The 72,089-nt window shown below is 42.9% G+C and overlaps 4 protein-coding genes across 4 annotated transcripts; all 4 read right to left on the minus strand.

Moving 5' to 3' along the window:
* Window positions 1-4,100: 4,100 nt before the first annotated feature.
* Window positions 4,101-5,039, minus strand: LOC129404270 (olfactory receptor 2AE1-like). The gene has a single exon (XM_055136128.1). The coding sequence runs from the start codon at window positions 5,037-5,039 to the stop codon at window positions 4,101-4,103; it is 939 nt and encodes a 312-aa protein (XP_054992103.1).
* A 17,874-nt stretch (window positions 5,040-22,913) lies between these two features.
* Window positions 22,914-23,858, minus strand: LOC129404392 (olfactory receptor 2AE1-like). Its single transcript, XM_055136771.1, has one exon. It carries the CDS (start codon window positions 23,856-23,858, stop codon window positions 22,914-22,916), a length of 945 nt encoding a protein of 314 aa, XP_054992746.1.
* A 15,075-nt stretch (window positions 23,859-38,933) lies between these two features.
* LOC129404393 (olfactory receptor 2AE1-like) lies at window positions 38,934-39,869 on the minus strand. The gene has a single exon (XM_055136772.1). The coding sequence runs from the start codon at window positions 39,867-39,869 to the stop codon at window positions 38,934-38,936; it is 936 nt and encodes a 311-aa protein (XP_054992747.1).
* A 15,369-nt stretch (window positions 39,870-55,238) lies between these two features.
* On the minus strand, window positions 55,239-56,183 carry LOC105943314 (olfactory receptor 2AE1-like). The gene has a single exon (XM_012934703.2). It carries the CDS (start codon window positions 56,181-56,183, stop codon window positions 55,239-55,241), a length of 945 nt encoding a protein of 314 aa, XP_012790157.2.
* Window positions 56,184-72,089: the final 15,906 nt, after the last annotated feature.

A 72,089-nucleotide genomic window follows, 5' to 3' on the forward strand; every position in this document is an offset into this window, starting at 1 on the left:
CCCCATCAGCACCAGAAAAATAAAAACCATAAAATTAATTTGTTAGAATATTATAAAAGAAAACTGACCTCAGTTTACTGTCAGTGGTATATTTTCTTCAGTGAAATCTGGAAAGATCCTCTTGAGAAACCATGGAAAAATATAGAAATTTGTCTCAACCCAACAAGTACAAGAAAACTGCAGCAGCAGATAAGGGAAAAGCTTGTGATGCAGGTTGAAGCTCATGAAGGAAAGTCATGGCATGTTACAGGCTTGAAGTAAAACGTTTTGTGCAGGACCAGAGTAAAAGAGATGAGGGGCTCAGGGCACCACATTTTATTTTATTTTAAATTTTTTTTTCTTTTTTAAGTCACACCCAGCAATGCACAGGGGATACTCAAGGCTTTACACTCAGGAATTCCTCCTGGCAGTGCTCAGGGGACCATATGGGATGCTGGGAATCAAACCCGGGTTGGCCACCTGCAAGGCAAACGCCCTACCCACTGTAAAATCACTCCAGCCCCTGCTGTACCACATTTAAGGAGTCCTCAGTCTCGGGGTCACACCGGAATGTATGGACCTGGAAGCAAAACTTTCTTGCACATCCCCGTTTGCCTCAACCTCACCCTGGGCTCTGGAGTGTGGTCCCTGCTCTCTGTAGCCACCCAGAGCCTAGTGGAGTTAGCTAACTTCCTCTACACCTCACTTACCATAAGATGGGTTGATCCTGACTGCCTACCTCCCAAAATTTTGTGTCAGAATTCAGGGAGTTATATTGCATGCTATCAAGTGAATGACCTGATATATCATGGGTGCAAATTAAAATTAGATTTTTTAAAGCCTCAATCCCTTCTGCCCCCCTTTAAATAAAGAGGTGATGAGGGAAATTCTGTATATAATAAACCATGTTTTGCATTATTAGGACTTTGAAGTCAGCGTTAAAATTTTGAGTTTGAAGAAAGATAGGGATGAAAATGTAAATTTGAAGTGGCAAACCCATTATGAAATGAAAATGGATAAAGCAGGTCTGAGAGCTAATGTTCAGAAAGCCTAGCAATAAGAAGTCAAATATTGAAACATACATGCAAAAGAGACAGAAAATTAAAGACCAATGATTCTAGCGTTTTGGAGTGGTGTTCAGATTCCCAGGGTAAATGCATAATTATCTCTGTCAACTATTGCTGGATGAAGAGAATTGAATGCTGCTTATGGCAGTATGGGAGCATTTGTGATGTGATTCATACCAATAACAATAATAAAAGGAAGAGAATAAAAGCCAACTGGAGTGATATTGGCAGAAAGCAGACACACTTATGTGCTAAAAATCATTTTCAGTTGTACAAGAGAAAAAGCCATTGTCTTTAAACAATACTATGGCACCAGGTTCAGTGTAGGAACACAAGAAAAGTTGGGATCATCGGTGGAGGTGAATGGGCACTGGTGGAGGGATGGGTAAACGATCATTGTATGAGTAAAATGCAAACACAAAAGTTCATAATTTGTAAACTGTACATCACAGTGATTCTCTAATAAAAAAAATTTTTAAGTTGTAAAATTTAACTCATACTACATTTATAATGAATGTGCATGGATACAAAATATATTCTTTTCTTCACTCCTGAACTTTTACTAAAATTCAAAATACTCTGCAAATATTCTCATATCATCTGTTAGATATCAACCCTAAGTGTTTTAGGGCAATTCATCTCACTGGTGAATTGCCCCTTTCCTCCTCCCAGAGAAGCATTTTTTTCTTTTGGCTTTTTTTGGGTCACACCCAGCTGTGCACAGGGGTTACTCCTGGCTCTGCACTCAGGAATTACTCCTGGCCGTTCTGGGGGACCATATGGGATGCGGGGAATTGAACCCGGGTCAGCCACGTGCAAGGCAAATGCCCTACTCGCTGTGCTATTGCTCCAACTTTTCCTCCCAGAGAATCTTACCATGCCCTTGCTAACATCCCTAATTTAGTTAAAGTCTATCTTCAAATTTTCCTTTGTGTTGGATATTAATCCTAACTGCTTTAGGCTTCCTCAGTGAATTGCCTCCTTCTTCCTCCCAGAGAAGCTTAACATGCTCTTGCTAGCATCCTTAATTTAGTTAGAGTTTATTTTTAAACTTTTCCTCGTATTTTACCTCTCACTGTCACAGTTCCCCAAGTCAGTCTTGATTACTTAAAAGCCAAGAGTTTCTGGTAATTCAGAAACCTTGTTTTTGTACTGCTTTGTATTTGAAGTGCTATATATTTGTACCTGCTTTTCTATTTCCCCTGAAGCATTTTTATATTTTACTATAAAGCAATGTTCTTTGGTTAAATACAGAATGACCATTAGTGCTATGCTCCAATATTTGGGAGCTGATTGACTCTAAGATATATCTGTTCCTGGGCATAATTACTTGATCATAATTACTTGACTCAGGCTTCAATTGCTATAGTTCCTAACACCCCAGAAGGGCGGTCCCTCAGTGAGACTGGGATGGACCAAGGATGAGTGGCAAAGCTACCGGCATTGAAATGGCACATTCTAGAAAGTGTGGTCTTGATGCAAGCTGTTACAACTTAAGAGACAGGACCGCCATTGGCAAGGACAAGCTTAACTGGCCTGAGGACTTATTCTGGGATTTACAGTAAGAGCCTTGCTTGCTCTCAGAGCCAGACAACTAAGTGTTAAAAGCCTTGCTTGCCATTTCTACTGTGCTTTTATACATCCTCGGGATATTTTCCAAGAAGTGGTATTTTTTGAGTCACACCCGGCAATGCACAGGGGTTACTCCTGGCTCTGCTCTCAGGAATTACCCCTGGCGGTGCTTGGGGGACAATATGGGATTCTGGAAATCGAACCTGGGTCAACCACCTGCAAGGCAAATGCCATATCTGCTGTGCTATGGCTTTAGCCCCCAACATGTCTTCTTGAGTTGATCTCCCCAAAAGAATTTCCTCTGCCAAATGTTTATCTATGTAAATGATTGATCACACCTATGTTCTTACCTCAACCCCCTTTCAGATGTTATGTAAGTATGCTAGTAACTCTGCATTAAACGGGCCATTTTCATCATCAGGCTGTGGTCCCCTTCTCCTTTTCTCTGTTTCTCTGTTGAGGAGGCCTGGGGAAGTGGGGAGGCCAGGAGGCAGCTCGGGGCCACCTAACACACACATGCAGAAGAAGCAGCCCGTAAATTACTTTGTGAATTCTAATCATCCATACTTACTTTCAAAAATGCCTCAGTATTTCTTTTCCATGCTTTGTTTGTTATTAAGCAACACATTCTATTTATACTATGTAAATATTCTCAGAGGACATACTAGACATGTTTTTGATGAGAAAAATAATGAGAAAGGTTTATCATGAAGACCTTTCTTGTTTTTCAATATTATGCCAATATGTTCTCTTTTAAAGTTAATTTTTTTTGCAACAGGCTGTGATCAGGACTTTCCCAAGTCCTACACTCAGGGATCACTCGTCGTGGTCCTTGGAGGACCATATGAAGTGCAGGATAATGAACCTGAGAGAATCACATGCAAGGCAAATGCCCTTACCTCTGTACTATTGCTCTGGCCCCTAAGGTAATTTTTATTTGATATTTTTTATTCTTCCCTAGTTCCATAGAAGCTTACTGAACTGTACTTTCATACAATGAAAATTTGTGTAACCCCCAGATTCCTGTGTTTTAGCCTCATCCACAATATCATATTTCGAGGAGGTGGGCATTTAAGGAGGTGGTTAACTCTTATGCAGATCCAGTGTTTAAGAAGGGGGTTCTTTTTTTCCATCTCTCATAAGAGAAGATGTCCATCTTAAAACTTGAAGTTTTTTTGCACTGGATGCCAAATCTCCCATCACCAAGATCTTGGGTCTCCCAGTCTACAGACTATTTACAATCAAATGTTGGTTATTCAACATTTATGCCAGTGTATGGCATTTTTTGCTCTAGAAGCACAAATAAAGTAACACAGTTGTATACAGCACTTAGACACAAGAAACCAACTTCGAATACCTGAATTTTTATTTAGTAGGTTATTTTTGAACAGCTGAGGAATGTCAGCGTTCTGGACTCTTGAAAATTTACACAAATTAACTGAATAACAGACAACATTCAACTCCTATCCTCGGACCACCTAGTCATTGTATTACAGCATCTCTCCCCAGCACTTTCCTCAGTGCCTTAGCTATATCCTTATTGCGGAGAGTATAAATCAGAGGATTCAGTGTTGGAGTGATGATACTATAGAACACAGAACCAACCTTGTCTTGCAATGGAGTGTGCTGGGAACTGGGTCTCATATATGTGAAGATGCAGGCACCAAAAAAGAGAGAAACCACAGTCAGATGAGAGCTACAAATGGCAAAGGCATTTCTCTTACTCCCAGTTGAACGCATCTGAATGATACTGTGGAGGATGAAGGCATAAGATGTGGAGACAAGGAGGATGGGGATGAGGACGAACAAAACACTGCTTATATACACCGTGGTCTCATAGACAGAGATGTCTCCACATATCAATTTCACAATAGCAGGAAACTCACAGTAGAAGTGGTGGATTGTTCGAGACCCACAGAAAGGGAAGTGCATCAAGATCACAGTGTGAATGAAGGAGTTCATGGATGCTCCCAACCATGACGTGACAGCCATCATCAGAGCCACCCTCCTGCTCATGATAACAGCATAGTGCAGTGGGTGACAGATGGCAACATAACGGTCATAGGACATGAGAGTCAGGAGAACACAGGAGGCCCCTCCCAATGCCAAGTAGACAAAATGCTGGGTAGCACAGCCCACGAAGGAGATGGACTTCCTGCCTGACAGGTAGTTGGTAGCCATCTTGGGGATGGTGGTGGTGACGTGCATGAGGTCCATGAGGGAGAGCTGGCTGAGCAGGAAGTACATGGGAGTGTGCAGCCGACGGTCTACACAGATGAGGAAAATGGTGAGGGTGTTACTACTCACTGCAACAAGGTAGACCATCATAGTCAAGGAGAAAAGAAAGACATGGGTGAGGGAGTCATGGAAGAGCCCTTCGAGGATGAAGTCTGCCAGCAAGGACTGATTGCTCTGCCGCATCACCCCTTCTCAGCCGTCCCTGCAGAAACAAGATGTGGACATGGATAGATGAATATAAGATATCTGAGATTTAGCATATCTGACAAGAAACTTCTTTGACCTTAAGGGGAAATTTTGTGTGCTGGAGTGATAATACAGTGGGTAGGACAATTGGCTTAATCAACTGTGGTCTTACCCCAAATTATCCTCCAAACCTCTCCAGAAGCAACATCTGAGCTAGAGCCAGGAGAAAACACTGAGCATTGTTAGATGTGACACAAAAATTACTTGGTCCTTTTTTCTATTTATTGGATAGCTGAGTTTACTGAAATACTATACTTTTTAAGACAGCTTAAAACATCTCTTCACAATAACACTAACTCTGAATATCAGAGTATTTAGAGTCCTGAACTGTCTATAGTATCTAAGTTCAAGAAAACAAGACATTCTTCTTAACAAAGAATAGAAAAATGGAGCCAAAAACATCCACACTCCGCAATCGCCACCATGCTCCTGGCTGGAACCCTGTGCTAGATAAAGCCTCATCTAGAAATTAATCCACTTAAAAATTAAGGTATGCCATCTCATCTAGATACAGCCCGGGTCTGGGCTCCTTCCCGGAGCCACACTTTTAGCCAGTTCCCAGGAAAGCCGTTTTCAGCCTTGGTCTGTGGGGGACAGGAATTGAGGGACAATGCGTGCACTCAAGCTGAAACATTCCACACATCCTCTGCCATCTTATCCAGGTACCAGCCCAGGTCAGGGCTCCTTCTCAGAGAGTTATACTCTCCCCTCCATATCCCACAAGTACCTTAAGTTACTCTCTTAGCTGGAGCTTTCACCAGGTTAGCTTAACCACAAGAAACACATTAGCCAATATCTCATTAAACCCATCTCAATTAATACTGCATCATAAGGAGAATTGTAACAGTGAGTGTGAAGGGCTGAGCCACATAGTTCACTATGGTAAAGCAATGCAGATCCCCACCAAGCTCACTTGTTGAAGAGGCTAGCCCGGACCCCAATAGCAATGAAGTGTTATACAACCTCCCTGACAAAGAATTTAGAAGGGAGCTTCTGAGGATGCTTATGGAAGTAAAAGAAACAATGGATAGCAATACCAATAAAATACAAGAGGATTTGAAGGTAGAAATGAGGAAAATGCAAACAAAATTACAAACAAAATGTCAGACCTGAAAAACCTGGTAGGAGCTTAAAAACTCAGTGGACAGACTCAGCAGCACAGTAACAGCTGCTTAGGACAGATCAATGCACTCGAAGATGAAGTCCAGAGACTCTAGAAAAGAAGAGAAAATGGAAATGAGACTGACAATCCGGGAACAGATGTCAAGAGAAGATCATGATGAAGCCAAGAGGAGTAATATAAGAATTATTGGAGTCCCCCATGGCTTGGAAGCTGGCCTCACATTCTGGGGGAAAGGCAGCTCAAATATAGAAGGGAAAACCAAGTAAAATGTGGTTAGAGGCCACGCGGGGGAAGGGTGATGCGTACTGAAAGTAGACTAGAGACTGAACACAATGGCCACTCAACACCCTATTGCAAACTACAACACCCAATTGTGGAGAGAGAACAAAAGGGAATGCCCTGCCACAGAGGCAGGGTGGGGTGGGGGGAGATGGATTGGGGGTTGGGAGGGATGCTGGGTTTATTGGTAGTGGAGAATGGGCACTGGTGAAGGGATGGGTTCTCGAACATTGTGTGAGAGAAACATGAGCACGAAAATGTATAGATCTGTAACCGTAACCTCACGGTGATTCACTAATTAAAAAATAAGTTAATTTTAAAAAAAAGAGTTATTGGAGTCCCAGAGGGACAGGAAGAAAACCCTGATGAAGAAGAAACTGTCAAAGACATCATTGCTACGATGTTCCCAGAGCTAAAGAAAACATGCGACCACATTCAGGAGGCCCGACGAGTACCATCTAGAAGAAATCCAGGGGCTGGAGTGATAGCACAGCGGGTAGGGCGTTTGCCTTGCACGCGGCCGACCCGGGTTCAAATCCCAGCATCCCATATGGTCCCCTGAGCACCGCCAGGGGTGATTCCTGAGTGCATGAGCCAGGAGTGACCCCTGTGCATTGCTGGGTGTGACCCAAAAAGCAAAAAAAAAAAAAAATAGAAGAAATCCAAATAAAAATACCCCAAGACACATCCTGATTAAAATGACCAAAACCTTAGAGACAAAATCCTGAAAGGAGCAAGATCAAAGAAAAAAATTGCCTATAAAGGAGCATCCATAAGATTCAGAGCTGACTTGTCTGATAAAACCCTCATGGCCTGAAAACAGCTGTGGGATATAGTGAAAAAACTCAATGAAATTAATGCCCCACCAATAATACTTTACCTGGCTAGATTCTTATTCATAACAGAAGAAACAACACAAAGTTTCACAGATAAACAACATCTCAGGAACTTCATAGATTTAAAACCATGGTTATAAGAACAACTGAATGGGCTACTCTAAGACAAGACAGGACCCTCAAATACACCAAACTTCAGCAGAAAAATGGGACAAAACCCCATAACAGTAATCTCTCTCAATGTCAATGGGCTAAACTAACCAATTTAAAGACACAGAGTGCCAGGATGGATTAGATAATTGAACCCAACATTCTGCTGCCTGCAAGAAACACATCTCAACAGTCAGAGAAAACACAGGCTCAAAATCAAGGCTGGAAAACAACCCTACAGGCGAACAACAACCATAAAAAAGCTGTGGTAGCCATCCTAGTATCAGACCACATTGATTTCAGACTGAAGAAGGTCATAAGAGACAGTGAAGGTTATTTCTTATTGATAAAGAGATCTGTACAACAGGAAGAACTAACAATACTAAGTATATATGCACCTAATGGGGGACCAGCAAAGTACCTAAAATAACTACTCAGAGACTTGAAGAAAGACATCGATAGAAATACAATACTAGTGGGAGACTTCAACACCGCTTTATCACCTTTATCACCTCTTGATAGATCAATCAGCCTCAAGCTTAGTAAGGACATACTGCATCTGAGGGAAGAAATGGAATAAGGAACTTAGTAGATATATACAGGACACTTCATCATCAAAAAGCTGAATATACATTCTTCTCAAGTGTGCATGGAACATTCTCCAAGATAGACCACATACTGAGCCACAAAACATACCTCCATAAAATTAAGAAGATAGAGATTGTATCAACGATCTTCACAGACCACGATGCGCTGAAATTAGAAATAAATCACACACACAAACAAAAAATGAAATAAAACACCTGGAAATTAAACAGTTCACTATTGGACAACGTGTGTCTTAGAAAGGAAATCAAAGTGCAAATAAAAATATTCCTGGACTGTTTGTTTCTTCGAGCTTGAGTGAGAGTTTAGAATGGGCACTGGTGAAGGGATGGGTTCCCGAACTTTATATGAGGGAAGCATAAGCACAAAAGTGTATAAATCTGTAACTGTACCCTCACGGTGATTCACTAATTAAAAATAAATAAATTTTTTTAAAAAAGAAAAGAAAAAAGAAAAAAAATATTCTAAAAGGCCAAAAAAAAATATTCCTGGAAACGAATGAAAATGAAGACACAAATTGCCAAAACTTATGGAACACAGCAAAAGCTATGTTGAGAGGAAAGTTTATAGCTCTACAAGCATTCCTCAGGAAGGAGGAGCGAGCCCCCATAAGTAACCTAACCTTACAACTTAAGAGCTTGCAGAATCACCAACAAAAGGAGCCCAATCCGAACAGGAGGAAGGAAATAATAAAAGTCAGAGCAGAAATTAATGAGATGGTAACCCTCAATACAATCCAAAAGATCAATGAAACCAAGAGCTGGTTCTTTGAGAAAATAAACAAGATTGATAAACCTCTAGCAAGACTCACAAAAAAGGGATAGAAAACCCTAATAAACCAAATCAGAAATGAAAAGGGGGACATTACAACAGAAATTACAGAAATTCAAAGGATCCTCAGAGATTACTTTGAGAATCTTTATGCCACGAAACACAAAAACCTCAAGGAAATGGATAAATTCCTTGACTTCTCTAGCCTCCCAAGGCTGAACCAAGAAGATCTGGAACACCTGAACAGACCTATCACAATCAAAGAAATTTAAATGGTAATAAAAAGTCTCCCCAAGCACAAAAGTCCTGGCCCAGATGGATTCACTAGTGAATTCTTCCAAACCTTTAAAGAGGACTTACTCCCAATCCTCTTTAAGCTTTTCCAAGAAATTGAAATATCAAAAACACTTCCATACAGTTTCTATGAATGAAATATCAACCTGATACCAAAAGCACACAAAGATACCACAAAGGAAGAGAATTACAGACCAATATCCCTGATGAACACAGACGCAAAGATCCTCAACAAAATATTAGCAAATAGAATCCAACGACTCATCAAAAAGATCATGCACCATGACCAAGTAGGATTCATCCCAGGGATGCAAGGATGGTTTAACATTCGCAAGTCAATCAACATAATTCACCATATCAATAAAAGAAAAAATAAAAACCATATTATATTATCAATAGATGCAGAGAAAGCATTTGTTAAGATTTAGCACGAGTTTATGATGAAAACTCTCAGCAAATGGACATCAAAGGAGCTTTCCTTAATATAGTCAAAGCCATCTACCAAAAGCCCACGGCAAGTATAATTCTCAATGGCGAAAAACTAAAAGCCTTCCCTCTAAGATCGGGCACAAGGCAAGGTTGCCCGCTTTCGCCACTCCTATTTAATATAGTATTGGAAGTCCTGGCAGTTAGACAAGAAAAAGAAATCAAGGGCATACAGATAGGAAAGGAAAGAGGTCAAGTTATCACTATTTGCAGACGATATGATACTATACTTGGAAAATACTAAAGACTCTACAGAAAAACTCCTAGAAACAATAGGTCGATATAGTAAAGTGGCAGGCTACAAAATCAACACCCAAAAGTCCATGGCTTTCTTATATACAAATAATGAAAGAGAAGAATTATTTTAAAAAATCCCGTTCCCAATAGTACCTCAGAAAATCAAGTACCTTGGAATCAGCTTAACCAAAGAGGTGCAGGACCTATACAAGAAAAATTACAAAACACTACTTCAAGAAATAAAAGTGGACACTAGGAAATGGAGACACATCTCCTGCTTATGGATAGGGAGAATTAACATTATAAAAATGGCAATACTGCCCAAAGCACTATACAAATTTAATGCAGTACCTATCAGGATACCATGACATTTTTCAGAGAAATAGACAAGACACTCCTGAAATTAATATGGAACAGTAGACCCCCACAAATATCTAAAGCAATCCTTGTAAAAAAGAAGATGGGTGTCATCACATTCCCCAACTTCAAACTCTACTAAAAGCAGTAGTAATTAAAACAGTATGGTATTGGGATAAAAACAGACCTGCCCACCAATGGAACAGAGTTGAATATCCTGTCATAGACCCCCAAATACTTCCTTTGTCACTTAACCTTTGACAAAGGAGCAAGAAATGCAGAGTGGAACAAGGAAAGCCTCTTCAACAAGTGGTGCTGGGAAAACTGGATAGCTATCTGCAAAAAATGAACTCTGACCTCTGTCTAATGCCAGGCACAAAAGTCAGATCAAAGTGGATTAAATACCGGGGCCGGAGCGATAGCACAGCGGGTAGGGCGTTTGCCTTGCATGCGGCCGACCCGGGTTCAATCCCCGGCATCCCATATGGTCCCCCAAGCACTGCCAGGAGTAATTCCTGAGTGCAAAGCCAGGAGTAACCCCTGAGCGTCACTGAGTGTGACCCAAAAAGCAAAAAAAAAAAAGTGGATTAAATACCAAAATATCAGACATGAATCTACAAGGTACATAGAAGAAAATGTAGGCAAAACTCTCCATGACATTGAAGCTAAAAACATCTTTAAGGATGAAATAGCACTGACCATGCAAGTGGAAGCAAACATAAACAAATGGGACTACATCAAACTTAGAAGTTTCTGCACTTCAAAAAAAAATAAACAGTGACCAAAATACAGAAAGAGGGGCTGGAGTGATATAGCACAGCGGGTAGGGCATTTGCCTTGCATGTGGCCAACCCGGGTTCAATTCCCAGCATCCTATATGGTCCCCTGAGCACCGCCAGGAGTAATTCCTGAGTGCAGAGCCAGGAGTAACCCCTGTGCATCGCCAGGTGTGACCCAGAAAGCAAAATAAAAAAAAAAAACAAAATACATAAAGAGTCCACAGAATGAGAAAGAATATTTACCCAATATCCACCTGATAAAGGATTAATATCCAGGATATACAAGACACTAGTGGAATTGTATAAGAAAAAGCCTCCAACCCCATCAAAAATGGGGAGAAGAAATGAACAGAAATTGTCTCAAAAAAGAAATACAAATGGCCAAAAGGCACATGAGAAAATGCTCCACATCACTAGTCATCAGGGAGATGCAAATCAAAACAACAATGAAATATCATCTCACACCACAGAGACTGGCACACATTTAAAAGAACAAAAGCAACCAGTACTACATGGATGGTGGTGGGAAAGGGATGCTCTTTCACTGTTGGTGGGTATATCAACTGGTCCAGCCTTTCTGGAAAACAATATGTACAGTCCTTCAAAAACTAGAAATTGAGCTTCCACATGACCCCAAATATCATTTCTGGGAATATATCCCGAGTTGCAAGAAAGCACAGTAGAAATTATCTATAAGTTAATTGCAGCATTGTTCACAATAGCCAAAATATGGAAACAACTCAAGCCCCTAAAACAGATGACTGGTTAAAGAAATTTTGGTACATCTACACAATGGAATACTATGCAGCTGTTAGGAGATAAAGTCATGAAATTTGCTTACAAATGGATAGACACGGAGAGTATCATGCTTAGTGAAATGAGTCAGAAAGAGAGGGACAGACATAGAAGGACTGCACTCATTTGTGGTGTATAGAATAACATCACATGAGGGTGATACCCAAGGACAGTAGATACAAGGGCCTGGAGGATTGCCCCATAGCAGAAAGACTGCTTCATGAGTGGAGGGGAGAAGGCAGATGGAATAGAGAAGGGATCACTAAGAAAATAATGGTTGGGGGACCAGTTGGGATGGAAGATGCATGCTGAACATAGGTAAAGGACCAAACATAATGCCTCTCAGTGTCCGTATTGCAAGCCATAATGCCCAAAAGTAGAGAGAGATTATGTGGAATATTGTCTGCCACGGAGGCAGGAGGATTGTGGGAAAGGGGGGGTATACCCGAGATAATTGTGGTAGGGAATGTGCACTAATGGAGCGATGGGTGTTTTATTATTGTGAGACTGTAACCCAAAAATGAAAGCTTGTAACTATCTCACGGTGATTCAATAAAATAATTTTTTTTAAAACTTCAGATATCCGGGTTTAGTTGCAAATCTCCACGCTTTCACTGAATCGAAGATGGGCTACCTCCCCCATCCTTCTGTATTTTTAGAATTCCTGGAAGTCATGCCTGTAAACCATCTCCAGCGCCAAATAAGCTCATTCACAAACCATCATCCAAAGACATATAAATACATCTAAAAAAAACCCCAACAAATTGCAGAGATTCTTCCAACCCTGCACAAGGCTGAGTTACTCTGGGCACCTTGGAGGAGGTGGGTCAACCAGTGCCTGCCCATACAGCCCTGGCAACAAAAAACTGCCATACTCCACAAATGTCAGCCTGTTACAGGACAGACTTCTCTGCTTGGGTCAAGCCTCACCCAGAAATTAATCTGCTGAATAACTCAGGCATGTGGGTTTTGTGGCTGAAATAATCAGGCTTTCAGGAAGTCAGGAATGGACTATCTCCCCCCATCTCCATGTAGATCCAGAAGCCCCAGCAGCCCGAAAACTGCCCTCCAGTTAAAAATTCAACTCTAGCTGTATCACCCATTTAAAATTTTTTGATTTCCTGGAGCACATGTGCAACATCTCAAAATCTAAAACACTGATAAACCAAGAGTAGCATATCAGATTAACTGGGAATATACTGTAGAACGCAACCAATCCTGATTAACAAAATATCAATACAGAAGGCTTAACATGTAACAACATCTTAGAAATCTCTTGTACAAGCATCTATACAATGGAATACTATGCAGCTGTTAGAAAAAATGAAGTCATGAAGTTTGCATATAAGTGGATCAGCATGGAAAGTATCATGATAAGTGAAATGAGTCAGAAAGAGAGAGACAGACATAGAAAGTTTGCACTCATCTGTGGAATATAGAATAATAGACTAGGAGTCTAACACCCAAGAATAGTAGAAATAAGTACTAGGATGTTGACTCCATGGCTTGGAGGCTGGTCTCTCATTCTGGGCAACTCAGAGAAGGGAACACCAAGTAAAATGTGGTCGGAGGTCATGCAGGGGAGGGGTGACGTGTGCCGAATGTAGACTAGAGACTGAACGCAATGGCCGCTCAACACCTTTATTGCAAACCACAACACCTAATCAGAGAGAGAGAATGAAAGGGAATACCCTGCCATAGTGGCAGTTTGGGGTGGGGGGAGACGGGACTGGGGAGGGTGGGAGGGACGCTGGGTTTACTGGTGGTGCAGAATGGGCACTGGTGAAGGGATGGGTTCTCGAACTTTGTATGGGGGAAACATGAGCACAAAAATGTATAAATCTGTAACTGTACCTTCACAGTGATTCACTAATTAAAAATTAAAAAAAAATAAAAATAAAATCTCTTGTACAAGGTCTTAATGTCTCCATGGTGAGATGCAACAATCTTCATTAAATTTCTTCTAAGAGAGAATTTTTATCTTTTTGTTAGTAAATTATTGATAACAAGCAATATAAAATAAATTAGTGAGGGTCTGCTATGAAAGCAGGCTTAAGTGGTGGTCAGGAAAATTGGAGACAATGTGGATGCAAGGTAGAATGGTAGTGGGATGCTGTTGGAATATTGAGTACCTGGAAAAAATATTATGAAAAACTTTGTAAACCAGGGTGTTTCTGTAAAGTGCAAGGGAAAGATAAATTTTTAAAGACTATTTAAATACAAGACATTGGGGATTTTAAAAAAAAGAAATGTATACACATATATTACAGGTGTTCATGGAAAAGCAACATAAAATAAACAGACATATGCTCATCTATGTATAACCGTGCATATGAACTGTTGTACACCCATATATAAGTATATTTGTTGAAATACTATTTAGGCTTCTTATATCTGAAGGATTTAATCAAAAGCAAACCATTAAGATTAAGCACACATGTACTTGATGGATCGTTACAGAAACTGGCATTAACAATTTTGAAACTAGTGAGTAATCTATGGAAACCTGACATCTTTCAATCTTCGATTTTTGTGGTGCCAGAAAATGGCCCTCGTTTTACTTGAGGCCAGAATGTGTAGTCCCGGGACAGGCAGAGTCAGGAACAGACGATGTCTGTGTAGTCTAGGAGGAGATATACTGGACCCCACTGCCTGAGCTGATGCCCACCAGGAAGACAAGAACACATTTCAGCTATTCATGCATCTGAAACACTCAAGGCTGGGGAGTGACTGGGAATCTGGGTCTTTCTTAAAGGAGCAAAACACACACATCTGACAGGAAACATCAGGAGCTGAAGGTGAGAGGGGTGGAGGCAGCTACATCATGGGGCAGCTGGGAGGAGCAATCGCAGAAGAGTAAAAGAACTGTGTGTGCTCTGCACCCTGTGGCCCTGAGTCACCCACATGGACCAGAAACATCTAACACGGACAAGGAAAGGTCCTGGTTCATCCTGGCCACTGTGACATATTCCTCAGTCACCAGAGTCTTTCCATGTTTATTACACACACACACACACACACACACACACACACACACACATCTCCTTAAGCCATGCTTCATCCAAACACATGCACAATAGGTTGTCCTTTGCCTAACACATTAAACTCTCCCACACAGGGGCCCAACAGGCTGTACAGTGGGTAAGGCATTTGTCTTGCATATTGTCTCACTGTCAACCAAGTTGAAACCCTGGCAACCCATATGGTCCTCTGAGGCCTCCAAGAGTGAACCCTGAGTGCAGTGCCAGGAGTAGCCTTGAGCACCACCAAGTATGGACAAAAATAAATAGATAAATAAATAAATATCCCATCTAAAACTGCAAATATCTTTCTTTCTTTTCCCAGAACAAATATAAATTTCTGTTCTCTTGTGGGGTGATGCTCATTTCCTGAGCCTTATGCAACTTTTTATAACCTATCACTAAATACTAAAATAATTGTCATACACATATAAACAAAATAGTCTTGCGACAAGATTCCCGTGATAGGTTAGGAGAATTTCATTGTATGGAAGAAGACTGTGTCAGTTAGGTTAGGAGAGTAACTCAGTATTGTCGTCATTTGGAGACAAGGAGAAATGGTGGGGGGATCCCCAGACGCATCCCAGAAAACAAACAGAAATGTGTCCTGTAAAAACAGAACTGAGAATTTTCAAACCATGGATCATGCTGATAAAACCAGGATTGTAACAATTACTCAGGCAGGTTTCTGAATTAAATTGATGTTTCACTCTCATGAAAATAGGGATCAGAATGAGAAACTGACATGTGTGATGAGGCCCAACAGAAAAATAACAATCAAAATGGATCACCAAAGGCTTAGCTTGTTCCTTTACCTTCTATGGACTGAGAGCTCCATTCTCCATGTGATCCCATTACACATCACCTCTAACCTGCGGAGAAGTCCACCCATGTCCTTTTGCTTAGGAAACAGGGACTTTCCTCTCACCGCACTCTGCATCCCTCTTCCCTCATTAGCAAAAATTTTCTTTTCCTACCATCTGATTCATGCCTCTCTTTCTCCCAAGACATACTTCCTGCTAATCTCATGTTTTTCCTTTGAACTCCCCACCCCCCAGTGGCTTTTCTCCCCACCCATTCTTCTGGAAAATTTATCTCCTAGATTGGTTCAATACTGCTCTCAGGTAAGGGAAGAGATGATCATTCCACAGGATACCTCATTCCAAATGGGAGTCTCCTAGATAAACTCACAAGCCAAATAAACTTACCTGGCCTGGGTTTTCCGGAGAGACTGTGGGAAAAGCAAGTATAAAAATGCAATGGGGAAGAGAGAGGACCACACTCGGTGAGATCAATGACTCCCATATTAGTTACTGGTCACCCAAAGTAGCTTTTTCTGAGACGCTGTGAGACGCCACTCTCCAACTCAAGAAAACCCAACTTCCTGGGAGATTGGCAGAGAGGACACTGCCCACACAGGTATTGTTTACTCTGATCCTCCAGAGTAGCTGCAGCAACAAGTTAAAACACAAAAGTGTGCGATGCTCTTACAATCTGGACTCTGATGTGTGACCTCCAGTGACATCCAGCAGACAGATCAAGTAACTGATCTTTAACCTTTCTAAGTAGGGACTTGGAGTCCTGCATCTCCTTGCTCTGCCCCTTAGTGGGTATCTGCATCCCTCTCTATCCCAATCGCTCCATCAGATCTGGGGCAATGAGGGTCTCCATGAACTTAAAGGCTGCTTTGAAAGACAGTTTTATCAACCAAAGGAACTGTCAAAGATAGGATCTAGAGTGAAGAAGAGCGGTTAGGACATTAGCCTTGCACACAACTAGACTGAGTTCAATCTCCAATACCCCATATGGTCTCCTGAACCCTGCAGGAGTGATCCCTGAGCACAGAACAAAAAGAAAACCCTGAGCACCGACAGGTGTGGCCAAAGTAAAAAAAGAAAACCTGTTGTGGATTTGCTGAGTTGGGATCACTCACGGCATCCTTGGACTTATCTGTTCATCCGGATTTGCAAAAACAGGAATTTGATAGTGTTGGTGTTCTCAATCCCTTCCTAGTTACAAAGATGTATCCAGAGCAGAAATCACAGGTCTGGCATGATGCAAGCTATTAGTGAGAGTAGAGGAGGGGCATGTGTGTATATGAAACAGCCACTAACCCAGGGAAACCATGATGTCAGCTAAGGCAAACTGAGGCACTAGGGATTTCAACCCAGGGGACCCATCCTGCATCTCTTCCTGACAAGGTGCCACTGAGAACAGCAACCCAAAAGGCTTCCCTTGTGATTACAGGCTCAGGAGGGTGAGATATGAACTGTGTGACCCTGAGGACAAGGACTATCTTCTCCAAGGGCCCATTAGCCATGAATACACACACTTCTTAGAATGCTGGCTATGTTTTTGTCTGGGAACTCGATAGCCCCAAATTGCCCAATCCTTTAGAGAACACAGTGTGAGGAAGACCCAGCCTCTGTGCCCACATGACTCTCATTTCCCCAGGTTCCATAGTGCAGATAAGATGATGCCAAAGACAACAGAAACACAGGCCTCATCTTCAGTAGGAACCTGCCACTGGGGGAGTGTTGGGGAGGGAATTGGGACCCCGGGGAAATAGTGGTAGGAAGCAGACATGGGAGGAGGGTGTGGTGCTGGCGTAGGTTCCATTTTACTGTGTCTTTTGTTTCAGCAACATCTTGGTGCTTTCAATGTCGAGGTCATTTTCTACTTTTGTGACATTTATTCCTTGGTATTTAATTCTCTTTCATACATTTCAAGCACACATTTTATGTTCATTGTTTAATTAACACATAATGTCTTGCATTGCAATATTATGTGCTTTCATACACGCTGATTTTGGGGGCTTGAGGGGTTTTTGTTTGTTCATTTGGTTTCTGTTTGATTTGGACCACACCAGACCATGTCCGGGGGTTACTCCAGGCTGTTCACTCAGGAATTACTCCTGACAGTGCTTGGGAGACTATATAGGATGCCCAGGATCAAACCCAGCTTGGCCACATGCAAGGCAAACAGCCTACCCACCGTACTATCACTTCGGCCCTATGCATCCTGATTATTCGTGATGTTTCAATATATATCACTTGTATCACTTGTTTTCCCGTTGATCTTCGATTTGCTCGAGTGGGCGCCAGTAACATCTCCATTGTCCCTGTCGAGTGCTCGTGCAGCCCAATGATATCTGCTTGTCCAGGAACAGGAAGAGCCTCAAATCGTTCGTTCAGGGATTTGACGAAGAAATCTGACCATCTAGTTGGTGAGCGGCCACGAGGTCCTCTGACTCCCAATGGAATCCATTCCATAACAGCTCTACTCCAGCGATCGTCTCTAAATCGCATTACATGACCGCACATCTGATTTTTGATGCCTTCGCAAATGAGACAGCATCCCTGATTCTTGACCGTCGATGGAGGTCAGAACTCCGGATTTCTTCTCTAAATTGAGTGAGTCATGATATTCGCAGCACAGCTCTTTCAATTCCTCTTTGGGATACCCAATATATATATATACATATATATATATACCTCAATAAATCTCTGTATATTTATTGTAGCATGATAATACATAATACTATGGCATAAAGATAAATCATTCCCTTTTGAGTTGAATGGATTTCTTTTCAAGGTCTTTTTTCTTCTAGCTCATCAATTATATATAAGTCCATTACTGATTTTTAAACTAGTTCATAATTGGCCAACAATCCTATGAACTCACAAGTAGTGCTTTACACTGCTCTGTGTATAGCCGACTCACTGACCCACAGTTGAAGTCCTAGTGGAATCACACCTTCTCCGATAGGCCAGCTGCTGATATAATACACCCACACATTCTTTCCTCCATGATCACTACAGAATCACCAAGTCTTGCAGAATACCAAATTTTGGTGTTTTTTGCCCATGTGCTTTCTTTTTCACTTATGAGTGAAACTACTAAATAATTTTATTTATTTTCTTTTTATTGTAGGAGTACTGATATTTACTTGACCATTGATTAAGCTGATTGAATTGGGCATGAACTCCACATTAATATTTTAATTCAGAAAGTTTATTTTCTTATCTGATTATTATTTCCCCCCTATTTATTGATTCACCGTGAGATACAGTTACAAAGCTTCTATGATTGAGCTTCAGTCATACAATCATCAAACACCCATCACTTTACCAGTGCACATTTTCCACCACCAAAATCCTCAGTATTCACTACCCCCTACCCCATTCCAGACCTACCACTGCCTGTGTGGCAGACAATTTCCCCCATACTCTCTCTCTCTTTGGTTATATTCGATACATTGACACCGGTCCCACAACTGCTCAAACCTGCTGAAAAGGCAATGCTAGAGGTCAATTTGTTTTGTATTGTTTGTTGTGGATAGAATATAATGTCCAGGAAATTCTGTGTCGTTCTCTTCTAAGAGCTTTAGTTTATACTCTCTGGGTCTTGGCCACAGAATCTCAACCCACCCACCTCTCCAAGATGCACCAGTGAAGACAGCCTGCACTTCTCACTGGGTTCTGGAAGCTGGCAGTCACCGGGATTTTTAGGTGACAGGTGGAGGGATGATGACTGCCCATGTCTGACGCACCCCTCACACTTGGTTTGGCGATTCTTCTGTATGTCTTTGGATAATGGCCCTTGTTTTCATCTTTCCCAGGGAAATAAATTATTGACATATGTCTTGCATGGTGTGTCTGCTTGCCCGCTTTGCTCCACACCACCAGTCCTAATGGGGGCCTTTGATCTCTTTTGAGATTTATGGGTCTCTGAAATAAGGCCAATAAATAAGCTTGTATAGGTGAGCCGGAGGTGGTTTTTGGGGATGGCTCCCACATACCTAACTTTTGGCCATTTAATTTCTGGGTAAGCTTGGCCCCAAGTTATTGGGGTCTGGCCTAAGACATAGCAGCAATTTTGGGGTATCTGGAAGTCTGAAGGAACCATTAGGCTGCCAGTATTTTTTATTTCTTTGGGTACTTTTCTTTCTATTATTATTGATGTGATGTAGTTTAGAAAGCCTTGTACTGACTAACCCAGGTTTGATTCCCAATGGCATATTATGCCCTGAGCTTGCCAGAAGTGATTTCTGAGTTCATAGCTGTGAGTAAGTCTTGAGCACCACCAGTTCTGGCCAAAAAAATAAAAACTATATGTATTTTCTCAAACATTAGTGTTCTCCACATATATTCTCTATTTTGCATTTTTGCTGGCCATGTTTCCTATATCAGTTTTACTGTGCTTGTTTCACTGCTGCAGATTCCTGTGAAATTTAAAAACTAAGTAATGCTTGTCCCAGGGTAGCCCTTTGTTCTAAAGGTTGAGCCGGGAGGAGGGACACGAGTGGAGCCTGAATCTACAAATGTTCTTTGAGAATCCTGCATTCCAGAATGCCAAAGAGCTCAAATTCCTTTGTGAGTTAATCCCAGAAATGAAGATTGACTTTGCTGATTGCCCTTGATGTGTACTACATTTATTTCCTGGGTTTTGTATGTTATAAAGGAAGCAGTTCAATGAAAATATCTTAAAATTTTATCAAACAAACTTTATTTTAATTTATTTTTTAAAGTGAATCACCCTGAGGGTACAGTTACAGATTTACAGATTTTCGTGCTCCTTTTTCCCTCATACAATTTTTGAGAACCCTTCCCTCCACCAGTGCCCATTCTCCACCACAAACAAACCCAGTATCCTTCCACCCCAAACCCATATCCCCCCACCCCACTCCCTTTTGTTCTCTATCTCCAATTGAGTGCTGTGGTTTGCAATAGGGGTGTTGAATGGCTATTGTGTACAGTCTCTAGTCTACTTTCAGCACGCATCTCCCTTCTAGCGCATGGTCTCCAACCACATTTTTCTTGGTGTTCCCTTCTCTATCTGAGCTGCCTTTTCCCCAGCATGTGAGGCCAGCTTCCAAGCCATGGAGCCAACCTCCTGGTACTTATTTCTACCATTCTTGGGTATTAGTCTCCTACTCTGTTATTTTATATTCCTCAGATGAGTGCAATCTTACTATGTCTGTCTCTCTTTTTCTGACTCATTTCACTTAGCTTGAAATTTTCTATGTTGATCCACTTATATGCAAAGTTCATGACTTCATTTTTTTCTAAAAGCTGCATAGTATTCCATTGTATAGATGTTTCAAAGTTTTTTTAACCAGTCATCTGTTCTAAGGCACTTGGTTTTTTTCCTGATTCTGGCTATTGTAAACAGTGCTGTGATGAACATATAAGTGCAGATGTCATTTTGACTATACTTTTCAAACTAACTTTTATGAACATGATAATTATTGTGGTGTGTGTAGAACGACCAGAATAGATCTCAGGGTTGAGATTGGAATATTTAAATATTTTTGGTTTGGGGGCCACACCCAGAAGTATTCATGGTTTACTCTTAGCTCTGCACTTAAGGATAACTCCTGTTGGAAATCAAAGAAACTTATAAACTACTGGGGATGGAACACAGGTTGGCTGTATGTCAGGCAAATATCCTACACATTGTACTATCACTCTGGCCCTGAGATTGGAATTTCATATACCACTGTCAATTCATGCTTTTCTGTATACATATATAGATGGAAGGTGGTGTGTGGGTAGAAAAATGTCATTTCCCACTTCAGTTCCACTGAAATTACTCAGGACAACAACAGTTTTGTAACAATGGGATGAACTCACGTTCAGACCTTGGTGCTAAATATTTCACTCTGGAAGGAGCCAAGGTTCTTGAGTTAATGACTACTCCCGTGGCAAGGGGATAGGAGACTTAAAGACTTTTTAAAAATTATTTTATTGAATCACCATGTGGAAAGTTACAACGTTCTCAGGCTATGTCTCAGTTATACAATGCTCAAACACCCATCCCTTCACCAGTGCCCATATTCCATCACCAAAAACCCCAGTATACCTCCCACCCCCCACCCCTACCCCGCCTGTGCAACTGATAAACTTCACCCCATTTTCTCTTTACCTTGATTACTTTCCATATTTCAACACAAATCACACTATTGTTGGAGTTTCTCCCCACAAAAAAACAGTCCTATGACAAGGAAGCATTTGATAATCAGTTTTCCATAACTGAGAATGAAGATATATGATGTTGTGTGGCCACCGCGGCCACTCGGTTTAGTATTTCTGTATTTTAGTAATTAAGTACAGGGAGATTTATGTTAGAAATTTCATCATTTCTCTTCCTGGGGCAGTATCGGGCAATGGCTTCGTTCACAGTCTAAAGATATGACTGCAAGCAGTTTCTCGGACCAAAAGTAGTCTAGCTGGCCTCCGGATCTTGGTCAATCAGCAGCAAAGAGGCTGCACCAAAGTGTGGCCGCCTGGGTCGAGTCTCGGTGGAGCGCGAGACTTAAAGACTTCTGAGAAGAATTAAACACATGAGGGGGCTGAGCCATAGCACAGTGGGTAGGGCATTTAACTGGAACGCGGCGGACCAAGGTTCAATTCCCAGCATCCCATACGGTCCCCTGAGCACTGCCAGGAGTAATTCCTGAGTGCAAAGCCAGGAGTAACCCCTGAGCATCGCTGGGTGTGACACAAAAAGAAAAAAAACTCATGGAAGCATCTCAGGGCCAGGGAGGGCTCTCATTGACGAGTTGATGCTTACAATAATTCACTGTACAACAGCAAGGGAAATTTTAAGTGTAAGGGAAAATCAGTTACCGTGTACTCACTCTGTTATGTGGTCTGAAGCCAAGCCCAACATTTCTCTCACATATTCCTGGGAATGGGCGAACTGCAAGTTTCATGAGAATTACAACATTTTCAGCAATGCATGTCAAAATAGCCAACAGTAACTGGACAGTGCAGAAAAGCAACAGCTTCTTCCCCCACTCCTCACTCATTGATCAGAGTGAGCCACAAAGTAAAAGGATGCAAGGACTAAGAGGAGACCTTATTTCCCCTCTGTGATATTCCTCTTAGGGAGCATTTCTAAAATAGTCCATGAAAAATCGCAGACAAAGTCAAACCATGGGGATGTGTATTCACAGGATTGCGTGCAGGGAAGTGAGTGTGTCCATGCTGGTGTGTCTATACTAAGATTGCATGCAGGGATGTGAGTGCATATGCACTGGCACATCCCATCAGTCTTGCTCTTAGATACAACAGTCATCGTCTTTCTGTGACGACATCTCTCCCTAGCAATTTCTTCATTGCCTTAGCCACATCCTTATTGCGGAGAATATAAATCAGAGGATTCAGGGTCGGGGTGATGATGCTATAGAACACGGAACCAATCTTATCTTGCAGTGGAGTGCGCTGGGACCTGGGTCTCATATACGAGAAGATGCAGGTACCAAACCAGAGAGAAACCACAGTCAGATGAGAGCTACAAGTGGCAAAGGCATTTCTCTTACTCCCAGCAGATCGCATCTGAATGACGCTGTGGAGGATGAAGCCATAGGAGGTAGAGACCAAGAAGACGGGGAAAACAAGAACTAGAACGGTGCTGATGTAAACCGTCTTCTCATAAACAGTGATGTCTCCACAGACTGATTTCAGAAGAGCTGGAAACTCACAATAGAAGTGGTGGATTGTTCGAGACCCACAGAAAGGGAAGTGCATCAATATCATGGTATGAATGAAGGAGTTCATGGATGCTCCCAACCATGAGGTGACAGCCATCATCAGAGCCACCTTCCTGCTCATGATAACAGCATAATGCAGTGGGTGACAGATGGCAACATAACGGTCATAGGACATGAGAGTCAGGAGCACACACTCGGCCCCTGCCACTGCCACGTAGAGGAAGTGCTGGGTAGCACAGCCCACGAAGGAGATGGACTTCCTGCCGGACAGGTAGTTGGCAGCCATCTTGGGGATGGTGGTGATGAGGAACATCAGGTCCATGAGGGAGAGCTGGCTGAGCAGGAAGTACATGGGGGTGTGCAGCCGGGGGTCAGCACAGATGAGGAGAATGGTTAGGGAGTTGCAACTCAAAGCAACAAGGACAACCACCATGGTCAAGGAGAAAAGAAAGATGTGGGTGAGGGAGTCATCGAAGAGCCCTTCAAGGATGAAGTCGGCCAACGAGGACTGATTGCTCTGCCTCATCGCCCTGCCCAGTCCTGTGGACTCAAGAAGTGAGCGTGGATGAATATTAGAAATGCTGAGTTTAGTAATTAAACAATAAGCACTTTTTGATCTAAGAAAGAATTTTTGGAAAGAAAAATGTTCCACCTCTTCTCTCAATTCTAATTATTAAGATTATATTAAGAAAAGAGATAGAGCTTCATACACATGAAATTCTGAGATGACACACTATTCATGGTCTATTTTTATTAATGCCTGTGCCACACCCTGACATGCTCAGGCCTGACTCTTGACTCTGTGCTCATGATCACTCCTGTGACGCTCAGGATCCACATGAGGTACAGGGGTCTAAACGCAGGTCATTGCATGCAAAGTAGGCGTCCCATAGCTACTCTATATCCCCAGTCCCCTATGGACTATACATATAGTTTTAATCTTGAGTCACATCACCCACTGTGTTTAGGCTAGGTGCATGGAGTTTGCTCTGGCTGTGCTCAGGGGACCATGATTTTTGCAGGTGGTACCTGGCATTCCCTAGCAAGTAAGTCATTATTTCTTCTCTTTAAGCAAGGATTATGGACTCAGCAATTTCAAACTCAACAAGTTATACTCTCCATACATGTTAAACCTCAACAAATTTCTTATCATTAAGCAAGAAATACAGAGATACATACTCACACATATTAAAATGAATGAGTTTCTCTGGTACATGTATACAATGGAATGCTATGCAGCTGTTAGAAAAGAGGAAGTCATGAACTTTGCATATAAGTGGATCAACATGGAAAGTATCATGCTAAGTGAAATGAGCTAGAAAGAGAGGGACAGACACAGAAAGATTGCACTCATCTTTGGAATATAAAATAACAGAGTAGGAGACTAATACTTGGAATAGTAATATATAATACCAGGAGGTTGACTCCACAGCTTGGAAGTTGGCCTTACACGCTGGGGTAAAGTCATACCAAATGGAGAAGGGAACACCAAGTAAAATGTGATGGGAGATCCCGCGTGGTAAGGGAAATGCGTGCTGAAAGTAGACTAGTGACCAAACATGATGGCCACTCAATACCCCTATTGCCAACCACAACACCCAAAAGGAGAGAGAGAGAGAACATATTGGAATGTCCTGCCACAGAGGCGGGGGGGGGGGGATGGGACTGGGGGTGGGAGGGATACTGGGTTCATTGGTGGTGGAGAATGGACACTGGTGGAGGGATGGGCTCCCAAACACTGCATGAGGGAAAACCAAGCACGAAATGTTTGAATCTATAACTACCCTCACTGTGACTCACTAATAAGAAAAAAAATGAATGAGTTTCTGGGCATACAGACATTAACTTTCATATTTATTACAATAACCTACAGAAAAAATGTAATGGTTATGGGCATTAATTCCTTTTGATAAAAATTACAGAGCCTGGGGCTGGAGCAATAACACAGCATGCAAGCTGTTTGCCTTCACACGGCTGACCTGGGTTCTATTCCCAGCATCCCATATGTCCCCCGAGCACCGCCCGGAGTAATTCCTAAGTTCACAGTCAGGAGTAACTCCTGTGCATCACCAGGTGTGACCAAAAAAGAAAAAAAAAGAGAATTACAGGCCAGAGCAATAGTACTTCAAGTAGGGCATTTGCCTTGCACATAGCCAACCCTGATTCCATCCCCATAATCTCATATGGTCCCCTGAACACCACCAGGAGTAATTCCTGAGTGCAGAGCCAGAAGTAACTCTGAGCATCACTGGGTGCGACCCAAAAAGCAAAAAAAAAATTACAAAAAGTACATACCAAGTATTTTGATATCTCCTCCTTAACCATATTTTTTTTCTTTTTGGGCCACACTTGGGCACGCACAGGGATTACTCCTGGATCTGCACTCAGGAATTACTCCTGGTGGTGCTCAGGGGACCATATGGGATGCTGGGAATTTTTCCCGGGTCAGCCACGTGCAAGGCAAATGCTCTATTCGCTGTGCTATTGCTCCAGCCCCAACCATAATTATTTTTAACATAAATTTAGACTCAACCTTATATCTGAGTATTTGACACAAGATATGAAAGAGTAGCACAAGTTAGATAGTTGCAGGATATATCTCAACAAAGATAAATAAGAAATTTTATTGATGTCCCCTTATTGTTACTACCTCTTATTGTTTTATATCCTCTTCTTGGGATAATATTAATATGTTTGGAGTTTTAGACATGAAATTATTGTATCATCTTAGATGGAAGAAAGCTGGTACTGTCCTTATTAAGCAATTTAGTGTAGCCCAAAATGTGTGTATAGGGAAAAGAGATAAAGAGAGACAGGGGGAGCTGAATGGAAGGTAGAAAGAGAGACAGAGAGAGACAGAGACAGATTGAGGCAAAGAATCAGAATCAGGCTGAAGGGGGAATTGGTGGCGAGAGGGAAGCTGGGGACATTGGAGGTGGAAATGTACACTGGTGAAGGAAAGGGTGTTGGAACATTCTATGACTGAAATCCAATCATGAACAACTTTGTAACTGTGTATCTCAGGGTTATTCAATAATAATTATTATTGTCATATAAATGAAATTTATTATTATACAATTATTATGTTTTACATATTATGTCATCATTACTATTAAACATAATTATATCTATTGTTCATTGTCAGAATTAACCAGACAATAAACAATAGATATAATTATATTTAATATCAATGATAATATATATAATATATAAAACATAATAATTGTATACTGGAGCTATAACACAGCAGATAGGGCATTTGCCTTGCGTTTGGCCAACCCAGGTTCGATTGCTTCATCCCTCTCTGAGAGCCCGGCAAGCTACCAAGACTATCCAACTCATTGAACCTGGCAAGCTGACTGTAGCATTTTTGATATGCCAAAAACAGTAACAAGTCTCACAATGGAGACATTACTGGTGCCCGCTGGAGGAAATCGATGAACAATGGGACAAAAATGCTACAGTTGCTATATCTATTTTTGTCATATATGTTATTATGTTATTTATTTATTATATAATAAAATTATTGTCATTATATTACATATAGGCTAGAGCGATTGCACAGCGGTTGGGCTTTCGCCTTTCACGCGGCCGACCCGAGTTCAATTCCTCCGCCCCTCTCAAAGAGCCTGGCAAGCTACCGAGACTATCGAGCCCGTGCAGCAGAGCCTGGCAAGCTACCCGTGCGTATTGGATATGCCAAAAACAGTAATAATAAGTCACTCAATGAGAGATGCTATTGGTGCCCACTTGAACAAACCGATGAGCAATGGGATGACAGTGACAGTGACAGTGTCAGATATTACATATAATATAATACATTATATTATTTAAATTAAATTATTATATAATATATTACAGAAAGGTTTAAAAAAGGTGTGTATGGATGCCACATAGACACATATAAAAATATACACTTAAATACTTGAAAGCAAATCAGAAATGAGTCTCCAAATATGAGTCAAACAAATAAAATCAAGATTAGAAGGTTTAACTAGGGTGGTAGCGAGAATACAAGAGGCTGAGTATTTTTCTTGCACATAGCCAAGAGGAGGTAGATCCATGGCATCCCATATAGTCCCCCTGAACCCTCTCATAACTGATCTCTGAGCACAGAGTCAGAAGTAAGTCCTGATAATTGCTGGAAATGATAGGGGGGAGAAGAAATAATAAATTAAAAATTTTAGAATAAAACATTTTTAAAATAAAATGTTTAACTAGAAAAATGCCTCGATGGTTTTTATTTCAGTTTTCACATGAGTACTGATCAGAATGAGAGCTATTATTTATGATGAAACCCACCCAAAATTATTACCAAAATCTCTACCTTCTATCTTACCAAAGAAAATTACACATCTTGGTGGTTGTGCTTATAAACATCTCTTGAGATTTCAAGAATTCCAGATTAAAGATGTACATTTTGAAGCAAATAAAAATAGAAATAAATACATTTTACAAAGTGCAATTTGATCAATAAGAACCATTGATCATATTTCAACCTTTTGGCTCTAAACTCAGCTTGTGAATAATTAAGATCTAATTTTAACTCCTGTCATTCTAATTTAATACTAAGAGCCACACGTGCCTCTTTGACTTTAGTACCACATCCTTCCCTTTTCCCCCTTCATTTATCTGCACTTATTTATGCCTTTCTTCCTCTTTAGGATGTGCCCATTTTCACAATCTTATCTGGAATCCTCGGTTTTCTCTGCCTTCTAAGACACTCTCCTCCTGGACTGACCAACATCAATTTCTAGCTAAAATGATAAGGAAACAAACTGACAGTGCCACCACATACTCTAGTTCTAAAATGCTTCCTGGATCACTCATTCACTGACTTTCACTTACCTGGCAGTTACAGTGAGTAGAACAAACAGGAAAGTGAAAATGGAGGAGGATGGATCCACCCTGATTCACGTATTGCCTATTGTTCATGCCAGGAAGCCTTTTCCCAGGCTGCTCTGCTGACTTTCTTCACTAACCCCAGATATCTCAACTAGTGAGGGCATGTCGGAGAGGAGATTGTTCACACATCCATTGTCTGCACTAAGTTTCTTGTGACCATAGCAATACCAAGAGCACCATATGGAACTTTGTGATGCTCTTATAATCTGAACTCAGATTTTAACCTCTCTCAGCACCCAGCAGGAAAGAGGAACTGAACTTCTTTACCCTACTGATAGAACTTGGAATCATACATATACTTCCACTGACTCAACATAGACCTGCATGCCCGCTCTCTCCCACAGAGCATGAAAGCTCAGTCACGGTGAAGGTCAATGAATGTCACCTAAGAGTACCTTGATGCCAGATCAATGAGTACAGACTCAAAAAAAGGTTTGTTTGAGTTTTCAGCTTTGTTGCATCACTGAGGGTCTGCTCTGCTTGGTTAGCTCAGTCTGGAATAAGACAAGAATTGGGCTCGAGCACTGCGGACTTAGAATAAGTTCCTTGCATACTGCATGGATGTTTCCTTAGCAAAACTCACAGAGTTTACAATGAGGACAGACTTAGCTGGACTCAGCCAAGCAGAGGAAAGAGGGACACCACTTGTGAGATAGGAAACATCTGCTTACCCGGAGCACCAGGCTGCCAGCTATGGCTAATTGTGGACACTAAATATCTGACCAGAGGTATTCCAGCACAGGGACACATCCTGAACCTCTGCTGGAGACCCAGTCCTCAAGATGCCAATTAGACTTGCCCTGGGCACTGAGCTAAGCATTCCCAAAGGGCTTTGTCTGCAGGTCTTTCTGGGAGCTGGGCGTTGAGACATTTTGGTGTGTGACAAGAAGGGTAACATGGGAATATCTTTTCCAAAGTCCATTTCTCCATGGAGACAAACAAATTATAATGTCCCTGGTTAGATATTCATCCTGAGATTCACAGGGAACATGTGAGACGTCTATCATCTTAAATTACTGGTCATGTTTTCCTCTAGACTTTTTGTTGGTTTGGGGCCACTTCTAAAGATACCTATACTTTAGTCCTGGCTCAGGGGTCACTCCTGATGGTTGCAGTGGGGCTCAGCGAACACTATGTGGAGTCTGAAATTAGACCCAGAGTGGACACTTGCATGACAAAAAACCTACCCATTGAGCTACCTTTCTGGCCACAGTTTTTACTCTGAAGACTTCCAGGAATCTTTAGCCTTTTCTTGAATGAGCACACAGTTAACATTTTACCAACAGCGTGAATTTTCTCTGCATCCTCACCTATACAACGTTAGTGTTTTTTTTTTCCTTTTTGATATAAACTATTTAACAGGTCTGAGATAGTTGTTCATTACCAATTTTGTTTATGTTTTCCTGATATGTGGCAATGAATATCTTTTCAAATACCTGTTGGCCTTCTGTTTCTTCTTTGGAAAAGTTAAGATCATGATCCAATTGAAGTATTTTGCTTGTTGCTGTCCAGTTTTCTTAAGTGAATTTAGTGACTACAACACCCTTTTTCTCTTGGATAGTCTAGCCTCCTCTTTAAGCTGTTCATATGTGTGTATTTGTGTGTATTTCTGGACTCTCAGTTCTTTTCCTTTCGTGTGTGTGACAGATTTCTTGCAAATTTCTTTTAGCAACACTAGGTCGGAGAGCCAGAGATGGGTAAGATTTCAGAGGAGGCAACCTAAGACAGATCTGACCCTAACGCCCTGTGCCAGCACTCCACCCAGAAAGGTGCCCTGGTTGAGGAGATAATGAGATAAACTTGAAAGTCACCACTTGTCTGAAGCTAGCATGCCCGATCTTGAGAGGCAGGGAACATAAATCATTAGCTAAGATCTGTAAAGGGCCCAGCAAAATGATTATTTCAAGAGTTCATAACCAGGTGTCCATAGTATCCACACCACCCTAAAGTTTGACTATAAAAATCAGTGTGTAAGAGCCAATATAATGAGAGTTGCTTGACCTCCAACTCTCCTTGCTCTGTGTAGCTCTTTCTCACTGGCAGCGGTGGGGGCAGCCGAGGTGCACATAGGGTCAGGGCAGAGGCTTCTCCCTCTCCAACTCCCTCTCCTACAGGGAGTAAGTCTGGTGGCTGGGGGATCCTACCCCAGTTTGCCAGGGTCGACTGGCCAGGACCCTCACATCTGGAGCCCTGAACAGGGACAGCGTGGACGTGGACAGCACGGACATTGTTGGAGCAAGGTATGATCCCCTGACCACCCCGAATCCATGCAGTAAAATATACGACTGCATTGGAGACACCAGGCTGGAAATTCAGGCAGAGGGAATGAACTGGAGCTAGAGTTCTTCCCCCAATAGTAAGGCAGACTATCAGAAGAGTCCTCCTCGGGTCAGGACTGATTCGGTCAGTTGTCACTTTATTTTTTGCTTCTCCCGCTGCCTATGAGGTCCCTAGCATCTGTCTCGTATATCTGTATTTTGCCACACAACGTTGGCATTCTTATCATCTTTTTCCTGGCATATTTCTCATTACTGCCGTGTGTACTTTCGAACATTGCTTTCGTTAGGCCAGCAGCAACTGCCTTTCTCCCCGCGGGCACGGGTAGAGCACGGAAATGCCACTAGGGTACTTGCAGCTAGAAGACTCCCATGATAGAATTCCGGGGTCACTGCTGTGAACCCCAGGTGAACTCATGTCCCCCACAGAAGAAAAACTGTGCAACCGGCAGGAACTCGTTAACAAGCATTCCATCCGTCACCATTTATTGCAGGCGCTGCTGAGCCTCTCCTCTGTATTCTTTCCTCTGCCTCAGTGGTCTCCTACTGGGACCATCATCTACCCTGACGTTCTTGACCCCACTAGATTCCCTAATATCATGGGCAACTCCATTCAGAAGGTGCATCACCAGGCTCTGAAAGCTCTACCTTATCTGCTAAAGAGCCAGGGTGTAGAATTCTCTGAAGATAGTTCAGCTAAGATCTGGGGCACTACCCTTGAGGTAGCTCCGTGTGTTCCCACTGGGGACCTCTTCTCCTGGGACACCTGGGATCAGTTAGAAAAGCTTTTCAGGGAGCTGGAGCAATAGCACAGCGGATAGGGCATTTGCCTTGCACGCCGCCGACCCAGGTTCGATTCCCAGCATCCCATATGGTCCCCCGAGCACCGCCAGGAGTAATTCCTGAGTGCATGAGCCAGGAGTAACCCCTGTGCATCGCCGGGTGTGACCCAAAAACCAAAAAAGAAAGAAAGAAAGAAAAGCTTTTCAGGGAACAGACGGAAAAAACAGGCAAAATTCCCCCACCAGGTTTGCATGCAACAGTAGCAGCTTTAAAAGCATGTTTCCGGGAGGAAAGAGAGTGGGCCTCTCCAGATACTAACCAAGCAGCTGTCGCAGGGCCGACCCTTACTGATCAGGACATAGAAGATGAGATAGCTGGAGAAATTCATGGGGGAGATAGACCTGAGCCTGTTTGCCCCACTGCCCCTCCTGCCCCTCCAGAAGGACCCTCTATTACCTTTTTCTACCCAAGACTGGAGAGGGACTATTGGAAACCCCTCTGGGCCTTCCAGGTTAATCTTAACCCCAGGGGAGCCTGCCAGCAGCTTGGTATCCATGGGAACCTGGGGACTTGAAAGAGCTAAAAAAGGCAGTGGCTGAGGATGGGCCCAACTCCCTGTGGGCTGACACCATCGCTCAGGGGCTAGCCCATCAGCCCTGCACTACTGCGGACTGGAGAGCTCTGTGTAGAGCAGTGCTCCCCAGTACCCAGTTCATAAGGTGGGGCACCTTCTTTAAGGAAGAATGCCATATGCAGGCAGACTGCAATGCTACTGCCCAACCCCCCCCATCCCCATAACTTATGGGCAGCTGTCGGGGAACAGCAGATCAGTGGAGCACAGTTGCCCAGCAGGTAGCCATCTCAGATCCTTATCGAGATCAGGTTCACACCTTGGCAATATCAGCCTGGAGGCAGCTTAACAAAGGCCCTTCTGAGGCTCCTCTGGGCAGATTGTGACAAAAGGTGGGGAAGACCTCCTGACCTTTGTTGATAGAGTCCAAAATAGCATCAAGAGCAAGTTTCCCCCAGGCAGCTGAGAAACCAATTTACCCTCCAGACCACTGATATGTTCCAAGGGTAGACCCTCATGGGAACACGGAGTTTAACCACCCACAAATTGCTAGAGGATTAGATGCTAATCTCTTAGGTCTTGATCTTACCTGGTGCACAGGTTACCCAATCTCCAGGGTGACCACAGCGTCAACACCCTCAATTCTAAAGACCACTGCTGCCCTGCACCTGAATATTACATGGCTCCCAGGACCCCCAGTGTGGGCAGAACAGTGGCCCCTAAGCTTAGAAAAACTAAAAGCTTTAAAGAGCTTGTTAATGAACAACTGACCCAGGGGCATCTTTGGCAGCCAACTAGGCCCTGGAAAACCCCTGTGTTTGTCATCCGAAAAACCTCAGGGAAGTGAATAATGCTTCAGGACTTTAGGAAGGTTAATGAGCTAATAAGAAATCAGGGCACCCCCTTGAGGGGAATGCCTTGGATCCCTGCCATCCATTGTAGCCTCTTCCTAATTGTTCTTCATATAAAAGACTGCTTTTTTCCGTCCCCCTACACCCAAATGATTGTGAAAAATTGGCCTTCTCAATCCCCAGCACCAATTTTTCAGGCCCAGATGAGAGATATGAATGGACAGTGCTGCCCCAAGGCATGGCAAATAGCCCCCCCCTTTTGTCAACAGTATGTGGCATCATTATTGAGACCCATACAAGAGATGACAGAAGTAGTTCTGTACATCTACATGGATGATGTCATCCTAGGGAGCCCCAACGAGGCCACCGTTAGCCGGACTTATCAGAAACTCCAGGGGCTCTTGAAAGAAGGAGGTTTGGACATCGCCCCTGATAAGGTTCAAAAGGTGGCCCCTTTTTCCATCCTTGGCACTGCATGCTGGCTCTACCATCCTACTCCTCTAAAGCCCCAGCTCAGTGTACAGGAAACCTATACTCTCCCTGAGTTGCAAAGACTCTTAGGACAGATTATATGGCTCCGGGTGTGAATCCCTATCTCCTCAGGACAGCTTGCCCCCTTGTTCTCAGCATTGAGAGGACGAGAGCTGGCAGAAGTTATTGAACTAGGCAGGGCCTATGGAAAGAGCTGCGCTAGAAGAGGTTCAGAGGGTTTTGGACAGAGCTTCTCTGAGCAGGTCTGACTCCAGAAAAGAGCTACAGTTCTGGATAATTGAAGGCAAAGGAACTCTGTTAGCAGTAATTGTCCAGGAAGGAGACCCCCTCCAGTGGGTACACCTGTCACCTGGGGGATGTCCCAGAGTTTATTCCCTTAGGGATCAGATGGCTGACCTAATCCAATGAGGCAGGGACCTAGCACTTTTGCATTTTGTCCAAGGGCTACATACAATAATTGTTCTCTCCCAGCTTGGAGACCTGCAATGGGTAATGCATAATAATGATAGGGTGGCAGTAGCCCTTGAAGGGTTCCAAGGAAAGATCGATTGCCATTATTGGCCATATAGATGGGTATCCGCCTTTTCCCGCCTAGACTGGAAAGAGCCTACTTTATTTCAAAACAAACCCATTAAGGGTGGTATAGAAGTGTGCACCAATGGTGGACAGAGAGGAGCAGCCATTATCATTAGAGGGGCTGAGGTTATCTCTTACTTACATGAGTGCACTGGCTCAGCACAATTCAAAGAACTCTTTGCTGTGGACATAGCCTTACAGAAAGTTCCACAGCCTATGAACTTGTTTACAGATTCTTTATATGTAGCTAATTTACTGCCAGGCCTACCATTTTCTTATATCAGCCTAAAGGACAATCCCATTACACTGCCTATAATCCAGGAAAGGACTGAATTGAAAAAAAAGAGAACACCCTCTTTTCACTTAAGAGGGCACCAAGGACTGCATGGTCTGTTATCTGAGGGAAACTCCAAAGCAGACCAACTGGCCTCTTAAGTGAAGTGGCAAGATAGGCCAGGAGATCAGGCTGAGGCCCTACATCAACTTACCCACATTAATTGGAGAGGGCTGAAGGCACATTTTCCAAATATAGCTGTGTCAGAGCTAAAGCGAATTATCAGGACTTGCCCTCCTGCAAACCCTTTTTACAAATCTCGCCTTTGCAAGGGCCCATGGTCAACTCAAGTGGGCTCAAGTCCAACACACTTTGGCAAATGGATGTTAACCACTATGCATCATATGGCAAACTAAAATACATCTTTGTGAGTGTGGATACATGCTCTAAGGCCAGCTGGGCTACTGCCCACACTGGAGAAAGGGCAAAGCACGCCATCTCCCATTATCAACCAAAGTATCCCCAGGTACTTTGCCACCCTGGGGCTACCAGCTAAAGTTAAAACTGATAATATCCCTTGCTTCACTAGTAAAACATTTCAGGATTTCCTGAAAAATGCGACATCCAGCATTTTACTGGTATCTCATACAACCCACAGGGCCAAGCAATTGTACAGTGATGCAATCAAACCCTGAAAAAACAGGTTTTAAAACAAAAATGGGGATCCAGCTCTCACCAGCAGTTAAGGCTTGCACTCTTCTCACTAAATATATTACATTTTTCAAAAGAAGATTCCCGCATGCCTTTTCACCAGCACAGACCAGAGATTCTGGTCCGATGGAAAGATCCCTTCACAGGGCAATGGAGAGGCCCAGACCCACTCACTACCTCGTGTCGAGGTTTTGGTTGTGTGTTCCCTATTTCTGAGCCCCAACCTATCTGGGTGCCTCAAGGACCCTCAAATATGTAGATCCTGACAATACCCAGGGGTGTGATCGCACTCCTGAGGAAGATATCCCTTCTGCTTAATCTCTAGATGGCAATCCCCTTCTGGACCATGATATTCCTTGTGGTCACTGTGGGTGCTGCCAGACATCAGCCGTACAATCTCACCTGGGAGCTCAGCCAAGTGGGGAGCGACAGACTGGTGGTCTCAATCACAGAACAACATCTGGTTGGGACCTGGTTCCCCAAGATAAGATTTGACCTATGTAACCTGATAGAGCATGAGTGAGATATGTCTATCCAAGACCCAAGATCACTGGACTATGGGTGCCAAGGTCCGGGGCCTAATGTGGAGATCCAGAGGCACTATTTTTATGTGTGCCTTGGAACAAGAAACCATGGGAAATGTGGAGGTGTATCAGACTACCTTTGCAAAAGCTGGGACTGTGTTAGTACTGGATATATAGGCTGGCAGCCACCATACAAGGATGACCTTATTAAGGTTACAAAGAAATGGGCTGGAACAAATTGGGGAAAATGTAGGGGAAAGTGTTTACCTGTAGAAGTGAGCTTTACTGAGATAGGGAAGAAGGTTACCGGCTGGTACTCAGGAAATACCTGGGGACTTAGATTGTATGCCACAGGTACTGACCTGGGTGTGGTGTTTATGCTGACACTTAAGAGTGTTACCACTTGAATTGCCTGCTAATGTTGGATGCAATAAGGCACTCCCTGTACTCCCTGCACTCCCTGCATGGTTACCTGCACCCCCTGCAAAGCCACCATGCCTGCAAAGCTACCCACTCTCAGATCTACCCCAATCCTTACTATAAAGCAAACACAAATACCTATTCCCAGGCCTACCCAGACCCCTGCTATAAAGCAAATGCAAATGCCCACTCTGAACATACCCTGGTTTGTGTTACAAGGCACGCTTGAACATTAGCACCCACCTCAAACCTTATTTCTAAATCAACCACCCCAAAACCCTCCTGGCAAGACCCCATGATTAACATCATAGAAGGTAGTTATGAACTCCTTAATGCTTCAGCCCCAAACTTAACCCGTTCCTGCTGGCTATGTCTTACTGCACATCCTCCCTTTTATGAGGCCATTGGATTGAATGGCAAAGTCATCTCTCCAGTGAGCCTAACCCAAAGCAATGTGCTTGGGAAGGTGATAAAGGGAAAAATCACCATGCAGGGAGTTAGAGGGAAGGGACTCTGTTTTGGCAATCCCAATAGAACAACAGCATCTTTGTGCCAATGGGGTAGGAACCAATATTGGGTCAGAAAAATGGATGATTCCACCACCATCCAGGTTAGTGGGCATGTTTTCATACTGGGTTAACGCCTTGTCTGTCCACTGCTGTTATTGAAAATTTGGATGAATTTTGTGTGATGTTTACTGTGCTCCCCAGAATCCTGTACTATGAAGGAGACTCTCTACCCCCACTGATAACCCACCAGCACATTCAGAAGAGGGAGGTGATAACCACTCTAACCATAGCCATGCTGTTTGGAATTGGACTGGGGGGAATCGGGACTGGTATCACTTCACTCGCGACCGAGCAGAGCAGATTCTCATCCCTCCGAGCAGCCATTGATGAGGACTTGGAGAGGATCGAGATCTCCATCAGTCATCTTGAGAAATCGTTGACGTCCCTGTCAGAAGTGGTGTTGCAGAACAGGAGAGGACTGGACTTATTAATGTTACAACTGGGATGGGGGGCGTTGTGCGCTGCATTAAGGGAAGAGTGTTATTTTTAAGCTGACCACACTGGAGTTGTACGTGATTCTATGGCTATGTTGAGAGATTGGTTGGCTAAGTGAAAGAGGGAGCATGAGGCACAAGAAGAATGGTTTGAGAGAATGGTTAGCATGTCACCCTGGCTTACCACACTTTTGTCTTCCCTGTCTAGACCGGTCATTTTGCTATTGCTACTTGTAACACTTGGGCCATGTATTATAAACTGCCTTGTTCAGATGACAAGAAGCCGATTTGGGGCCGTGGTGATGCTCAGCCATGCAATAGATAAACTTGCAGACCCTCGACCAGGAGATGCAGCTTGGCTGCATGTGGCCATGGAAGGAGTGCATGACTGTGCCACAAAGCCACCACGCAGGGAGCAACACTAGGTCAGAGAGCCAGAGACGGGTAAGACCTCAGAGGAGGCAACCTAAGACAGATCTGACCCTTAAGGCCCTGTGCCAGCAATCCACCCAGAAAGGCAACCTGGTTGAGGAGATAATGAGATGAAACTTGAAAGTCACCACTTGTCTGAAGCTAGCATGCCCGATCTTGAGAGGCGGGGAACATAAATCATTAGCTAACATCTCTAAAGGGCCCAGCAAAATGTTTATGTCAAGAGTTGATAACCAGGTGTCCATAGTATCCACAGCACCCTAAAGTTTGATTATAAAAGTCAGGTTATAAGAGCCAATAAAATGAGAGTTTCCTCCAACTCTCCTTGCTCTGTGTGGCTCTTTCTCGGTGGCGGCGGTGGGGGCGGCCGCCGTGCGTAGAGGGTCAGGGCAGAGGCTTCTCCCTCTCCCACTCCATCTCCTACAGGGAGTAAGCTCGGTGGCTGGGGGATCCTACCCCAGTTTGCCAGGGTCAACTGGCCAGGAACCTAACAACAGATTATAGTTGCCGCCGTAAATTCTCATTCAAAACGATTTGAATTGTTTCTATATTGTCCTTTCTGGACTCTTTACTGAATCTTTGTGTGACAGAAAGACTTTTATGAGTTTTTATTTGGGGTGTTTCTTTTCTCAGTTTTGTTTTGTTTGTGGCCAACTGGCAACTACTCATGGCCCTGCCTCAGCAATTAAGAAATTATTCCTTGTGCTCAGAGGACCATATGGGATTCCTGGGATCAAACCTGGGCATGCGCAAGGCAAGAGCGTACTCACTGTACTATCTCTCACTAAATCTTGTGTCTTAACCTAATCCCCAATTTTGAAGGTGAGGTCTTTGGGAGGTGATTAAGTCATCAGTAGAATTAGGGCCTTAGAAGGGGCTTTTCTTGGGGCTGGAGTAATAGAACAGCGGGTGGAGTGTTTGCCTTGCATGCAGCCAACCAGGGTTATTCCCAGCATCCATTGTGGTCCCCTAAGCACTGACAGGAGTTAATTTCTAAGTGCATGAGCCAGGAGTAACCCCGGTGCATCACTGGGTGTGACCACCTCAAAAAAGGGGGCTTTTATCATTCCTTTAACCATGAGAGAGATGTCCATGTTGAACCATGAGTTTCCACTCACGAGACACAAACACTCAGATTCCAACTTTTAAAAAACATAACTAGTATTTTCTGCTTCACCTGTCTCTCAAGATTTGTAAAAGCACTTGTAATAAAATAAAATATCTGAAACCTTTAACTTTAGTATGGCCATAGATTCATATGTGTCTAAAGAGCCACAGAAAAATGTGTGTGACCCTACCCCCAGGTTCTTTTGGGTTTTCCAACTTTACAAATTGTTCAGATATAAAAACATGGGGCCAGAGCGATAGTAGAGCGGGGAGGACATCTGTCTTGCATGCATTTAACCAGGGTTCGATCCCCAGCATCTCATTTAGTCTCCTGAGAAATGCCAGGAGTAATTCCTAAGTGCAGCACCAGGAGTAATACCTAAACATCACTGGGTGTGAGCCAAAAACAAAAAACAAAAAGAAGTAAAAACTAATTGTGCTTTAGGCTGCCAATATAAAGGACAAGTTAAGTATAATGGCACAAACAAATAACATGATAATCGATGAGACTTAGATTCCCCAAAACCAAGTTAGAATACAAGAATTTTTATTTACCACCTTGCTTTTAAGCAACTGACGGGCATCTTGTTACCGAACTCTAAAATCTTAAGGCTTATCCAGATTGAGGACCTTACAGTATTCTACTTAATACACAAGGCAATTACACCTAGAGTATTTAAATGACCATATGTCTTCCCAGCACTCTCTTCACAGCCTTAGCCACATCCTTATTGCGAAGAGTATAAATCAGAGGATTCAGGGTCGGGGTGATGATGCTATAGAACACGGAACCAATCTTATCTTGCAGTGGAGTGCGCTGGGACCTGGGTCTCATATACGAGAAGATGCAGGTACCAAACCAAAGAGAAACCACAGTCAGATGAGAGCTACAAGTGGCAAAGGCATTTTTCTTACTCCCAGCAGATTGCATCTGAATGACACTGTGTATGATGAAGCCATAGGAGATAGAAATCAAGAGGATGGGGAAGAGGAGTAGCAGAACAGTGCTGATGTACTCTGTCTTCTCATAAACAGTGATATCTCCACAGACCAATTGCACAACAGCAGGAAACTCACAGTAGAAGTGGTGGATTGTTCGAGACCCACAGAAAGGGAAGTGCATCAAGATCACGGTGTGAATGAAGGAGTTCATGGATGCTGCCAACCATGATGTGATAGCCATCATCAGAGCCACTCTCCTGCTCATGATAACAGCATAATGCAGTGGGTGACAGATGGCAACATAACGGTCATAGGACATGAGAGTCAGGAGCACACACTCGGCCCCTCCCACTGCCAAGTAGAGGAAGTGCTGGGTAGAACAGCCCACGAAGGAGATGGACTTCCTGCCGGACAGGTAGTTAGCAGCCATCTTGGGAATGATGGTGATGACGCCCATCAGGTCCATGAGAGATAGCTGACTCAGCAGGAAGTACATGGGGGTGTGCAGCCGGGGGTCAGCACAGATGAGGAGGATGGTCAGGGAATTGCCACTCACAGCAACAAGGGCTACCACCATTGTCAAGGAGAAAAGAAAGATGTGGGTGAGGGAGTCATCGAAGAGCCCTTCGAGGATGAAGTCGGCCAGCGAGGACTGATTGCTCTGCCTCATTGCCCTGCCCAGTCCTTCGGACACAGAAAGTGGAGATAAAAATTATATATATATCAGAAATCTCAGATTTAGTATACTTAACACCAGGTACTTTTTATTCTGAAAATTTTGAAAGGAGAGTGTTTCTCTTATTATCTAACAGTTGTAAATTAAAACAACATCATAGGAGCTGGAGTGATAGCACAGCAGGTAGGGCATTTGCCTTGCATGCAGCCGACCCGGGTTCGATTCCCAGATCTCATATAGTCCCCCAGCACCGCTAGGAGTAATTCCTGAGTGTAGAGCCAGGAGTAACCCCTGTGCATTGCTGGGTGTGACCAGAAAAGCAAAAATAAATAAATAAAAATATAAATAAATAAATAAATAAATAAATAAAACAACATAAAGAGAGACAGAACCTAATTTGTTTTTCTCACATGAAATTCAGAAATTCCAGTGTTTATGGACTCCTTATTTGGGTCTCAGGTCACACAATCCAGTGTTTGGAGGATACTCCAGTGTTCCTGCTGTTCCCGGTGCTGGAACCGTGGGCTCTAGCAATCAAAAGCTGCCCTCCAGACTTCCACCCAAGTTTATAAACTCAAAAGTAGCAAGCTTCAACTGGTTCCTTATCATTAAACATAAACTGTATATATGTATATATGAACTATAACTATATATACAAGTATGTACACATTTATACACGCAGAAACCTATATATAGTAGAATTTCTAAGAATATATGCATATTAATTTTATATGTGTTCTGTACATTAAAACTACAACAATACATTTTTGCTTATTATATCAATCAGGACTCGACCTAAAATTGAACCACTAAGAAATCTTAAACATTTGTGACTGGAGGGATAGTAGAGTGGATATGGCACTTGCCCTCCATGTGGCCAATACGGGTTCTATTTCCAACACACCATCTAGTCTCCCAAACATCAACAGGAGTGATCTCTGAGCACAAAGCCAGGAATGCTCACTGAGCACAGCAGTGTGTGGCTTGAAACCAAAAAACAAAGTAAATATTCATTTTACGTATTCATTTAATAGTATACATTGAAGTTTACCTCTAGGGACTGTGACCTGGTTAAGATTCTATGTAATGTAATCATTTCTCTTAATTGAATCACCGTGAGATAGACCATCAAAAAGCTACTCATGATTGGGTTCCAGATATACAATGTTCCAACACCCATCCCTCCACCTGTTTCCATTTCCCATTACCAATGTCCCCAGTTTTCCTCCCACTATCCCCTGCATTTCACCATACCTGCCTCTACTCAATGTCAGGTACCTTTCTCCTTTCTTCTCTCTCCCTCTCTCTCTCTCTCTTTCTCTCTCTCTCTCTTTCTCTCCCCAGTACAGTGCAGTCACTTCTGTGTCTGTTGTTAGAGCTGAGAGTCCATGGGGCTGGCAATGGGAAGGGATGATGAATCTGTGTGATAGATCAAGGACATGATGGAGTCCCTGTGCATGAGTTATCACCATCAAGGGCAGACTAGACCAGTTTTTACTGCCCCTCACTTGTTGCTGTGGTTATCACACAGAAGCAGGGCCTTTCCTAACTGGGCAAAATACACACATTAATCGGTGGTAGGAACATGAAAAGCGCCCAGGGGAAGGGAGAGTATCGGCTGAGCTGGCTGCTACTCAACACCAATGAGTTGGGCTGGAAGATGGGCAGCAAGGAGTGTAAATGACAGAAATACTGTGTCCTTTCTGCCCTCTGAATCCCTTCAAGCATCTCCCTGCACTCACCTGAACCAGAAACAATCAAACAAAAAAGCAGGAAGCCTGGGAAATGTAGCTTGCCCTAGCCAGACTAAAATACTGCAAAGGTCTTTGAGCCATTTCATGCCTAACTGGGACACACACACACAGACACACACACACACAAACACACACATTAACACACTTCTCCTTCAACCATATGTTATCTCAAAATAAACATAATCAATTCATCCTTTTTTTCTAACACAACTATTCTACATATGAACTAATTATAATGTTGTATTTCCCAGAAGATAATACAAACTATGTGTATTAACTTTGATTAATGATCTTCTTGTCCTGTCTTATTCAGGACATTTATTCTTGTCCTGTTTTGATTATCTATAACTTAACAAAAAATTGGTATACATATTTATAATATACTCATATGGAAACAAGGAAGAAATAGTCTCTATGATTGTATGTAGAATGGCTCCCATAGGGAAGCACAAGCTTCTTTCGAGTTCTTTTGAGTCAGAGTTCTTTCGAGTCACTCTTGTTAATGCTCAAAACAATATAACCACGGCACTAGGGGGAGGCTGTGTAAGTGCTCATTAACATGAACTTTCACTCACCTGAGCAATCTCACTGGACTCTGCTGGAATCCCAATCTGCCCGTTGCAGAGAACAACAATTATCCCAGATATGAAATCATTCCTGTAGGCTTCAGCCAGTTACTGAGTGCATGGGAGCTTGCTATCCGGGAAGAGACTCTAACTGCAAGAGACATCTTTTCCTGGAAATGCATTTGTCTCTTTTGAGTGCAGTGCTTCTGTCACAGTACAAGCCTTGGATCAGTGGAATGTTTTGTTCGCCATAATGACATTCCATGAAGCATTGCTTCTGATTAAGAACCCACTTCACAACGTCTGATGTCTGTGACTTGGTTCCTGATCATGTGGTTCTCTGGTCTTAACATATTCTCCATCATCCTGAAACAGTGATTTGACAGAACAGAGGAAAGACCTTTGGGGTATAATTATAGCAACAGCTAGTTGAAAACAATTACTTTCAGATCAGTGTCATTTCGGAGATAATAAAAGCATGAGAAGTCTATAGGCTGGTATGAATTATTCTGGTTAGTTGAAATTGGGTTGGAGATAAGTAACATCCTGGAATGCAGGCATCTTTCTAGGATGCTTTTCTGTAATCCAAAGTACTGAGATGAAAGTTAGCAGAAAAATAACAATCAATCCACAAGAATAGCTAGTTGCACTCACACTTCAGGAATGAAGACCTGGATCACCCAACCAGAAAAAAAAGAGTATGGGTAACTGTGGACAATGGAATTAAGGAATGGATTGTCAAAGAACATAGGAATAACATCAACAATAAAACCTGAGCAGCTGCAGAAACTAAAATGCAACACCTACAAGCATTTCCCCAGTTTTGATAAGACATATATGTGTGTCACTTATTTTTGCTGTCTTCCCCCAACCATAATTTTTAACATAAATTTTATTATTTATAGATAACCTCATATGAATACTTAGCAAAATATATAAAGGGGGATATAAATGGAAACAATTAAGAATTAATTGATAAATATAATTGATAAACAAGGAATTTTGTATATGACTATTGGTGAAGAGGTAGTTTGTTTTATATCCCCTACTTGAGAAAATACGAAACTAGGGGGAAGCGTTTTAATTGAGATTGTTGTCTCATGCTGATTGCAAAGACAGCTTGATATTGCCTATATTTGTTGAATAAGTGTGGTCAAAGAGGCGTGTATCAATATCACATTGACCCATAAAATATATCTACATAACTTGGAAAAAAGCAAGAACTATGTCCTGGGTAGAAATGAGAGTCTCTGAATATGTATCAGGTCAATAAAACAAAGATTATGATACTTAACCAGACAAATTTTCCAAATACTCTTTATTAAAATTGTCACATAAATACTAGTCAGAGTGAGTGCTTTTTAGAATAAAATACACCTGAAACTGCAAATTATGACCAAAATAGACACTATAATTCTTTGTCATTTTCCTTATAAACCTCTCCTGAGATCTGATGCATCCCAGGTTATATGTTTACATTTTGAAACAAAAATAGAAGAATGTGTATACTTCAGACAATAGTTGGCTGCTACAAAAGAGGGCAAATGTATCACTCTTTGTCTTTCTGCTGCCAAACACATATTCTGGCTATGTAAGAGCTCATTTTTCCTGACGCCAACTTCCCCCTCTTACTCTCATCCAGCTGAGAAAGCCACCCATGTTCCTTTAACTAGGGCCAGATTCTCCTTTCTCTTCCCTTCGCTGGTCTCCATCATTTCTGTAGATTTCCATATCAAACTGATTTGCGACCTGCAAATGGCCTTTTTCTCTGCCTTCTCAGGAAGCTTTCCTCTGAACTGAAGAACCTCACTTTCTGCCCTAACTGATTAGAAAGCAAGCTGGCAGTGCCAGGTACTAAAATTAGTTTCCTGGAGACCCCTCCCCAACCTTAACTTACCTGAGATTTGCTCTGCAAGACGATAGGAAGGGGGCTGGCTGTGTCCACATTAACTCATAGACTGGCCTTTGACCATGCAAGGAAACCTTTTCTGAGGTTGTTCATCTGCCTTCCTTCTCCACCCACAGAAATCTCCATTAATGGGGAACTGTCCTAGAGGAGATTATTTTCCACAGAGATATTTTTATACTAATTTCTGAGAACAGGTTACCACCAGGGCAACAAAACGTGATACTGTGTGATGCTCTTATCATCTGGTCCCAGATTTTGACCTCCCTCAGTACTCAGTAGGAAAGAGGAACTAACAGAACTTCTTTAAACTCTGCTAGAAGGAACCTGGAATCAGACCTGAAGATCCACCGATGCTTGCTATGCCAGAAGAACACTGAGGCCTTGGACAATAAGAATGTCCATAAATGCTACCTGGTAGAGATGTCTTAATGCCAATGTTTATCATCAATGAGCTCAGAATCAAAAGAAAGGTTGTTCTGAATTTTTGGCTTTGCTGGGTCTCTGAAGCTTTCTCTGCTTAGATTCATCTAGAATAAGAAAAGAATTGGACTCGAGCCCTGCAGACTTAGAATAAGTTCCTTGGTTTCTGCATAAATGTTTCCTTAGGGAGAGTCACGGAGTTTACAATGAGGACAGACTTAGCTGGACTCAGCCAAGGAGAAGAAAGAGGGAATCACTTGTGAGATAGGAAACAGCTGCTTACCCGGAGCACCAGGCTTTCTGTCAGCTATGGCTAATTGTGAACACTAAATATCTGACCAGAGGGATTCCAGCACAGGGACACATTCTGAACCTCTGCTGGAGACCCAGTCCTCAAGATGCCAATTAGACCTGCCATGAGTACCGAGTTAAGAATTCCCAAAGGGCTTTTTCTGCAGGTTGTGCTAGGGAGCTGGGCAATGAGACAGTTCTGGTATGTGGCAGAAAGAAGGAAAACATGGGAATATCCTCTCCAAAGTCCATTTCTTCAGGGGAGAAACAATTTCTAATGTTCCTGGTTAGTTTTTCATCTTGGGAGCCACAAGAAACACATGACATATCAATTATCTTAAGTTACTAGTCATTTTTTTCTTCTAGACATATTAATAATTGTACGTGATAGATAGATCTTTCATCAGACCATAAAAACGCTTGTGTTTTACTCTGAAGCATTCCTTTTTTACAAGGCCCAGAAAAGTAGGACAGGGACTTAGGTGCTTAGCTTGCATCCCACCACTCTGGTTTTAATTCCCCGCACAAAGGCAAACCAAAAAGATCCCTTATATGTACACATCCACATATTGATGCCATAGGAGCTAATTTTAACACTTCCATTATACACCAGAGAAAGAAATGAAACAAGGAATGAAGTACTTCGACTTGAAGCCCTGAGCAGGAAAATTTCTAAAATCCAAAATCATCACATGGGGTGGATCAATTTTATTATCCAAAGAGCTACTTCTGGGTCATTTCCATCCTGGCCCATCAGAGCACAGTTTTGATCTTGGTCTCCAACATCACTCCTTTGTGAGTGGCTGTCCAGTGTCCTACTCAGAAATTCCTTTCTTCCAAATCCAGAGAGAAACTGACTGCCACCAAGTTCTCCCTGTGATACATGCCAGAAATCGGCCATTTTCCTGTTTCTTTTCTAGAAGATGGGGCTCTGGCTGTTTTTCCCTTCATGCTTCCCTTTATTCCAGGTTGGGCCTGGAATATTCCCAGCTGGTACTGCTGGCAGGGTTGAGGAAAGTGTATATTCTACTTGCCCCTTGGGGTACTAGACCTAAGACAAAGCTGTCTACAGCAGTGGGCACGCTTCAGGATGCCCTGCGGATGCCAGGGGTTGACAAAGAGGTCAATCTAGATTAGATTTACCCCTTGCCTTTCGAGGGGGAATGGCCAGTGCGGAGTGCTTCAGATCCTTTTCTGTATTACCTCGGTCTAGCACTCAAGAAGACCCCACACAGCCGCAACTCATCTTTGGCTGTATGATGAAGAAGAAATTGAGAGGTTCTATGTGAAACTAGAGAAGTTCTATAAAGAAGACCACACCTTCTACAAGATCATTGTTGGTGATTTTAATGCCAAGATAGGTCCGAGAAGGTCGCCCAAAGAACTCCACATTGGGACACAAGGCCTAGAATGGAACGATCACGGTGAGAGACTGTCTGAATTCATCATGTCGACCAAGGCCATCCATGGTAACTCACAGTTCCAGAAGGCCCAATCTAAACACTGGACATGGGAGTCTCCCAGTGGACAGTTTCACAATGAAATTGACCACATCATATTCAATCAAAGGTTTTGCCTGACCAATGTCGCTGTTGTCGCAAAATTCCAAATGGGATCTGACCACCGTCTCCTTCGTGCAAAATTCTACTTCACAGAGCAGGGAGAAAAGTCTGCAAAATTTAAATCTAAGAAGACAACTCCCAGAATGACCACCAACTGGGAGGTCTTTGGCACTATTGCAGCAACGTGGGAAGATGCAGTCCTTGACAACATCGATGAGGAATACGATCGAATGGTTCAGCACCTCCATGTTTGCGCGAAGAATGCCGAGAGTGAGAAAGCCACAAACAGACACCTGTCTTCAGAAACTCTCGAGCTCATTCGCCAACGTGGTTTGGCACGAGCCTCAGGAAACCACGAGCTAATGTCCGAGCTCACAAAGCTGTGCAGAGATGCGATAAAGGAAAAACTCAAAGAGAGAAGGGCAGCAGTGTTGGCTAGTGCAGCAGAAGCTGGGAAAAGTATTCAGAACGCTCACCTGTCCTTTGCCAACTACAAGACCAAGATGACTGCCCTCAGACGTTTCTATGGATCTATCAAATCCTCCATAAAGGCAATGGAGAAAATTATTGACGACTTCTACTCGGATCTCTTTGACAGCCATGTCCACCTGCCCAGATACCAAATTCCGCAGGATGGATATGTCATTCCCAACGTTCTCCCTTCTGAAATATAACACACTATTTCCCTGGTAAAGACAAGAACAGCACCTGGTCTAGACAAGGTCAGACCCGAACACCTGAAGATTCTGCCGTCAGTACTCATCAAGACACTGGCCAGACTCTTCACATGCTACCTGTCTGAATGCAAGGTTCCATCCCAGTGGAAAACCAGTAGGATCGTTCTGTTGTACAAGAAGGGAGACATCCACGACATCGGCAACTATCGCCCAATCTTCCTTCTGTCTGTCGTCTACAAATTGTTCACTCATGTCATCCTGAGCAGAATAATCAGAACACTAGATGAAGGACAATGATGCGAGCAAGCCGGGTTTTGAAGGGGATTCAGCACGATAGACCATATTCCACACAGTTACCAAACTAATTGAAGTTTCGCGAGAGTTCAAGATGCCGCTCTGTCTAACGTTCATGGACTTAAAGAAGGCCTTCGATTCTGTTGAGACTGAGGCGGTCATCGAAGCCCTGGCCAAACAGGGAGTTCATACTCAGTATATGAAAATCCTCCGCGAGCTGTTCTGTGGATTCACCACCAGGATCTCACCATTCTACAAGGAAGTGATCATTGATATAAAGAGAGGGTTTCGGCAGGGTGATACCATTTCACCGAAACTCTTCAGTGCCGCCCCTGAGAACATCATGCGACAACTGGGATGGGAAGGAATGGGAGTGAAGATAGACTGTCGGCAATTACATCACCTCCGCTTCACGATGACATCGTTCTCATAACACCAAACATTAGCCAAGCGGCATAAATGCTGACCGCCTTCGACCTCGAGTATGAAAAGGTCGGATTGCAGCTGAATCGCAACAGGATGATGTTCAAGAAAAACGAGCTGGTCCCTGAAGCTCCATTTGCTTTCAATAGAATGAACATCTCCGAATGCAGCAGCTATGTGTACCTGGGTCGAGAAATCAACATGAGGAATGACTTGGTGCCAGAACTGCACAGTAGGAAGAGAGCAGCATGGAATGCATTCAAGAGCGTTGAAGAGGTGGTTAAGAGAACGAAGAACCTCCGACTCTGGGCACATCTTTTCGATTACACCGTACTTCCTGCACTAACATATGCCTCAGAGACCTGGGCCCTACACAAACAGGATGAGAATGCTGTTAGGGTATCCCAAAGAGGAATCAAAAGAGCTATGCTGGGAATATCATGACTCACTCAAGTGAGAGAAGGAATCCGGAGTTCTGACCTCCATCGACGGTCAAAAATCAGGGATGCTGTCTGGTTTCCCAAGCCATCAAAAATCAGATGGGCCTGTCATGTCATGCGATTCAGAGACGCCGCCGGACTAGAGCTGTTACTGACTGGATTCCATGGGACGTCAGAAGACCTCGTGGCTGCACACTGACTAGATGGTCAGAATTCTTGTCAAATCTCTGAATGAACGATTTGAGGCTCTTCGTGTTCCTGGAATGAGCAGGTATCATAGGGCTACACTAGCTTGTGACAGGGACAAATGGAGATGTTACTGGCGCCCGCTCGAGCAAATCGAAGATCAACAGGACCACAAGTGATACAAGTGATCCAGATTTGCAAAAACAAGAATTTGATAGTGTTGGTCTTCTCGATCCCTTCCTAGTTACAAGGATGTATTCAGACCAGAAATCACAGGTCTGGCATTATGCAAGCTATTAGTGAGAGTAGAAGAGGGCATGTGTGTATATGAAACAGGCACTTACCCAGGGGAACGATGATGTCAGCCGAGGCCAACTGGGGCACTAGGGATTTCAACCCAGGGGACCCAACCTGCATCTCTTCCCCACACCAGGACTCAAGGTGCCACTGAGAACAGCAACCCAAAAGGCTTCCCTTGTGATTATAGGCTCAGAGGGTGAGATATGAGCTGTGTGACCCTGAGGACAAGGACTATCTTCTCCAAGGGCCCATTAGCCATGAATTCACACACTTCTTAGAATTCTAGCTATGTTTTTGTCTTGGGAACTAAATAGGCCCAAATTGTCCAATCCTTTAGAGAACACAGTGTGAGGAAGACCCAGCCTCTGTGCGCACAAGACTCACATTTCCCCAGGTGCCATAGCGTAGAACAGATGAGGCCAAAGACAAAAGAAACCCGGGCCTCAACTGCAGTAGGTACCTGCCACTGGGGGAGTGTTGGTGAAGAAATTCAGACCCGGGGGAAATAGTGGCTGGAAGCAGACACTGCTGGAGGGTGTGGTGCTGGGGTAGGTTCCATTTCATTGTGTCTTCTGTTTCAGCAACATCTTGGTGCTTTCAATGTCGAGGTCATTTTCTACTTTTGTGACATTTATTCCGTGGTATTTAATTCTCTTGTACATTTCAAGCACACATTTTATGTTCATTGTTTAATAAACACATAATGTCTTTCATTGTGATATTATGTGCTTTTATATATGCTGATTTTTTGGGCTTGAGGGGTTTTCGTTTGTTCATTTGGTTTCTGTTTGATTTGGACCACACCAGTCAATGTCGGGGGGTTACTCCAGGCTCTTCACTCAGTAATTACTCCTGACAGTGCTTGGGAGTCTATATATGGATGCCCAAGATCAAACCCACCTTGGCCACATGCAAGGCAAACACCCTACCCACCATACTATCACTTTGGCCCTATGCATGCTGATTATTCGTGATGTTTCAATATATATATGCACCTTAATAAATCTCTGTATATTTATTGTAGCATGATAATAAATATACTATGGCATAAAAATAAATCATTCCCTTTGAGTTGAATAAATTCCTTTTCAAGGTCTTTTTTCTTCTAGCTAATCACTTACATATAAGTCCATTACTGAATTTTAAACTGGCTCATAATTGGCCAACAATCCTATGAACTCACAGGTAGTACTTTACACGGCTCTGTGTATAGGAGACTCACTGACCCACATTTGAAGTCCTAGTGGAATCACACCTTTTTTGATAAGCCAGCTGCTGATATAACACACTCACACATTCTTTCCTCCATGATCACTGCAGAATCACCAAGTCTTGCAGAATACCAAATTTTGATGTTTTCTGCCCTTGTGCTTTCTTTTCACTTATGAGTGAAACTATTAAATAATTTTTATTTCTTTTCATTTTATTGTAGGAGTACTGTTATTTACTTGGCCATTGATCAAGCTGATTTAATTGGGCATGAACTCCACATTAATTTTTTAATTCAGAATGTTGATTTTATTATTTTATCATTATTTTCCCGCTGTTTATTGATTTACCGTGAGATACAGATACAGTACAAAGCTTCTATGTTTGAGCTTCAGTCATAAAATCATCAAACACCCATCACTTCAACAGTGCACGCTTTCCACCACCAAAATCCCCAGTATTCACTACTCCCCCACCCCATTCAAAAATTCCCCTGCCTGTGTGGCAGACAATTTCCCCCATACTCTCTCTCTACTTTGGTTACATTCGATATTTTGACACCGGTCCCACCACTACTCAAAACTGCCGAAAAGGCAACGCTAGAGGTCAATTTGTTTTGTATTGTTTGTTATGGATAGAATATAATGTCCAGGAAATTATGTATCGTTCTCTTCAGAGAGCTTTAGTTTATACTCTCTGGGTCTTGGCCACAGAATCTCAACCTGCCCACCTCCCCGAGATGCACCAGTGAAGACAGCCTGCACTTCTCACTGGGTTCTGGAAGCTGGCAGTCACCAGGATTTTTAGGTGACAGGTGGAGGGATGATGCCTGCCCCTGTCTGAGGCACCCCTCACACTTGGTTTGGAGATTCTTTTGTATGTCTTTGGATCATGGCCCTTGTTTTCATCTTTCCCATGGAAATAAATTATAGACATATGCCTTGTATGGTGTGTCTGCTTTCATGCTTTGCTCCATATCACCAGCCCTAATGGGGGTTTTTTATCTCTTTCGAGATTTATGGGTCTCTGAAATAAGGCCAATAATTAAGCTTGTATAGGTAAGCCGGAGGTGGTTTTTGGGTATGGCTCCCACATACCTAACTTTTGGCCATTTAATTTCTGGGTAAGCATGGCCCCAAGTTGTTGAGGTCTGGTCTAAGACATAGCAGCAATTTTGGGGTATGTGGAAGTCTGAAGAAACCATCAGGCTGCTAGTATTTTTCATTTCTTTGGGTTCTTTTCTTTCTATTATTACTGATGCGATGTAGTTTACAAAGCCTTGTACTGACTAACCCAGGTTTGAATCCCAACACCATATTATGCCCTGAGCTTGACAGAAGTGATCTCTGAGTTCAGAGCTGTGAGTAAGTCTTGAGCACCACCAGTTGTAGTCAAAAAAATGAAAACTATATGTATTTTCCCAAACATTATTGTTCTCCACATATATTCTCTATTTTGCATTTGCTGCTGGCTATGTTTCCTACATAGGTTTCACTGTGCTTGTTTCACTTCTGCAGATTCCTGTGAAATTTGCAGGAATCTAAGTAATTTAGATTCTAAATTTGCAGAAACTAAGTAATCCTTGTCCCAAGGCAGCCCTTTGTTCTAAAGGTTGAGCTGGGAGGAGGGACATGAGGGAGCCTGACGCTATATAATTTGTTCTTTGAAGAACCAGCATTCTAGAATGCAAAAGAGCTCAAATTCCTTTGTGAATTATTCCCAGAAATGAAGATTGACTTTGCTGATTGTCCTTGATGTGTTTCTATATTTATTTACTGGATTTTGTATGTATTTACTGGATAGTCTACATTTATTTACTGGATTTTGTATTTACTGGATATTCCTTTATAAAGGAAGCAGTTCAATGAAAATGTCTCAACAATTTAATTAAACAAACTTTTTTGTAATTCATTTATTCTTTAAAGTGAATCACCTTGAGGGTATAGTAACAGATTTTCCTGCTCCTGTTTCCCTCATACAATGTTCGAGAACCCTTCCTTCCACCAGTGCCCATTCTCCATTACCAATAAACCCAGTATCCCTCCCACTCAACAATCCCATCTCCCCCCACCCAACCCTGCCTCTGTGGCAGGGTATTCCCTTTTGTTCTCTCTCTCTCCAATTCGATGCTGTGGTTTGCAATAGGGGTGTTGAGTGGCTATTGTGTACAGTCTCTAGTCTACTTTCAGCACACCTGCCCCTGTCTGATGCACCCCTCACACTTGGTTTGGAGATTCTTTTGTATGTCTGTGTTGCGTGAACATTCGTGCAGTCAGAGGCGCTGAGATAAGGCACTCGGAAGAAATGTCTTGATTGGAGGACTAAGGCTGGCTCTGGCTCTTAGCAAAGTCAGAGGGCCTTGTGGACCTCCTTTTATTGATCATGGTAGCTCTAAAGGGTGCAATACAGTGACGTCACCAAAGGCATCAAAAGATGTTACAGGAAGAACATTGAGGCAACATTATTTCCTTGTATCTGCAGGCCAGCAATCTAGGCCTCTAGAAAGAAGATGCAAAAGCAAAACTGAAACCTTCCTTGGGCTAAAAGCACTTGGATTTACATCCCAAAGACAAAACTGGGCCCTGCACCTGAAATCTACATGCCAAAGACTAGGCTGGGCCAGAGCCAGAGCCTACAATTTACAATATCAAAGGTCCAGCCAGGCAAACACCATCTGCATGTCAAAGACCAGCCAGGCTTCTGTGAGAGAAGGAAAACTGCTCTTTTCAGTATACTGAAATTACTTTTCTGAAGGCAGCTTGAAGGGTGAAAATGTTCAGCTTCATCCAAACCAGTCAGGACAGACAAGAAATCTCGCCCATTTTCATGGGCCCCTATGTTCCTGTCCATAGTACAGTACAGTATATACGGGCTCGCCCTGGTAGCTCAGTCCAGCCCCAACATCTTTGGGTCATGGCACTTGTTTCCTTCTTTCCCAGGGAAATAAATTATTGCCCTTCCCACATCTCCCTTCCAGCGTGTGGTCTCCAACCACATTTTACTTGGTGTTCCCTTCTCTATCTGAGCTGTCTTTTCCCCAGAATGTGAGGCCAGCTTCCAAGCCATGGAGCCAACCTCCTGGTAATTATTTCTACTATACTTGGGGTGTTAGTCTCCTACTCTGTTATTTTATATTTCACAGATGAGTGCAATCTTTCTATCTCTCTCTCTCTTTCTAACTCATTTTATTTAGCATGAAATTTTTCATGTTGATCCACTTATATGCAAAGTTCATGACTTCATTTTTTCTAACAGCAGCATAGTATTCCATTGTGTAGATATACAAAAGTTTCTTTAGCCAGTCATCTGTTCTCAGGCACTCGGGTTTTTTCCAGATTCTGGCTTTTGTAAACAGTGCAGTGATGAACATATAAGTGCAGATGTCATTTCGACTATACTTTTCAAACTAACTTTTATGAACATAATGTTAGGGGGTGTCAGATCTCTGCCCGGACGAGGCACAGAGGAACAAAACAAGAAGACCAAGACAACTTTTTCTGCAAACGCACGGGGGTTTATTCAAGCCAATAGAGCCATATCGGGACCTTCAACCATGCCTGAAAAGCGTGGCAAAGCTGAAGGCCCCGAATTCAAAAAGGGAGCCATTATTTGTACTCTTTTGGGGGAGAAAAGGGAATCACACACATTGTATCAAAGGGAATCACACATATTGGACCAAAGGAAATTACACCTATTGGATCAAAGGGAATCACACATAGGTCACTTAATTTGCCTATCTCAACATTTATTGACTCTTAACTGTTTCCCTGCAAATGTTTGCTTACAGTTCCTAGGGCAGTTAGTTGGCCCATTTGGTCACAGTTTCGTGCCCAGCGGTAGGTCTACAAAACATCTTTCAAAGCAGCCAAGCAGTTACAAAGGCAAATTTAACCCGTAACCTGCCCTCCTCTTCAATGAGAATTATTGTGGTGTGTGTAGAAAAACCAGAATAGATCTCAGGGTTGAGATTGGAATTTTTTAATATTTTTGGTTTGGGGGCCACACCCAGAAGTATACATGGCTTACTCTAAGCTCTGCACTTAAGGATAACTCCTGGTGGGAATCAAAGAAACTTGTGGGATACTGGGGATGGAGCACAGGTTGGCTGTATGTCAGAAAAACATCCTACACATTTTACGATCACTCTGGCCCTGAGATTGGAATTTCATATACCACTGTCAATTCATGCTTTTCTGTACACATATACAGATGAAAGATGGTGTGGGTAGAAAACTGTCATTTCCCACTTCAATTCCACTGAAATTACTCAGGACAACAACACTTTTGTAGCAATGAGCAAGACTCACGTTCAGACCTTGGGTGCTAAATGTTTCATTCTGGAAGGAGTCAAGGTTCTTGAGAGTAATGACTGCTCCCGGGGTGAGGGGATATGAGACTTAAGAATTTTGAGGAGAACAAAAGAACATGGACAAGCTGGAGCTATAGCACTGTGGGTAGGGCCTTTACCTTGTATGCAGTTGACCCGGCTTAGATTCTTAGCATCCCCTATGGTCCCCTGAGCACCGCCAGGAGTAATTTCTGAGTGCAAAGCCAGGAGTAACCCCTGAGAATCTCTGAGTGTGACCCAAAAAGCGAAAAAAAAAAAAAGGTTCATGGAAGCATCTCAGGGGTAGGGAGGGCTCTCATTGAAGAGTTGATGGTTACAATAAGGCACAGTCCAACGACAAGGGAACTTTTAAGTGTAAGGGAAAATCAGTTACCGTTTACTCAGTCTGTTATGTGGTCTGAAGCCAAGCCCAACAATTCTTTCAATATTCCTGGGAATGGGCAAACTGCAAGTTTCATGGCAATTACAACATTTTCAGCGATGCATGACAAAATAGCCATTTATTGCAAAGGAATAAATAATAGCTGGACAGTGGAGAAAAGCAACAGCTTCTCCCCCCTCCCCACCCATTGATAAGAGTGAGCCCAAAGTGAAGGGAAGCTAAGACTGAGAAGGGGAGACATCTATTTCTCCTCTGTGATATTCCTCTTGGGGAGTATATCTAAAACACTCCTTGAATAAACGCAGACAAACATGAAAGATGGGGATGTGTGTTAACAGGATTTCGTGCAGAATTGTGTGTGTGCCCTGGTATGTCTATATTCAGAAATGCATGCAGAACTTTGAGTGTGTGCATGATGGCGTGTTATGCTCAGGATTGAGTGCAGGGATGTGAGTTTTTGCGCTGGCATGTCTATATTCAGATATGCATGCACGGATGTGAGTGTGTGCACGATGGCGTATCTATACACAGGACTGCGTGCAGGACTGTGAGTGCAAATGCACTGGTGCATCCCAATTCAGTCTTGCTCTCAGATACAATAGTCACCGTCTTTGAGTGATGACATCTCTCCCTAGCAATTTCTTCAGTGCCTTAGTCACATCCTTATTGCGAAGAGTATAAATCAGAGGATTCAGGGCCGGGGTGATGATGCTATAGAACACGGAAGCAGTCTTGTCTTGCAGGGGAGTGCGCTGGGACCTGGGTCTCATATACGAGAAGATGAAGGTACCAAACAAGAGAGAAACCACAGTCAAATGAGAGCTACAAGTGGCAAAGGCATTTCTCTTACTCCCAGCAGATCTCATCTGAATGACACTGTGTATGATGAAGCCATAGGACATAGAAATCAAGAGGATGGGGAAGAGGAGTAGCAGAACACTGCTGATGTACTCTGTCTTCTCATAAACAGTGATGTCTCCACAGACCAACTTCACAACAGCAGGAAACTCACAGTAAAAGTGGTGGATTGTTCGAGACCCACAGAAAGGGAAGTGCATCAAGATCATGGTGTGAATGAAGGAGTTCATGGATGCTACCAACCATGACGTGACAGCCATCATCAGAGCCACCCTCCTGCTCATGATAACAGCATAATGCAGTGGGTGACAGATGGCAACATAACGGTCATAGGACATGAGAGTCAGGAGCACACACTCAGCCCCTGTCACTGCCACGTAGAGGAAGTGCTGGATAGCACAGCCCACGAAGGAGATGGATTTCCTGCCTGACAGGTAGTTGGCAGCCATCTTGGGGATGGTGGTGATGAGGAACATCAGGTCCATGAGGGACAGCTGGCTGAGCAGGAAGTACATGGGGGTGTGCAGCCGACGGTCAGCACAGATGAGGAGGATGGTCAGGGAATTGCCACTCAGAGCAACAATGGCGACCACCATGGTCAAGGAGAAAAGAAAGACGTGGATGAGGGAGTCATCAAAGAGCCCTTCGAGGAGGAAGTCTGCCAGCGAGGACTGATTGCTCTGCCTCATCGCCCTGCCCAGTCCTTCGGACACAGGAAATGAGCATGGATCAATATGAGAAATCCTGACTTCAGTAACTTAACAATAAGCACTTTTTGATCTAAGAAAGACTTTTTGGAAAGAAAAATGTTCCGCCTCTTCTGTCAACTCTAATTATTATAATAAAATTAACAAAAGAGATAGACCTTCAAACACATGAAATTATGAAATGACACTATTCATCGTTTATTTTTATTAATGCCTGAACCACACCCTTGATGCTCAGGCCTGACTCCTGACTCTGTGCTCAAGATCAAGCCCGTGAGACTTGGGGTCCATATGAGGTATAGGGGTCTAAAGGCAGGTCATTACGTGCAAAGTAGGCGTCCCATAAGTACTCTATGCCCCCGGTTCCCTATGAACTATATATATAGTTTTAATCTTCAGTCACATCACCCATTGCGTTTGGGCTAGGTGCATGGAGTTTACTCTGGCAGTGCTCAAGGGACCATGATTTTTGCAGATGGAATCTGGCATTCCCCAGCAAGTAAGCCATTACTTCTGTTCCTTGAGCCAAGATTATGGACTCAGCAAGTTCAAACTCAACAAGTTATACACTTCATACAAGTTAAACCTCAACAAATTTCTTATCATTAAGCAGGAAATACAGAGGTACATACTCACACATATTAAAATGAATGAGTTTCTGAGCATACAGACATTAACTTTCATAGGTATTACAATAACCTACAGACAAAATGTAATAGTTATGTGCATTAATTCCTTTTGATAAAAATTATAGGGCCTGGGGCATGAGCAATAGCACAAAGGGTAGGCTGTTTGCATTGCACAAGGCCGACCAGGGTTCTATTCCCAGCATCCCGTATGGTCCCCTGAGCACCGCCAGAAGTAATTCCTGAGTTCAGAGTCAGAAGTAACCCCTGTGCTTCACAGGTTTGACCAAAAAAGAAAAAACAAAGAGAATTACAGAGCCAGAGCGATAGTACTACAAGTAGGACATTTTCCTTGCACATAGCCAACCCTGGTTCCATCCCCGGCATCTCGTATGGTCCCCTGAACACCACCAGGAGTAATTCCTGAGTGCAGAACCAGAAGTAACTCTGAACATCAACTCTGAACATCACTGGGTGCGACCCAAAAAGCCAAATAATATTACAAAAAGTACATACCAAGTATTTTGATGGTTTCTCCTTAACCATAATTTTTTTTTTGCTTTTTTGGGTCACAACTGGGCACGCACAGGGGATACTCCTGCATCTGCACTCAGGAATTACTCCTGCCTGTGCTCAGGGGACCATATGGGATGCTGGGAATTGAACCCGGGTCAGCTGCATGCAAGGCAAAAACCCTACCCGCTGTGCTATCGCTCCAGCTACAAACATAATTATTTTTAACATAAATTTAGACTCCACCTTATATCTGAATATTTGACACAAGATAGGAAAGAGTAGCACAAGTTAGATAGTTGCAGAATATATCTCAACAAAGATAAATAAGAGATTTTACTGATGTCCTCTTATTGTTACTACCTCTTATTGTTTTATATCCTCTTCTTGGGATAATATTAATATGTTTGGAGTTTTAGACATGAAATTATTGTATCATCTTAGATGGAAGAAAGCTGGTACTGTCTTTATTAAGCAATTTAGTGTAGTCCAAAATGTGTGTATAGGAAAAAGAGATAAAGAGAGACAGGGGCAGCTGATGGGGAGGTAGAAAGAGAGACAGATAGAGAAAGTGAAAGACAGAGAGAGAGGCAAAAAATCAGAATCAGGCAGGAGGGGGAGTTGGTGGCGAGAGGAAGCTGGGGAAATTGGAGGTGGGAAATGTACGCTGGTGAAGGGAAGGGTGTTAGAACATTCTATGACTGAAATCCAATCATGAACAACTTTGTAACTGTGCATCTCAGGGTTATTCAATAATATTTATTGTCATATAAATGATATTTATTATAATATAATTATTATGTTTATATATTATATTATTGTTAATATTAAACATAATTATATCTATTGTTCATGGTCAGAATTTACCAGACAACAAACAATAGATACAATTTTATTTAATATCAATGATAATATGTATAATATATAAAACATAATAATTGTATACTGGAGCTATAGCACAATGGGTAGGGCATTTGCCTTGCATCGTGCCAACCCAGATTCTAGTGCTTCGTCCCTCTCAGAGAGCCCTCCAAGCTACCAAGAATATCCCACCCATTGAACCTGGCAAGCTGACTGTAGCATATTTGACATGCCAAAAACAGTAACAAGTCTCACAATGGAGACATTACTGGTGCTCACTCGAGCAAATCGATGAACAATGGGACGACAGTGCTACAGTTGCTATATCTATTGTTGTTATACTATGTTATTATGTTATTTATTTATTATATAATAAAATTATTGTCATTATATTACATATAATACAGTACATTAAATTATTTAAATTAAATTATTATATAATATATATTACATAAAGATTTTTTTAAGTATGGATGCCACATAGACACATATAAAAACATACACTTATATACTTGAACGCAAATAAGAAATGACTCTCCAAATATGAATCACACAAATAAAATCAAGATTAGAAGGTTTAACTAGGGTGGTATCGAGAGTACAGCAGGTCGGGTAATTTCCTTGCACACAGCCAAGAGTAGATCCCTGGCATCCCATATGGTCCCCTGAACCCTCTCATAACTGATCTCTGGGCACAGAATCAGAAGTAAGTCCTGATCATTGCTGGGAATATCAGGGGGGAGAAGCAAATAATAAATTAAAAATTTAAAAATAAAACATTTCTAAAATAAAATGTTTAACTAGAAAAATTTCTCAATGGTTTTTATTTCAGTTTTCACATGAGTACTGATCTAGATGAGAGCTATTATTCATTATGAAACCCACCCAATATTATTACCAAAATCTCTACCTTCTACCCTACCAAATAACATCTCACATCAGGTGATTTTCCTTATAAACATCTCTTGAGATTTCAAGCATCCAGGTTATAGATGTACATTTTGAGCAACTGAAAATAGAAGTAAATACATTTTACAAAGTGCAATTTGATCAATAAGAACCATTTATCTTATTTCAAGCTTTTGGTTCTAAACTCAGCTTGTGAATAATTAAGACCTAATTTTAACTCCTGTCATTCTAATGTAATGCTAAAAGCCACACGTGCCTCTTTGACTTTAGTACCACATCCTTCCCTCTCTCCCCTTCATTTATCTGCACTTATTTATTCCTTTCTTCCTCTTTAGGATGTGCCCATTTTCACAATCTTATCTGGAATCATCAGTTTTCTCTGCCTTCTCAGACACTCCTCCTGAACTGACCAAGATCAATTTCTAGCTAAAATGACAAAGGAACAAACTGACAGTGCCACCACAAACTCTAGTTCTAAAACACTTCCTGAATCACTCATCCCCTGACCTTCACTTACCTGGCAGTCACAGTGAGCAGAACAAGCAGAAAAGTGAAACCGGAGGAGGATGGATCCACCCTGAGTCACATATTGCCTAGTGATCATGCCAAGAAGCCTTAACCAGACTGCTCTGCTGACTTCCTTTACTAACCCCAGAAATCTCAACCACTGAGTGCATTTCAGAGAGGGGATTGTCCACAAAGCCACTGTCTGCACTAAGTTTTCTGTGACCAGAGCAAGACCAAGAGCACCATATAGAAATTTGTGATGCTCTTATAATCTGAACTCAGATTTTGACCTCTCTCAGCACCCAGCAGGAAAGAGGAAATAACTGAACTTCTTTACCCTACTGATAGGAACTTGGAATAATATATGCACTTCCACTGACTAAACATAGACCTGCATGCCCACTCTCTCCAAACAGAGCATGAAAGCTCAGTCACAGAGAAGGTCCATGAATGTCACCTAAGAGTACCTTGATGCCAGATCATTTCATGCAGACTCAAAAGAAAGTTTGTTTGAGTTTTCAACTTTGTTGCATCACTGAGGGTTTGCTCTGCTTGGTTAGCTTAGTCTAGAATAAGACAAGAACTGGGCTCGAGCCCTGCAGACTTGGAATAAGTTCCTTGCATACTGCGTGGATGTTTCCTTAGCAAAACTCACAGAGTTTCCAATGAGGACAGACTTAGCTGGACTCAGCCAACAGAGGAAAGAGGGAAATCACTTGTGAGATAGGAAACAGCTGCTAACCTGGAGAACTATACTGTCAGCTATCGCTAATTGTGGACACTAAATATCTGACCAGAGGGATTCCAGCGCAGGGACACATCCTGAACCTCTGCTGGAGACCCAGTCCTCAAGATGCCAATTAGACTTGCCCTGGGCACTGAGCTAAGCATTCCCAAAGGGCTTTTTCTGCAAGTTTTTCTGGGAGCTGTGCGATGAGACATTTTTGTGTGTGACAAGAAAAATAACATGGGAATATCTTTTCCAAAGTTCATTTCTCCATGGAGATAAACAAATTAAAATGTCCCTGGTTAGATATTCATCCTGAGATTCACAGGGAACATGTGAGACATCTATCATTTTAAATTACTGGTCATGTTTTCCCTCTAGACCTTTTGTTGGTTTGGGGCCACTTCTAAAGATACCTATACTTTAGTCCTGGCTCATGGGTCACTCCTGATGGTTGCAGTGAGGCTCAGTGAACACTATGTGGAGTCTGAAATTAAACCCAGATTGGACACTTGCATGACCAACAACCTACCCACTAAGCTACCTCTCTGGCCCCAGGTTTTACTCGGAAGACCTCCAGGAATCTTTAGCCTTTTCTTTAAAAAGGCACACAGTTAACATCTCACCAACAGCGCAAATTTTATCTGCATCCTCACCTATGGAATGTCAGGTTTTTTTCCTTTTTTTAATATAAATTATTTAACAGGTCTGAGATAGTTGCTCATTAGCAATTTTGCTTGTGTTTTCTTGATATGTGGCAATGAATATCTTTACAAATACCTGTTGACCCTCTGTGTCTTCTTTGGAAAAGTTAAGATCATGATCTAATTAAAGTCTTTTGCTTGTTGCTGTCCAGTGTTCTTAAGAGAATTTAGTGAAGATGACACCCTTTTTCTCTTGGATAGTCTAGCCTCCTCTTTAAGCTGTTCATATGTGTGTGTGTGTGTGTGTGTGTGTGTGTGTGTTGATTTCTGGACTCTCAGTTCTTTTCCTTTCATCTGTGTGACAGATTTCTTGCAATTTTCTTTTATCTGTGTTACAGATTTCTTGCAATAACCATATTGTTTGGATAACTGAAGGGAGGGTCTTTTAGAATCTTGAATTCTAGGCATAGGAAATCTCTATTTTTGTTTTCGTTGCTCAAGATGGCTTTGACCAATTGTGTTCTTTTTATGTCTGCATACAAATTGTAGTACTGTTTGTCCTGTTTTTTTAAAAATTAAATGCCACTAAAAATTTCATAGAGATTCTACTGACTGTGATTATGGAGAGGTAATAAGGCTACTTTAAAATGTTCATTCTGGGGCCAGAGCGATAGCACAGTGGGTAAGGCATTTTCCTTGGAAGCGGGTTCTATCCCCAGCATCCCATGTGGTCCCCCAAGCACTGCCAGGAGTGATTCCTGAGTGCAAAGCCAGGAGTAAGCCCTGAGCATCGCTGGGTGTGACACAAAAAGCAAGAAAAAAAAACAAATAAATTTAAATGTTCATTCTTTCAATCCAAGAAAACAGGCTGTCCTTTCATTTCTTCACTTTCTTCAGGTTTTTTCAATAGATTGTTAACTCTTCGAGCTCCATGTATTTTACTTTCCTGATGAAATTTTGTTCTAGGTGTTTAATTCTTTTTAAATAGAAATGGAATTGTTTTGTTATTCTTTCTTCCTCCAATGTTAAGTTTTTGTGTAGAAATGCAGCAGATTTTTGGCAATTGATTTTGTAATCTGATATCTTTCTGCACTTGTTCATCATTTCTAGCAGCTTTTTAAGGGTTCTTACATTTTCCCTCTGCATATTATCATGAAATTTGAATATAGTGAGACTTTTACTACTTGCACAATTTTGCGTAATTCGTTTCATTCTATTCATTCGGTTAGGATTTACAAGATATTGAATAATAGTGGTTAAGTGAATATCCTTTTCTTTTTTTCCCTTTTCTGAAAATCTGAATTTAAAGTAACAATTTTCAGTAGATTTGTCAAAAATGAGTTTTATTATGAGGAATTATGTTTGTTGTCTTCCCATGTTGGGCTGGAGAGATAGCACAGCGAGTAGAGCATTTGCCTTGCACACTGCAAACCCGGGTTTGACTGCTCCATTCCTCTCAGAGAGCCCAGCAAGCTACCAAGAGTATCCCACCCGCACGGCAGAGCCTGGCAAGCTACCTGTGGCATATTTGGTATGCCAAGAACAGTAACAAGTCTCATTTGGAGACGTTATTGGTACCTGCTCAAGCAAATTGATGAGAAGCAGGATGACAGTAACAGTGACAGTCTTCCCATGTTACTGACTTTTTCACACGAACAAATTATATCTTGTCAAAGGTATTTTTCTTCACCTAATGAAATGATTACATAATTTTTATTCTTAACTCTGGAGATTGGGTTGCAGAGAGTGGCACTGGGGCTGGGTCTCACACATGAGTGAATTTCACGGAACCCAGGTAATGAGGAACTTTGTGACTTTAGACTCTGGGCACAACGGGACCCAGGAGCAGAGATCCTCTGCCTGCTTCCCCCAGACTCAGCAACCCAGGGATCATGGCCACAAGCCACCTCCTGCTGGCACCAGATAATCTCCTCATCGGCCACGTCCAGAATTCATGGCTGCTTCTCCCCAAAGGGAACATAAAATGAGGCGTCCATAACCATGCCACTGCACTCCGCACCAGGTTGTTTTCACTCAGAGTGCCCCAGAAGGGGACAGGTGAGAGCCTTCCCCTCCCCAAGGGAACATGCCCCAGCAACTTACTTCCACAAGCCAACCACCGCCATGCTCCAGGCCACTTTCCACATGCTCGGGCCAAGTTTCACATATGAGTGAACATATTTCTGGACACATCATAAGATACTCCTTACTCATTTTTCCATAATTACCACACCATATTTGATGGGATTCAGACTGTAGGCAACAAATCATAGAGGGAAATATATATACATTTTTAAAGATATTAACATGTAATACTTTATTTTATTTTATTTTTTAATTAATTTATTCTTTTATTGAATCACCATGTGGAAAGTTACAAAGCTTTCATTTTAAGTCTCAGTTATACAATGCTCCAACACCCATCCCTTCACCAGTGCAAATATTCCACTACCAAGAATCACTGTATACCTCCCCCCCCACTTCCCCAGCCCCCCACCCCGCATGTGTAACTGGTAAATTTCACTTTACTATCACTTTACTTTGATTACAGGGAAATATATATTATGCCTGACTGGGAACACCTGTAAAGGCAATTAGAGGCCGCCCCAAAAGCCTCCATCCCTCTCAGCCCAGTAAGCTATCAGAGTATCCCACCCGCACTGCAGAGCCTGGCACGCTACCTGTGGCATACTCAATATGCCAAAAACAATAACAATTATGGTCCTCATCCCCCTGACCCTGAAGAGCCCCCAGTATGCCATCAGGCTACACTAGCATGTAACAGGAACTAATGAAGTTGTTACTGGCGCCCACTCCAGCAAATCGATTAACAACAGGATGACAGTGATACAGTGGTACCGTGATACACTCTGGAGATATTCAGTGAATTACACTAATTGATGTACTTGTGTTAAACCATACTTGCATCCCTAGAATAAGTCCCACTTATTTTGGGTGTATTATATGTGGTGATGGTGCCCAGTCATGTGAGTATAATTTTTATTTATAATTTTTGGGGGTTGGGGCAATACCAACTGTCCTCAGGGTTTACCCTGGCTCTGTGTCCAGAGATCACTCCTTATGGGTCTCAAGGAACTTTATGGGGTGCCGGGGATTGAACTCAGGTTGAGCACATGCAAGGTAAGTACCTTACATGCTGTACTATCTCTCGAGCCTCTGTTTGTAAAATAAATTTATAAACATAGGAAAATTTGCGATGATATTCATATCAGTAGCATTAGCAGGGTGATGAGAAACAAGCCAATGAAAACACGATGAATAGAGTGGAGGGCACACACATACACATGCATAATGTTCAGTATGGGGCTGGAGCTATAATACAGCAAATAGGGTGCTTGCCTACCTTGCGGCTGCCCAGGTTTAACACAAAGCATCTTGGATGGTCTCTGGAGCACCACCAGGAGTCATTCCTGACTGCAGAGACGGGAGTAACCTCTGAACGTCACCAGGTGTGACCCAAAAAACAAAAACATGTTGAGTTTAACAAAGACAAAAATCATTGTTTTTTGTTCACTGATAAATACCTGGTATAGCAGGAACTCAATAAATATTGAAAATATAACACATTAACCATTAATGTGCATGAATGCAAACTATATATTCCCCACCTGAACTCTGTGGTTCACAAAAATTTGAAGATCTAACACATTTTAGTTAATACCTTCATATATTCTCCGATTGCACATCTGGAATATGCTTTTAATAATGAAAAGAATTATGTGAAAAGATTCCAACTCCTGCTACTATTTCACAGACTGTTGGGGTCTCAGCAGGCAGCCTGAGACCCTGTCCAAACCCCCTGCCCTTAGAAACAGGAGCAGGCTCTCTTCAAACAGGGCGCTAAGGCCCTGTGCCAGCAACCCACCCAGAAAGGCGCCCTGGTTGAGGAGATAACGGGATGAAACTTGAAAGTCACCACTTGTCTGAAGCTAGCATGCCCTACCTTGAGAGGCAGGGAACATAAATCATTAGCTAATATTTGTAAAGAGCCTAGCAAAATGTTTATGTCAAGAGTTGATAACCAGGTGTCCATAGTATCCACACCACTCTAAAGTTTGACTATAAAAATCAGTGTGTCAACACCCAAAAGGAAAGACAGATATTAAATTGGAATGCCCCGACACAGAGGTGGGATGGGGGGATGGGAATGGGGGAGTGGGAGGGATACTGGGTTCTTGGTGGCGGGGAATGGACACTGGTGGAGGAATGGGCTCTTAAACATTGCATGAGGGAAAACCAAGCACGAAAACGTGTGAATCTGTAACTGTACCCTCTGTGTGACTCATTAATTAAAAAATAAATAATTTTTTTAAAAATCAGTGTGTAAGAGCCAATATAATGAGAGTTGCTTGACCTCCAACTCTCCTTCCTCTGTGTGGCTCTTTCTCGGTGGCTGTGATGGGGGCGGCCGAGGTGCGCAGAGGGTCAGGGCAGAGTCTTCTCCCTCTCCCACTCCCTCTTCTACAGGGAATAAGTCTGGTGGCTGGCGTATCCTACCCCAGTTTGCCAGTGTCGACTGGCCAGGATCCTGACATCCGGCGCACAGAACAGGGACGGCGTGTACGTGGACAGCACGGAAGTCGTTGGAACAAGGTATGATCCCCTGACAACCCCGAATCCATGCAGTAAAATAGGAGACTGCATTGGAGACACCAGGCTGGTAATTCAGGCAGAGAGAATGAACTGGAGCTAGAGTTCTTCCCCCAATAGTAAGGCAGACTATCAGAAGAGTCCTCCTCGGGTCAGGACTGATTCCATCAGTTCTCACTTTATTTTTCTCTTCTCCCCCTGCCTATGGGGTGCCTAGCATCTGTCTCGTATATCTGTATTTCGCCACACGACGTTGGCTTACGTATCATCTTTTTCTGGCATATTTCTCATTATCGCTGTGTGTATTTTCGAATGTTGCTACCATTAGGCCAGCAGCAACTGCCTTTCTCCCCGCGGGCAGGGGTCGAGCACTTAAATGCCACTAGGGCACTCACAGGTAGAAGACACCCATGAGAGAACTAGGGGGTCACAGCCTCGAACCCCAGATGAACTCGCTTCCCCAGCAAAAGAAAAACTGTGCAACTGGCAGGAACTCATTAACAAGCATCCATCCATCACAATTTATTGCAGCCACTGCTGAGCCTCTCCTCTATATTCTTTCCTCTGCCTCAGTGGTCTCCTAGTGGGACCATCATCTATCCTAAACTTCTTGACCCTACTAGATTCCCTAATATCATGAGCAACTCCATTCAGAAAGTGCATCACCCGATTCTGAAAGCTCTACATTATCTGCTAAAGAGCTGGGGTCTAGAATTCTCTGAAGATAGGGCAGCTAAGATCTGGGGCGCTATCCTTCAGGTAGTTCCGTGGGTTCCCACTGGGGATCTCTTCTCCTGAGATACCTGGGATCAGGTAGAAAAGCTTTTCAGGAGACAGACAGAAAAAACAGGCAAAATTCCCCCATCAGGTTTGCATGCAACAATAGCAGCTTTATTTTTTTAATTTATTTATTTTTAATTAGTGAATCACCGTGAGGGTACAGTTACAGATTTATACATTTTTGTGCTCTTGTTTCCCTCATACAAAGTTCGAGAACCCATCCCTTCACCAGTACCCATTCTCCACCACAAATAAACCCAACATCCCTCCCACTCCTCCAATCAGATCTCTCCCCACCCCACCCTGCCACTGTGGCAGGGTATTCCCTTTTGTTCCCTCTCTCTAATTAGGTGTTGTGGTTTGCAATAAAGGTGTTGAGTGGCCATTGTGTTCAGTCTCTAGTCTACAATCAGTACGCATCACCCTTCCCCCACATGACCTCCAACCACATTTTACTTGGTGTTCCCTTCTCTATCTGAGTTGCCCTCTCCCCAGACTGTGAGGCCAGCTTCCAAGCCATGAAGTCAACCTCCTGGTACTAATTTCTACTATTCTTGGGTGTTAGTCTCCTACTTATTCTATATTCCACAGATGAGTGCAATCTTTCTATGTCTATCTCTCTCTTTCTGACTCATTTCACTTAGCATGATACTTTCCATGCTGATCCACTTATATACAAAGTTCATGACCTCATTTTTCTAACAGCTGCATAGTATTCTATTGTATAGATGTACAAAAGTTTCTTCAACCAGTCATCTGTTCTAGGGCACTCGGGTTTTTTCCAATTTCTGACTATTGTAAATAGTGCAGATGTCATTTAGACTATACTTTTTTGCTTCTCTGGGATATATTCCCAGCAGTGGTATTGCTGGGTCAAATGGGAGCTCAATTTCTAATTTTTTGAGAATTGTTTTCCAAAAGTGTTGAAACAGTCAGCATTTCCACCAGCAGTGTAGAAGGGTCCCTTTCTCCCCACATCCTCTCCAACAGTGGTTGCTTTTCTTCTTTTGGATGTGTGCCAGTCTCTGTGGTGTGAGGTGGTATCTCATCGTTGTTTTGATCTGCATCTCCCTGATGATTAGTGATGTAGAGCACTTATTCATGTGCCTTTTGGCCATTCGTATCTCTTCCTTGGAAAAGTTTCTGTTCATTTCTTTGCCCGATTATCTGAAGGGGTTCAATGTTTTCCGCTTGTAGAGTTCAACCAGTGCTTTATATACCCTTGATATCAACCCCTTATCTGATAGGTATTAGGGAAATATCCTTTCCCATTGTGTAGATTGTCTTTGTATTCTGGTCACTGTATCTTTTGAGGTGCAGAAGCTCTTTAGTTTAATATAGTCCCATTTGTTTATCTCTGTTTCAACTTGGTTTGCCAGTGCATGCAACAACAGCAGCTTTAAAATCATGTTTCTGGGAGGAAAGAGAGTGGGCCTCTCCAGATACTAAAAAACCAGCTGTCGCAGGGCTGCCCCTTACTGATCAGGACATAGAAGATGAGATAGCTGGAGAAATTCATGGGGGAGATAGACCTGAGCCTGTTCGCCCCACTGCCCCTCCTGCCCCTCCAGAAGGACCCTCTATTCTCTTTTTTGACCCAACACTGGAGAGGAGCTATTGGAAACCACGATGAGCCTTCCTGGTTAATCTCAACCCCGGGGTAGCCCGGCAGGCAGCGTGGTATCCATGGGAACCTGGGGACTTGAAAGAGCTAAAAAAGGCAGTGGCTGAGGATGGGCCCAACTCCCTGTGGGCTGACACCATCCTTCAAGGCCTAGCCCATCAGCCCTGCACTACTGCCGACTGGAGAGCTCTGTGTAGAGCAGTGCTCCCCAGTTCCCAGTTCATAAGGTGGGGCCAGATGAGATAAATGAATGGACAGTACTGCCCCAAGGCATGGCATATAGCCCCTCCTTTTGTCAACAGTATGTGGCATCATCATTGAGACCTATACAAGAGATGAAAGAGGTAGTTCTATACATCTACAGAGATGATGTTAGCCTAGGGAGTTCCAACGAGGCCACCATTAGCCGGATTTATCAGAAACTCCAGGAGCTCTTGAAAGAAGAGGGTTTGGACATCGTCCCTGATAAGGTTCAGAAGGTGGCCCCTTTTTCCATCCTTGGCACTATGATCTGGCTCTACCATGCTACTCCTCTAAAGCCCCAGCTCAGTGTACAGGAAACCTATACTCTCCCTGAGATGCAAAGACTCTTAGGAGAGATTAACTGGCTCTGAACCTGGATCCCTATTTCCTCAGGACAGCTTGCCCCCTTGTTCTCAGTATTGAGAGTATGAGAGCTGGCAGATGTTTTTGAACTCGGGAGGGCCTACGGAAAGAGCTGCGCTAGGAGAGGTTCAGAGGGCCTTGGACAGAGCTTCTCTGAACTGGTTTGACTCCAAAAAAGAGCTAGAGCTCTTGATAATTGCAGGCAAAGGAACTCTGTTAGCAGTAATCGTCCAGGAAGGAGACCCCCTCCAGTGGGTACACCTGTCACTTGGGGGATGTCCCAGAGTTTATTCCCCTAGGGATCAGATGGCTGACCTAATCCAATGAGGCAGGGACCTAGCACTTCGGCATTATGTCCAAGAGCCAAATACAATAATTGTTCCCTCGCGGCTTGGAGACCTGCAATGGACAATGAGTGACAATGATAGAATGGCAGTACCCTTGAACTATTCCAAGGAAAGATCGCTTGCCACTATGGGCCATATAGATGGGTATTCGCCTTTTCCCGCCTAGACTGGAAAGATCCTACTTTATTTCAAAACAAACCCATAAAGGGTGGTATAGAAGTGTACACAAATGGTGGACAGAGAGGAGTAGCCATTATCATTAGAGGGCATGAGGTTATCTCTTACTTACATGAGTGCACTGGCGCAGATTATTCAAAGAACTCTTTGCTGTGGTCATAGCCTTACAGAAAGTTCCACAGCCTATGAACTTGTTTACAGATTCTTTACATGTATCTAATTTACTGCCAGGCCTACCATTTTCTTATATCAGGCTAGATGACAAACCCATTACACCGCTTATGATCCAGGCAAGTACTGAATTGCAAAAAAAGAGAACACCCTCTTAGGTGAACTTAGAGGGCACCAAGGACTGCAGGGGCTCTTATCTGAGGGAAACTCCCAAGCAGACCAACTGGCCTCTTAAGTGAAGTGGCAAGATAGGCCAGGAGATCACGCTGAGGCCCTACATCAACTTACCCTCGATAATTGGAGAGGGCTGAAGGTGCGTTTACCAAATATAGCCGTGTCAGAACTAAATCGAATTGTCAGGACTTGCGTCACCTGCAAACCCTTTTGACAAGTCCTGCCTTTGCAAGGGCCCGTGGTCAACCCAATGGGCTCAAGCTCAACACCCTTTGGCAAACGGATTTTACCCACTATGCATTATTTGACAAATTAAAATACATCTTTGTGAGTGTGGATACATGCTCTAAGGCCTGCTGGGCTCCTGCCCACACTGGAGAAATGCCAAAGCACATCATCTCCCATTACCTACAGTGCTTTGCCACCCTGGGCTACCAGCTAAAGTTAAAACTGATAATGTCCCCTGCTTCACTAGTAAAACATTTCAGTATTTCCTGAAAAATGGGACATCCAGCATTTTACTGGTATACCATACAACCCACAGGGACAAGCAATTGTACAGTGATGTAATCAAACCCTGAAAAAACAGGTTTTAAAACAAAAAGGGCAAGCCAGCCCTCACTAGCAGTTAGGGCTTGCACTCTTCTCACTAAATATATTACATTTTTCAAAAGAAGATTCCCACACGCCTTTTCACCAGCACAGACAACAACAGGAGGCATGACCATAGATTCTGGTCTGATGGAAAGATCCCTCCACATAGCAATGGAAAGGCCCAGACCCACTCATTACCTTGGGTCGAGGTTTTGGGTGTGTATTCCCTGTTTCTGAGCCCCAACTTATCTGGGTGCCTGCAAGGACCCTAAAATATGTAGGTCCGGACAATACCCAGGGGTGTGATAGTGCCTTTGAGGAAGATATCCCTTCTGCCTAATCTCTAGAAGGCAATCCCTTTCTGGACCATGATATTCCTTGTGGTCCCCATGGATGCTGCCGAATTTAAGCCATACAATCTCACCTGGGAACTCAGCCTAGTGGGGAGCGACAGACTGGTGGTCTCAATCACAGAACAACATCCGGTTGGGACCTGGTTCCCCAAGATTAGATTCGACCTATGTGACCTGATAGAGCTCGAGTGGGATATGTCTATCCAAAACCCAAGACAACTGGACTATGGGTGCCAAGGTCCAGGGCCTAATGTGGGGATTCAGAGGCACTATTTTTATGTGTGCCTTGGAACAAGAAACCATGGGAAATGTGGAGGTGTATCAGACTACTTTTGCAAAAGCTGGGACTGTGTTAGTACTGGACATATAGGCTGGCAGCCACCATACAAGGATGACCTTATTAAGGTTACAAAGAAATGGGCTGGAACGAATTGGGGAAAATGTAGGGGAAAGTGTTTACCTGTAGAAGTGAGCTTTACTGAGATAGCGGAGAAGGCTACCAGCTGGTACTCAGGAAATACCTGGGGACTTAGATTGTATGCCACAGGTACTGACCTGGGTGTGGTGTTTATGCTGGAACTTAGAGTGTTACCGCTTGAATTGCATGCTAATGTTGGCCCCAAAAAGGCACTCCATGCAGTCCCCGCACTCCCTGCGTGGTTACATGCACCCCCTGCAAAGCCACCCATGCCCTCTGCAAAGCTACTCACTCTCAGACCTACCCCAATCCTTGCTACAAAGCAAAAGCAAATACCCACTCCCAGGCCTAACCAGACCCCTGCTATGAAGCAAACGCAAACGCCCACTTCTGAACATACCCCGGTTCATGTTACAAGGCTCGAACATTAGCACCCACGTCAAATCTTATTTCTAAATCAACCACCCCAAAACCCTCCTGGCGAGATCCCATGATTAACATGGTAGAAGGTAGTTATTAACTCCTTAATGCTTCTGCCCCAAACTTAACCCATTCCTGCTGGCTATGTCTTACTACACGTCCTCCCTTTTATGAGGCCATTGGATTGAACGGCAAAGTCATCTTCTCCAGTGAGCCTAACCCAAAGCAATGTGCTTGAGGAGGTGATAGAGGGGAAAATCACCTTACAGGGATTTAGGGGGAAGGGACTCTGTTTGGGCACAATCCCAATAGAAGAGCAGCGTCTGTGTGCCAATGGGGTAGGAACCGATATTGAGTCAGAAAAATGGATGATTCCACCTCCATCTGGGTGGTGGGCATGCTTTTGTACTGGTATAACCCCTTTTCTGTCCACTGCTGTTATTGAAAATTTAGATAAATTTTGTGTGATGGTTACTGTGCTCCCCCGAATCCTTTACTATAAAGGAGATTCTCTACCCCCCACGGATAACCTCAGAAGAGGGAAGTGATAACCACTCTAACCATAGCCACGCTGTTTGTAATTGGACTGGCGGGAGCCGGGACTGGTATCACTTCACTCGCGACCCAGTAGAGCAGATTCTCATCCCTCCTAGCAGCCATTGATGACGACTTGGAGAGGATCGAGACCTCCACCAATCATCTTGAGAAATCCCTGATGTCCCTATCAGAGGTGGCATTGCAGAACAGGAAACGACTGGACTTATTAATGTTGTAAGGGGGGGGTGCACCGCATTAGGGAAGAGTGTTGTTTTTAAGCTGACCACAC

The sequence above is a fragment of the Sorex araneus genome, chromosome 4 (genome assembly GCF_027595985.1).
Source record: "Sorex araneus isolate mSorAra2 chromosome 4, mSorAra2.pri, whole genome shotgun sequence".
NCBI lineage: Eukaryota > Metazoa > Chordata > Mammalia > Eulipotyphla > Soricidae > Sorex > Sorex araneus.

Coding starts and splice junctions, on each gene's coding strand:
- LOC129404270 (XM_055136128.1), bottom strand. CDS start 5,039: ATGCGGCAGAGCAATCAGTCCTTGCTGGCAGACTTCATCCTCGAAGGG.
- LOC129404392 (XM_055136771.1), bottom strand. CDS start 23,858: ATGAGGCAGAGCAATCAGTCCTCGTTGGCCGACTTCATCCTTGAAGGG.
- LOC129404393 (XM_055136772.1), bottom strand. CDS start 39,869: ATGAGGCAGAGCAATCAGTCCTCGCTGGCCGACTTCATCCTCGAAGGG.
- LOC105943314 (XM_012934703.2), bottom strand. CDS start 56,183: ATGAGGCAGAGCAATCAGTCCTCGCTGGCAGACTTCCTCCTCGAAGGG.